The 58,796-nt window shown below is 38.5% G+C and overlaps 1 protein-coding gene across 2 annotated transcripts; it reads left to right on the plus strand.

The window, feature by feature from the left end:
• Positions 1 to 1,869: 1,869 nt before the first annotated feature.
• Positions 1,870 to 51,633, plus strand: LOC128694811 (activating signal cointegrator 1 complex subunit 2). 2 transcript variants are annotated; one of them, XM_070094342.1, is made up of 17 exons: positions 1,870 to 2,104; positions 3,413 to 3,502; positions 14,677 to 14,837; positions 15,833 to 16,013; positions 16,160 to 16,357; positions 26,038 to 26,240; positions 27,772 to 27,951; positions 28,780 to 28,912; positions 30,493 to 30,624; positions 35,984 to 36,126; positions 41,586 to 41,745; positions 43,576 to 43,740; positions 44,408 to 44,583; positions 47,841 to 47,978; positions 48,156 to 48,401; positions 50,395 to 50,564; positions 51,264 to 51,633. In XM_070094342.1, the coding sequence occupies exons 1-17, from the start codon at positions 2,018 to 2,020 to the stop codon at positions 51,377 to 51,379; spliced, it is 2,679 nt and encodes an 892-aa protein (XP_069950443.1). In that variant the 5' UTR covers positions 1,870 to 2,017; the 3' UTR covers positions 51,380 to 51,633. The 2 variants fall into 2 exon arrangements, with proteins under 2 accessions (XP_069950443.1, XP_069950444.1); XM_070094343.1 differs by having other exon boundaries at positions 43,594 to 43,740.
• The last annotated feature ends 7,163 nt before the right edge of the window (positions 51,634 to 58,796 follow it).

The following is a 58,796-nucleotide window of genomic DNA, read 5'->3' on the forward strand; positions in this document are numbered from 1 at the left end:
CCTAGGATAATATTACTCGTCCCTTCGTTTTGCAAATTTTCCTTCCTGTCTGACACATCGAGCAAGTAAGGGTGCGACATACTCAACCAGTGATCTAAGGCGAGCAAAATATAAATTTTCATTATTTTTCACATTTGCTCCACACCTGGGATGAAACCCTATACACATATAAGAGGTCTCAGCCTTTGTATATTGGCCACACAGTCTGGCTACAGCATATGTACAAAATTATAAGCCACTTAGAGTTTTTTGGGTCATCATAAGCAATCTACACCTATGTTGCTATGTATGATAATGTATATAACTGTATTTATGTGTACCTGTACTTCAATAAACTTATTATTATTATTATTATTATTATTATTCATTATTATTATTATTATTCATTATTATTATTATTATTATTATTATTATTATTATTATTATTATTATTAATATTATTATTATTACTAATATTATTATTATTATTATTATTATTACCTATTATTATTATTATTATTAGTAGTATTATTATTAGTATTATTATTATATTAAAAGAATGCTTAATCCACGAACGTTGAAGTGAAGTTCAGTCGAGCACTTCCGAGTCTCTCAGTCACATTACACGTGATTTTCATATTTAACATTTATACTTGGTTAAACCTTCATATTTTAAATATACATATCTATATGTATATTGTTTCAGACGCCTTTAAAATTATTATTAATGTTTGTGAGGGTTGCATAATGGTATGCAAGCAAGTGACACGGTACCGTGGAAGTTGTGGCATGTGCTGCTGCTGTTGCCACTGTTATGGGAGGGTATAGGTCATGTTGTGGCTGGAAATAATGATAGTTTCCCTTATTATTTTTTTTTGGAGGGGGGGGGGCTGTGAATATAATAATATGTGTGCTTTGATAATGTTGCTGAATACAATATAGCGGTGACTACCTTCGATTTTTTTTGGGCCGTTTTTGCTTTTTTTTACTGAATGTATATAGATAGATTGAGATAAATGTGTTTCTTTACGTTAATTTAGTTTGATCTAGCAACGTAGAAGTGTTATTTCCTTGACAGTGATATGAGCGCTGGCGTTGATAGAATGCTGACTCAGTGAAGGGTCTGACTGCCGGTGTTTAGGACTGAGGTCCACTAGACCTATGGACTTGTACGCTGGGCCTGTCTGCTGGACTGTGGACTTACCACTCTACTCTTGCCTTATGCATCAGTGACGAATTTTCTCTATTTTCTCTCATGAACATTTGTCCTCACCATCAACCCTCCGGCAACTGGTCGGGGCTTCATACGTTCAAAGCCATAGAAAACCCTGTTGTTGTTGACTCTGATGTGCGGGTGTCTGGTTCTGCCGGGGTTCAAGTAGGCAATCCACCTAAACTAATTAAGAACTTATTATTCCCATTTATCTTTCCGGAGAAAAAGTTGTTTCCTTTATAATTACCGCTCTTATTTGTGCAATATTTTCTTTCCCCGGACTCCCAGGAGTCAAGACCCAGAGACCACAGTGGAAATAAATTACTTTGATTTTGCTTGTTTTGGTTATCCTAAGTAATTTTTACATATATTATTATGTAATATAATTGTAATTATCTAGAAATTGTGCAATTATAAATCAATACACTCGGCTATTTACTTGCCCAGGGCTCCTTAATATGTAAGCATTGATGGCTCTTAACAACCCCCAACAGCAACAATAATTTACTGACCGTGATAATAACACTGTTGGTGCAGCTTCCACGGCCACCGTGACTCTAACTTACTGTACTTGTTTTAAACTGGTGCAAGATAGTACAGTCTGTTCATATTGACGGGGGGAGTCACGCCAGATAATTCCTCCCCAGCTGGAATCTATAACAAAGTTGCTACAGCAGCTTGTTAGAAGCTTATTACAACTTGTGGTGTCACTGCAAAGTGAGCCTTATTGAGGGTATAAATACAGATGTTTGTACACTGTGTTAGTGAGTGTAGCCGTGATCCAGCAGCTGTTCTTCCACACAGCAGTCTGGGTATTTAGCAGCCATGAGCAACACTGGTGCCATACCCAAGGGTGGTGCCAGACCTAAATGTGACAGACAGAGGAACATTAACGTCTGTGAGAAGAGGAAGGTTAGTCGACACTTGATTTACCCTTTATGCTCCTCGATGGAGGTATCTTGATGCTGGCGAGGGGCTCTTGATTCAAGGAACTGGACTTTTCTACGCTTAGCTCGACCATAATTGCCTCTAATTCCCCAAATGGTGTATGGCCATTTATGGTTTAGCACTTCCACGCAAACATAATAAAAAATTACCTTTCAAGGTCCCTTGATTCAAGGACCCTGATGGAAATAAGTCACTTTAGCGTTTTAGGCTTATCCTAGGTAATTTATACTATGATAATTATACATATGTATACCAGTACTCAATTAAATTTACTTCCACTTCCACGTAAATATGATAAAAATTTGCCCTGGATTTGTGGTTCATTCATGCTGGTCAAGGGTTCTTGATTCAAGGACTTAATGCTGCCCACTCTTCCTTGGATCATGCCTGAGTGCCTCCCATTCTTCAAGTGCTTTGCGCTGTATGACCCTGTGGGTTTAGCATATAGTTTTGATTATAATCATCCTCAAGTGCTGTATGACCCCTACAGGTATAATATTGATGGTAAAAAATGTATTTTAGTATTAACGATACACAACATTGGCAAGTTGATGAATAAAACACATGCAACACCTGGGTGTCTTCTCTGAAATAAAGATACCCAGGTGTTGCACATGTCTTAGTCAACAATGAACTTTACAAAAAAAAAAAAACTATATAAAGGAGCTTTGTAAGAGAGCTGTCTGTATATTCAGTACAGTATATTTAAGGCACACTGTTGTGAAAACAGACAGAGTCAGAATTCTCATACTGGGGAGGCTTAAGCTGTATAGTCCTTGTGGCTTAGCGCTTCTTTTTGATTATAATAATACTGGGGAAGCTTAGGGATACCTGTCTGGTTGGAAGGGAAGCTATGAGACTTGTTTTGAAGCAGCAGTATTAGCATTATTTAGTGTTTTTATTTGGGGGGAGGGCAGAGGGAATTTTTGACAACTGAAGCCCCCCCCATGCCTCCCTTTGTGCCTGAAATGCCTCGGCATGATAGTGGCTTCTTTGTACCAATCAAAGTATGAAATGTCAACACACATTGTATGCTTTGCAAAGAAATAAACTTTTGCTTTTGTTTGGTGCCACCCCTGTACAATAAACTGTGTAATTGTGATCATCTCTTCATTAATTAAATTACTATGGTCAGTAATTACAAAATACAGTATTGTATAAATTATATTTGAAATGCAATATTTTTTAACCAATGTTATGTATGATACTCAATTTTGTAAAATGGTATATTTTAGTTTAGAAAGTTATTGTAAATGCTTTATTTTACTTCAGGACGAGGGTGAAGTGGTTGGAGAGCCTCTCGATAAGAAATTTGTTACATGTGGTGGTGCAGGCATTGTTGATAAAAGAGTGCCAGCACTGGTGAGTAATAATGTGTTACCTTTTATTTAATAAAGAGTGAGGTCACAGTTCGGTAACTTTTGTTTGTCATCTAAAAAAAAAGGGGGGGAGGCTAATACTGTACATAGACCTGCATGTATCGGCTGGTGTTTATTATACAGCCAAACCCCAGAATTCACGTTCTTCATACTCTGCATAATTTGATTGTACATTTTTACTGAAAGCCTTTTTACAGATACCTTCAGTTTTTCACATTTTTAATTGGTCTCGATATAGATGAGATTTCTTTGGGTTTTTAACCTGGAGTGTTAGGCATCTGGAGTATACCTGGAGAGGGTTTCAGGGGTCAATGCCCCTGCAGCCCGGTCTGTGACCAGGTCTTGTGGTGGATCAGGACCTGATCAGCCAGGTTGTTACCATTGGCCACATGCAAACCAATGTACGAACCACAGTCCAGCTGGTCAGGTACTGACCTGGGATACCCCAAGAAAGTCGAGTGCATCATTGAGGACTGTCTGTCTTATTTACACGAAGGTTCTTTAATCATGTCTCCCAGGATATTACCCACACCAGTCGACTAACACCTAGGTACCTACTTGCTGCTAGGTGAACAGCGACAGCAGGTGTAAGGAAACATGTCCAACGTTTCCACCCATGCTGGGGATCGAACCACAGATGCTCAGTGTATGAGATGAGTGCATTACCAACCAGGCCACAGCACACAACTTGTAAACTGAAAAAAATAACCATAAGATTTTATTCAATATTTGCTCATTGTTTCTTAAGAATATCATTATTAAGCAGATTAGGCAATTTTTTTTTTTTTTTCCTCAACAAGTCGGCCGTCTCCCACCGAGGCAGGGTGACCCAAAAAAGAAAGAAAATCCCCAAAAAGAAAATACTTTCATCATCATTCAACACTTTCACCACACTCACACATTATCACTGCTTTTGCAGAGGTGCTCAGAATACAACAGCTTAGAAGCATATACGTATAAAGATACACAACATATCCCTCCAAACTGCCAATATCCCAAACCCCTCCTTTAAAGTGCAGGCATTGTACTTCCCATTTCCAGGACTCAAGTCCGACTATATGAAAATAACCGGTTTCCCTGAATCCCTTCACTAAATATTACCCTGCTCACACTCCAACAGATCGTCAGGTCCCAAGTATCATTCGTCTCCATTCACTCCTATCTAACACGCTCATGCACGCTTGCTGGAAGTTCAAGCCCCTAGCCCACAAAACCTCCTTTACCCCCTCTTTCCAACCCTTTCGAGGACGACCCCTCCCCCTCCTTCCTTCCCCTATAGATTTATATGCTTTCCATGTCATTCTACTTTGATCCATTCTCTCTAAATGACCAAACCACCTCAACAACCCCTCTTCTGCCCTCTGACTAATGCTTTTATTAACTCCACACTCCGAATTTTCTGCATAATATTTACACCACACATTGCCCTTAGACAGGACATCTCCACTGCCTCCAACCATCTCCTCGCTGCTGCATTTACCACCCAAGCTTCACATCCATATAAGAGTGTTGGTACTACTATACTTTCATACATTCCCTTCTTTGCCTCCATAGATAACGTTTTTTGACTCCACATATACCTCAATGCACCACTCACCTTTTTTCCCTCATCAATTCTATGATTAACCTCATCCTTCATAAATCCATCTGCCGACACGTCAACTCCCAAGTACAGTGGACCCTCGACCAGCGATGGCATCGATTAACGATAAATCTGACTAGCGATACATTTTATCGCAAAAATTTTGCCTCGATTAGCGCTAAAAAACTCGACCAACACTATTCGTTCTGTCTGAGACGCGTCCACTTCTGGCCAGTGTTTACAAGCCAGCCAGCCACCGCGGTCGCTTCCAAGCATACAATCGGAACATTTCATATTATCACAGCCTTTTTAGTGATTGCACCTGCAAAATAAGTCACCATGGGCCCCTAGAAAGCTTCTAGTGCCAACCCTACAGCAAAAAGGGTGAGAGTTACTATGGATATGAAGAAAGAGATCATTGCTAAGTATGAAAGTGGAGTGCATGTCTCCGAGCTGGCCAGGCTGTACACAAAACCCCAATCAACCATCGCTACTATTATGGCCAAGAAAACGGCAATCAAGGAAGCTGTTCTTGCCAAAGGTGCAACTATGTTTTCGAAACTGAGATCGCAAGTGATAGAAGATGTTGAGAGACTGTTATTGGTATGGATAAACGAAAAACAGATAGCAGGAGATAGCATCTCTCAAGCGATCATATGTGAAAAGGCTAGGAAGTTGCATGACGATTTAATTAGAAAAATGCCAGCAACTAGTGGTGATGTGAGTGAATTTAAGGTCAGCAAAGGTTGGTTTGAGAGATTTAAGAATCGTAGTGGCATACATAGTGTGATAAGGCATGGTGAGGCTGCCAGTTTGGACCAAAAAGCAGCTGAAAAATATGTGCAGAAATTCAAGGAGTACATAGACAGTGAAGGACTGAAACCTGAACAAGTGTTTAATGGTGACACTGACAATGTTGTGAAACACTTTAGGAATCTCATAATGGAACGGGAGGTACAGGCCTCTATGGGCAGATATGTTGTGCGACAGAGGTCCAGTGACTCTCAAGCTGGTCCTAGTGGCATTAAAAGAAGAAGGGAAGTAACCCCGAAAAAGGACTTGCCACCTCAAGTCCTAATGGAAGGGGATTCCCCTTCTAAACACTAAGACCATCAACACACTCCCCTCTTCCCATCCCATCAATCATCACCAGATCTTCAATAAAGGTAAGTGTCATGTAACTGTGCATGTCTTCTTCATTTTGTGTGTATTAAAATTAATATTTCATGTGTTAAAATTTTTTTTTTTCAATACTTTTGGGTGTCTTGCATGGATTAATTTGATTTCCATTATTTCTTATGGGGAAAATTAACTTGACTAACGATTATTCTGACTAACGATGAGCTCTCAGGAACGGATTAATAGCGTTACTCGAGGGTCCACTGTATTGGAAAACATTCACTTCTTCCATACTCCTCCTCCCCAATTTGATATCCAATTTTTCTTTATCTAAATCATTTGATACCCTCATCACCTGACTCTTTTCTATGTTCACTTTCAACTTTCTACCTTTACACACATTCTCAAACTCATCCACTAACCTTTGCAATTTTTCTTTAGAATCTCCCATAAGCACAGTATCATCAGCAAAAAGTGACTGTGTCAATTCCCATTTTGAATTTGATTCCCCATAATTTAATCCCACCCCTCTCCCAAACACCCTAGTATTTACTTCTTTTACAACCCCATCTATAAATATATTAAACAACCATGGTGACATTACACATCCCTGTCTAAGACCTACTTTTACCGGGAAGTATTCTCCCTCTCTTCTACACACCCTAACCTGAGCCTCACTGTCCTCATAAAAGCTCTTTACAGCATTTAGTAACTTACCACCTATTCCATATACTTGCAACATCTGCCACATTGCTCCTCTATCCACTCTGTCATATGCCTTTTCTAAAACCATAAATGCAATAAAAACTTCCCTACCTTTATCTAAATACTGTTCACATATATGCTTCAAGGTAAACATTTGATCTACACATCCCCTACCTACTCTGAAGCCTCCCTGATCATCCGCAATCCTACATTCTGTCTTACCTCTAATTCTTTCAATTATAACCCTACCGTATACTTTTTCTGGTATACTCAAATTCAAATTCAAAGTTTATTCTCTATAAAGATTACAATGTTGAATTTACAGAATTTGGTTGTTGTGTGGTTTACATGTAGTTAAATAATGATTACAGAGTGTACCACTAGAACGCCTAGCATGGCTAGGCATTTCGGGCAGACTTAGTGTAATTCTTTATTTTGAAATATTACAAATTATGAGGTAAGTTGGTATTATGGCTAAGTGACTAAATACTAGTTTGTGAGTTTAGCAATGTGAATGCTTTTGTTTTGGCACAGTACATAGTTTCAGTATTGGAGTATCATAGGATTCATTATTTTAAGATTGAGATTAATATTTCTGTTTATGGTCAAATGGGTGAGTGTAAGTGTGAACCACCAGGTGGTATTCGTGTAGTTAGTTGATGGGGTTTATCAGGGAGATAAGATGTTTTCTAATGGTAGTTTTGAAGGTAATGAATGTGTCTGCAGTTCTAGAGTTCTCAGGTAGGGTGTTCCAGATTTTAGGGCCTTTGACATACATTGAATTTTTGTAAAGGTTTAGTCGGACATGGGGAATGTCGTAGAGATGTTTGTGTCTGGTGTTATGCCTGTGGGTTCTGTCACAACTATCAAGAAAGCATTTTAGGTCAAGGTTGATATTGGAGTTTAAGGTCCTGTAGATGTAGATTGCAGAGTAGTAAGTGTGGATGTACTGAACAGGGAGTAAGTTTAGATCTATGAAGAGTGGGGGGGTGTGTTGCCAGTGATGGGATTTAGTGATTATTCTTACTGCAGCTTTTTGTTGGGTTATTATTGGCTTTAGGTGTGTTGCTGCAGTTGATCCCCAAGCACAAATAGCATAGGTGAGGTATGGATAAATAAGTGAGTGGTATAGTGTGAGAAGGGCATTTTGCGGCACGTAGTATCATATCTTGGAGAGGATCCCAACTGTTTTGGATACTTTTTTGGTTATATGTTGGATATGGGTGCTGAAATTCAGGTTGTTGTCAAGGTATAGGCCTAGGAATTTGCCCTCATTATGTCTGGTAATTAGAGTGTTGTCGATCTTAATGTTAATTTGTGCATCTCCTGCTCTGCTACCAAACATAATATAGTAGGTTTTGTCAGTGTTAAGCGTAAGTTTATTGGCTGTCATCCAAGTCGATATTTTGATCAGCTCCTCGTTAACAGTGGTGTTGAGGGTGGCAAGATTAGGGTGAGAGATGACATAAGTCGTGTCGTCAGCAAAGAGAATGGGTTTCAGGTGTTGGGATACGTTTTGAAGTAAACTTATTCCTCTATAATTTTTACAATCTCTTTTGTCCCCTTTCCCTTTATATAAAGGGACTATACATGCTCTTTGCCAATCCCTAGGTACCTTCCCCTCTTTCATACATTTATTAAACAAAAGTACCAACCACTCCAACACTATATCCCCCCCTGCTTTTAACATTTCTGTCATGATCCCATCAGTTCCAGCTGCTTTACCCCCTTTCATTCTACGTAATGCCTCACGTACCTCCACCACACTTAAATTCTGCTCTTCTTCACTCCTAAAAGATGGTATACCTCCCTGGCCAGTGCATGAAATTACCGCCTCCCTTTCTTCCTCAACATTTGAAAGTTCCTCAAAATATTCTCGCCATCTACCTAATACCTCCCTCTCCCCATCTACTAACTCCCCTACTCTGTTTTTAACTGACAAATCCATACTTTCCCTAGGCTTTCTTAACTTGTTTAACTCCCTCCAAAATTTTTTCTTATTTTCATTAAAATTTCTTGACAGTGCCTCTCCCACTCTATCATCTGCTCTCCTTTTGCACTCTCTCACCACTCTCTTCACCTTTCTTTTACTCTCCATATACTCTGCTCTTCTTATAACACTTCTGCTTTGTAAAAACCTCTCATAAGCTACCTTTTTCTCTTTTATCACACCCTTTACTTCATCATTCCACCAATCACTCCTCTTTCCTCCTGCCCCCACCCTCCTATAACCACAGACTTCTGCCCCACATTCTAATACTGCATTTTTAAAACTATTCCAACCCTCTTCAACCCCCCCACTACTCATCTTTGCACTTGCCCACCTTTCTGCCAATAGTCGCTTATATCTCGCCCGAACTTCCTCCTCCCTTAGTTTATACACTTTCACCTCCCTCTTACTTGTTGTTGCCACCTTCCTCTTTTCCCATCTACCTCTTACTCTAACTGTAGCTACAACTAAATAATGATCCGATATATCAGTTGCCCCTCTATAAACATGTACATCCTGGAGCCTACCCATCAACCTTTTATCCACCAATACATAATCTAACAAACTACTTTCATTACGTGCTACATCATACCTTGTATATTTATTTATCCTCTTTTTCATAAAATATGTATTACTTATTACCAAATTTCTTTCTACACATAGCTCAATTAAAGGCTCCCCATTTACATTTACCCCTGGCACCCCAAATTTACCTACTACTCCCTCTATAACATTTTTACCCACTTTAGCATTGAAATCCCCAACCACCATTACTCTCACACTTGATTCAAAACTCCCCACGCATTCACTCAACATTTCCCAGAATCTCTCTCTCTCCTCTACACTTCTCTCTTCTCCAAGTGCATACACGCTTACTATAACCCACTTTTCACATCCAATCTTTATTTTACTCCACATAATCCTTGAATTTATACATTTGTAGTCCCTCTTTTCCTGCCATAGCTTATCCTTCAACATTATTGCTACTCCTTCTTTAGCTCTAACTCTATTTGAAACCCCTGACCTAATCCCATTTATTCCTCTCCATTGAAACTCTCCCACCCCCTTCAGCTTTGTTTCACTTGAAGCCAGGACATCCAGTTTCTTCTCAGTCATAACATCCACAATCATCTCTTTCTTATCATTTGCACAACATCCACGCACATTCAGACTTCCCACTTTGACAATTTTCTTCTTCTTATTCTTTTTAGTAATCTTTACAGGAAAAGGGGTTACTAGCCCATTGTTCCCGGCATTTTAGTTGACTTTTACAACACGCATGGCTTACGGAGGAAAGATTCTTATTCCACTTCCCCATGGATATAAAAGGAAAAGTAATAAGACCAAGAACTATTAAGATAAAATCAAAGAAAACTCAGATGAGTGTGTATAAATAAATGTGTACATGTATATGTAGTGTGACCTAAGTGTAAGTAGAAGTAGCAAGACATGCCTGTAATCTTGCATATTTATGAGACTGACAAAAGACACCAGCAATCCTACCATCATGTAAAACAATTACAGGCTTTCGTTTTACACTCACTTGGCAGGACGGTAGTACCTCCCTGGGTGGTTGCTGTCTACCAACCTACTACCAATATTGCAATATTGTGTTTAAATAATTCAGACATTCAAAACTTTTTATTTTCCTCAGCTTCAGGATTCATGTAACCTCCAGGAACTTTACTGCCATGAATTACAGGGTTCAGCTGTATAATATACAGGATTATGTGTATCGTATAGTATTCCAACTGACTCACAAAATCGTAATGACACGATTGCAAACAAACCATACCACGGGTGGGGTCAGAACCCACGATCTGGAGTTTTGAGACTCTGATCGTGGGTTCTAACCCCATCCGTGGTATGGTTTGTATTCCAACTGATTCATGGAAGTACCTTAGTCCCATTTATTAGCCATTGTCTGCTATTTTATACACACAATCTTATGTTTCACATGGACACCAGCTCGTACAGTATGTACCCTACATTAAAAAAAAAAAATCGTCATTTCAGGACCTTATGTGTATTTAGCAACTTGATTTGCATTTTGAAAAAATAAACAAAATATGGTAGCTTCTTGGGACTAAAACCTGTTTTTTTTTTTTTCTTTTGGTCACCTTCCTTGGCAGGAGATGGCCATTGAGATAAAAGAAAAATTAAGGCTAATGCATTATTGAAAATTAATGATATACATTTAGAATTAGAAGCATTGGCTCAACAACTATAGGTATTATTCCTAAGGATACCTTTCAAAGGTGAAGGGCTCTTAATCCAGGAAACCAGAATGACCCTCCACTTGTTTGGATGAAATTTTTATTATTTTCCATTCCTCAGGTGCTGTGTGACTCCCCCTATCCCCCATGAGTTCATTGTTTTACCTTAAATACAATAATAAGTACCCGACATAGCAGTATTGTAGCAGACTGACTGTGTGACCAGTCAGGCACACAACACCACTGAGATAATTTGAGTTGTCAGTTTATCACCAATTCAGATGATGGTATATTGACACTGTATCATCTCAAACTAACAAATTCACACACCACACAGTAAAATACTGTATTACTGTTGCTGTGGGGTTTGCTGACATGGCAACTCAAACCCACGTACATTAGTATATGTAAAAGATATTTTATCTCCTCATGATTAGGTTTATAATTCTTCCTGTCAGTGAACTAGAACACTTTATTGCTCTAGTTATATTTTGCTGATGACTATATTCCAATAAATGGGATTAAATCTGGAGTATCTGAGAGAGTTAGAGCAAAGGAAGGGGTAGCAGTAATATTGAAGGGTCAGTTATGGAAGGAGAAAAGAGAATATGAATGTGTAAATTCAAGAATTATGTGGATTAAAGTAAAGGTTGGATGCGAAAAGTGGGTCATAATAAGCGTGTATGCACCTGGAGAAGAGAGGAATGTAGAGGAGAGAGAGAGATTTTGGGAGATGTTAAGTGAATGTATAGGAGCCTTTAAACCAAGTGAGAGAGTAATTGTGGTAGGGGACCTGAATGCTAAAGTAGGAGAAACTTTTAGAGAGGGTGTGGTAGGTAAGTTTGGGGTGCCAGGTTGTAAATAATAATGGGAGCCCTTTGATTGAACTTTGTATAGAAAGGGGTTTAGTTATAGGTAATACTTATTTTAAGAAAAAGAGGATAAATAAGTATACAAGGTATGATGTAGGGCAAAATGACAGTAGTTTGTTGGATTATGTATTGGTAGATAAAAGACTGTTGAATAGACTTCAGGATGTACATGTTTATAGAGGGGCCACAGATATATCAAATCACTTTCTAGTTGTAGCTACACTGAGAGTAAAGGGTAGATGGGATACAAGGAGAATAGAAGCATCAGGGAAGAGAGAGGTGAAGGTTTATAAACTAAAAGAGGAGGCAGTTAGGGTAAGATACAAACAGCTATTGGAGGATAGATGGGCTAATGAGAGCATAGGCAATGGGGTCGAAGAGGTATGGGGTAGGTTTAAAAATGTAGTGTTAGAGTGTTCAGCAGAAGTTTGTGGTTAGAGGAAAGTGGGTGCGGGAGGGAAGAGGAGCGATTGGTGGAATGATGATGTAAAGAGAGTAGTAAGGGAGAAAAAGTTAGCATATGAGAAGTTTTTACAAAGTAGAAGTGATGCAAGGAGGGAAGAGTACAGTATATGGAGAAAAAGAGAGAGGTTAGGAGAGTGGTGAAGCAATGTAAAAAGAGAGCAAATGAGAGAGTGGGTGAGATGTTATCAACAAATTTTGTTGAAAATAAGAAAGTTTTGGAGTGAGATTAACAAGTTAAGGAAGCCTAGAGAACAAATGGATTTGTCAGTTAAAAATAGGAGAGGAGAGTTATTAAATGGAGAGTTAGAGGTATTGGGAAGATGGAGGGAATATTTTGAGGAATTGTTGATGAAGATAGGGAAGCTGTGATTTCGTGTATAGGGCAAGGAGGAATAACATCTTGTAGGAGTGAGGAAGAGCCAGTTGTGAGTGTGAGGGAAGTTCGTGAGGCAGTAGGTAAAATGAAAGGGGGTAAGGCAGCTGGGATTGATGGGATAAAGATAGAAATGTTAAAAGCAGGTGGGGATATAGTTTTGGAGTGGTTGGTGCAATTATTTAATAAATGTATGGAAGAGGGTAAGATACCTAGGGATTGGCAGAGAGCATGCATAGTTCCTTTGTATAAAGGCAAAGGGGACAAAAGAGAGTGCAAAAATTATAGGGGGATAAGTCTGTTGAGTATACCTGGTAAAGTGTATGGTAGAGTTATTATTGAAAGAATTAAGAGTAAGATGGAGAATAGGATAGCAAATGAACAAGGAGGCTTTAGGAAAGGTAGGGGATGTGTGGACCAGGTGTTTACAGTGAAACATATAAGTGAACAGTATTTAGATAAGGCTAAAGAGGTCTTTGTGGCATTTATGGATTTGGAAAAGGCGTATGACAGGGTGGATGGGGGGCAATGTGGCAGGTGTATGGTGTAGGAGGTAGGTTACTGAAAGCAGTGAAGAGTTTTTACGAGGATAGTGAGGCTCAAGTTAGAGTATGTAGGAAAGAGGGAAATTATTTCCCAGTAAATGTAGGCCTTAGACAAGGATGTGTGATGTCACCGTGGTTGTTTAATATATTTATAGATGGGGTTGTAAGAGAAGTAAATGCGAGGGTCTTGGCAAGAGGCGTGGAGTTAAAAGATAAAGAATCATACATAAAGTGGGAGTTGTCACAGTTGCTCTTTGCTGATGACACTGTGCTCTTGGGAAATTCTGAAGAGAAGCTGCAGAGATTGGTGGATGAATTTGGTAGGGTGTGCAAAAGAAGAAAATTAAAAGTGAATACAGGAAAGAGTAAGGTAATGAGGATAACAAAAAGATTAGGTGATGAAAGATTGGATATCAGATTGGAGGGAGAGAGTATGGAGGAGGTGAATGTATTCAGATATTTGGGAGTGGACGTGTCAGCGGATGGGTCTATAAAAGGTGAGGTGAATCATAGAATTGATGAGGGGAAAAGGGTGAGTGGTGCACTTAGGAGTCTGTGGAGACAAAGAACTTTGTCCTTGGAGGCAAAGAGGGGAATGTATGAGAGTATAGTTTTACCAACGCTTTTATATGGGTGTGAAGCATGGGTGATGAATGTTGCAGCGAGGAGAAGGCTGGAAGCAGTGGAGATATCATGTCTGAGGGCAATGTGTGGTGTGAATATAATGCAGAGAATTCGTAGTTTGGAAGTTAGGAGGAGGTGCGGGATTACCAAAACTGTTGTCCAGAGGGCTGAGGAAGGGTTGTTGAGGTGGTTCGGACATGTAGATAGAATGGAGCGAAACAGAGTGACTTCAAGAGTGTATCAGTCTGTAGTGGAAGGAAGGGGGGGTAGGAGTCGGCCTAGGAAAGGTTGGAGGGAGGGGGTAAAGGAGGTTTTGTGTGCGAGGGGCTTGGACTCCCAGCAGGCATGCGTGAGCATGTTTGATAGGAGTGAATGGAGACAAATGGTTTTTAATACTTGACGTGCTGTTGGAGTATGAGCAAAGTAACATTTATGAAGGGGTTCAGGGAAACCGGCAGGCCGGACTTGAGTCCTGGAGATGGGAAGTACAGTGCCTGCACTCTGAAGGAGGGGTGTTAATGTTGCAGTTTAAAAACTGTAGTGTAAAGCACCCTTCTGGCAAGACAATGATGGAGTGAATGATGGTTAAAGTTTTTCTTTTTCGGGCCACCCTGCCTTGGTGGGAATCGGCCAGTGTGATAATAATAATAATATATTCCAATGCAGCACATAGCCTGGATACAGAAGGGTACCTATATCAAGTATGTTCCACCACCACTACCTGATGATAATGGTGTTCTTCCTCCTGGAGCTCGCGAATCATGGCTAGAACAAATGGAATTTTTGGAACAAGATTTGCAGACTCTACTTAGCCTTCCCCATCACAAGTGAGTAATAAGCATGTTTGTTTAATTTTCATAGTTAAATGATTTATGGTATTTTTTCACTCAAACTTTGATATATGGGAGGTTTCCATATAAATATTTGAGTAAGACCATAAAGAAAACTGTCGCTAGAGAACTTTCTAAGGCTCACACAAAAGGAGGAAGATGTCCTTATGGAATCACATCAGCTGCCCACAAAGAGGCTGACTCACTTTTTCATGATTGTTAACCACTTGGCCCACATAGCAGAGGTTACGAATCCAAACCTAGATGAAGGCTGCAGTTTGGAAGAACATTTAATATCTGCCTAGGGTACCTATAAGGAAATTTACTGGAAGGAATTGCACTACAAAGCAGTCCCCCTTAGCTCAGTTTTTAAAAAGCAGATAGACTTGAGTTCTGGAGGTGGGAAGTGCTTTGCTTGCAATCTAAAATATGACTGGGAGTTTTACTGTTCAAATGGTCACCCTACCTTGAAGGGAAACAGTCAGCATGGAAAAAAATTATTTTTTACCATTCATTTTAGTTAACCCTGCAGGTAATACAAAAGCATCATTAGCAGGTTGAGCTTTTGCAACAGTTTACTATACTACAATTTAGAAACCCTAACTGTTACCTAGCTTGATATTCAGATTTTTGGGCCTCTTAAAACTTGACATAGCTTAGGGCCTCAGATGATCGATGTGTGTCCTTGATCACAAATAATGCACTAACTCTTGACAGCTTTTCACTGCGTATTGAAAGAGATCATCATCCCACTTAAACCAATCGAAAATATCTTGATTACCTGTGGTGACTATTCACTACCTTTATTTTTAATGCTTACTCATATTACCATTTGCTTTTATACTGTATGACCTCATTTCTTTGATATTCGTAATATTCAAAAGTCTAAATAATTTGTAGTAACAAATCTATCTTGAACTCCAGCTATCTGATTGGACAATATCACTTATTTAGTTATACTAGGAATTAATAATCCAATTGTTTCTTATCAGATTTTGGTCTCAAATGGTGTATGACCCAGCAGTCCATGAGTGTTTGGAATCATACATCACCAGTGGTTTCAGATGGTACGATGATGTTATCTTGGACGATTATTCTAGACCTGTTGTTGAAAGCATACATCATTTGGTGTTTTTGAATTACGTTCGCATGGCGACCTACAAAGAATCTAAGGTAAGGCGTCACATAGTTTTCAAGAAAGTTATCTTGTTCACAGTTATGAATTTCTGAATACATTAAAATTGTAATTTTTAGTAGTGTAGTTTACTTAATGGTAATGAAACATACAGTACTTACCATTCTCTCTTATTTTATTTCAGACATGTCACATAACACCTGGAGTATTTGGAGATATTATTTATGAAAACTACATGTTTGATATATGCAAGCTTCTAGACCTGTGTTTGCTTTATGGTCCTACGAATGGTCAACTATTGGCTAAAATGGTCTATAATATTTTCACACAACAGCCCAAATATTACAATGATCTTTCTCAAGCAGTGTCTTCCATATGTCAGGTAAGTTTTTTGTTTTTGTTTTTTTAAGTAAGCAATATATTGGTAGGACTGTTGTGTCAGTTACTTCTACAGAAAACATTTAGATAAAGTGCTGTACTGACAGAAAATATTTTGCTCTTGCAAGAATTGAACTGGGATTTATAGTGTTCCAGGCCCTCATGTCAATCAATGTATCAACATGTTTATAATATGGCTGGATTTGTTCATTTATTGGTCACACACCATCAGACATGAATTCACGAAATTTTTGTAAAGAACATAAAAATGCTGTAGAGTATATGAGTATTCAGTCATTCTCTTCTGTCCAATAATTTTATGAATTTTTGTGTATTATAATCCCAGTGTGTTCAGATTTACAGCTTTAATCAATAATAAATCATAGCTTATTATCAATAATAAATCATAGCTGTGATTATAATTTTCATTTAAAATCTGGCTGGATCAGATTCTTAGAGAAATTATCCTAAATGCTTTTAGCTATATTTTATAGGTTTTGTAATGGTTCTTTAGAGAATACAGGAAGATCACGAGAAAGAGAAAATGATATGACAGCCATGATGTTTAGATTAGATTAGATTTTGCCACCGGGCTAGTTTATTGTGCACCCCATATCCATCCTGTGGACGGTAGCGCGAGAGCATATGGATACACCAAAGGCCTAGGAACTAGGCCCCAAAGGGTTAACAGGAATACATATGAATTTATATCTACATATCTATAGTTCACTTATCTGTTACAAGCAAATTTAGGAAATTTGCTTAGTATATCTGGTATCTTATTTTCATTAATAAGATATCTTGACATGTCACATAGGTTATTATACTGTCTGTCTCTGTATTCCTCAATAAGTGGACAATTAAGCACATAGTGTTCAAGAGAGTGACCATATGCCTGATCACATAATTTACATTTAGTTTGATCATCATCTGTGTGTCTCCCAAACTGCCAGAAGTACTTGTAACCAAGCCTAAGCCTGGCCACTACAACATCAGTCAGTCTGTTCACATTGCAAGTTGCTCCATAAACATACTTATCTACGTTCATGTTATCATAGTGGGTTATAGATCTACTCAGGCTTCTAACTGCATTCCTATAACAATCATTTTCATTATTTACTTCTCTCCTAATATTATTCCTAATGCTAGACACAGTTATACCAAAGTTATATTCTACATTCTCCTTCTCGATACTCTTCTTGGCTAACATATCAACTTTATTTTGCCATGATGTTTGAAAGAATGGAATTCAAGTTTTATTTTAGAAGAATTGGAAGGTGAGAATTTTCCAAATGAAATATCTTGAGAGGGTTTTAAATTTTTATATCCCCAAAGGAAGACCAGTATTCACTAGGGCAAAGTATAAAGTGATATGGCTAGATAAGTTAAGAGAGTCTAAACAAATAGGTTGTTATACTGTATATTGCTGGAGAGGTTCTACTCAAATTCTTCTGTGTACTGTTAACCCCTTGACTGTCACAACCCCAAATCCTGAGGTGTCTCCTGGTGAAAAAAATAATATTTTCTTATGAAATGATAGAGAATCTTTTCCTGATTGTAATGACACCAAAAGAACGAAATTTGATGGAAAATTGACGGAATCGTGCTCTCGCGAAGTTAGTGACCTTGGTGATATTTACGAATTGGTGATTTCGACCACTTTGGGCCCTGTTTACGGCTAATTCCGCTGTTCCAGTCGACTAAACTCATAGCTCTTTCTTAAGAACTTTATTTTTTCTATCGATTGAGTACAAGAAACTGCCCATTTACCAATTTCAACTACCCAATAACATGGTCAGAAATTTGCAATTTGGCCAATTTCACGAAAATTAAAAAAATATGACAATTTCAAAATAGTCCAGAATGAACAATGCAGACATTCCTAGCTCTAAAATAACAATTTCTTTGTTCATCAGTCATGTCTCCAGGCCTCTCTGATATTAATCTTTCTTTCTATTTTGAATTTTTTACTCAAAAAATAGAAGATTTACTGTTATGCAGACTACTGCAATATGGTAATAATTGTATAAATAATGTCAACCCATTCATGACTTCATATTAGAATGGCTACTTGGACATTTATTGGAAAATGACATCATTTGTTTACATTTGAACATTGCCAAAAATCAAAGATTTCCCCTAATTTGAGCTCCATTTCAAGGTTCTTTTTGTAGTAAAACCAATGAAAATCACCTCTATTTCTATAATATGTTTTCCATTCTATCAAATGAGACCAAGAAAACGAGAATACAATCATAAATACTATACGAAAATAGACCACAAAGTCAGCATTTTAATTAAAAAAATGGTCGGCTTTTTTTTTTCTTATTATGCACTGGGTGCTGTAGGATTTCTTTTATATGGTGCACAATGACCACACAGACCCATTCTCTCACATGTGGGCCTACCAGCTTTCACCTACTTGATTTGAAGCCGCTAGAATTTGAGTACAGTGGACCCCTGCATACAGTTGGCATCACATAACGTTAAATCCGCATACCGATACATTTTATCGCTAAGATTTTGCCTCGCATACCGCTAAAAAACCCGCTCAATGCTATTCGTCCGAGACGCGTCTAATGTGCGGCCTGAGCCAGCCTCACATGTTCCGCCGGTGGCATTGTTTACCAGCCAGCCTCTGCGGTAACATCCAAGCATACAATCAGAACATTTCATATTATTACAGTGTTTTTGGTGATTTTATCTGCAAAATAAGTGACCATGGGCCCCAAGAAAGCTTCTAGTGCCAACCCTACAGGAATAAGGGTGAGAATTACACTGTACTATAGAGATGAAGAAAGAGATCATTGCTAAGTATGAAAGTGGAGTGCGTGTCTCCGAGCTGGCCAGGTTGTATAGTAAACCCCAATCAACCATCGCTACTATTGTGTCCAAGAAAACGGCAATCAAGGAAGCTGTTCTTGCCAAAGGTTCAACTGTGTTTTCGAAACAGAGATCGCAAGTGATAGAAGATGTTGAGATACTCTTATTGGTGTGGATAAATGAAAAACAGATAGCAGGAGATAGCATCTCTCAAGTGATCATAAGTGAAAAGGCTAGGAAGTTGCATGAGGATTTAATTAAAAAAATGCCTGCAACTAGTGATGATGTGAGTGAATTTAAGGCCAGCAAAGGTTGGTTTGAGAGATTTAAGAAGCGTAGTGGCATACATAGTGTGGTAAGGCATGGTGAGGCTGCCAGTTCGGACCACAAAGCAGCTGAAAAATATGTGCATGAATTCAAGGAGTACATAGACAGTGAAGGACTGAAACCTGAACAAGTGTTTAATTGTGACGAAACAGGCCTGTTTTGGAAGAAAATGCCAAGCAGGACCTACATTACTGAGGAGGAAAAGGCACTCCCAGGACATAAGCCTATGAAAGACAGGCTTACTCTTCTCATGTGTTCCAATGCTAGTGGTGATTGCAAAGTGAAGCCTTTATTAGTGTATCACTCTGAAACTCCCAGAGCGTTCAGGCAAAAGAATATCCTCAAGGCTAATTTGTGTGTGCTGTGGAGGGCAAACAGTAAGGCATGGGTCACTAGGGACTTTTTCTATGACTGGTTACACCAAGCATTTGCCCCCAATGTGAAAAATTACCTAACTGAAAAGAAATTAGACCTTAAGTGCCTCCTGGTGTTAGACAATGCCCCTGGTCATCCTACAGACGTGGCAGAGCGACTTTGTGGGGACATGAGCTTCATTAAGGTGAAGTTTTTGCCTCCTAATACCACTCCTCTCCTGCAGCCCATAGACCAGCAGGTTATTGCAAACTTCAAAAAACTGTACACAAAAGCTCTGTTTGAAAGGTGCTTTGTAGTGACCTCAGAAACTCAATTGACTCTAAGAGAGTTTTGGAGAGATCACTTTAATATCCAAGGTAAGGCTTGGGAGGGAGTGACTAAGAGGACCTTGAACTCTGCTTGGAAGAAACTGTGGCCAGAATGTGTAGACCAAAGGGATTTTGAAGGGTTTGAGGCTAACCCTGGGAATCCTATGCCAGTTTAGGAATCCATTGTGGCATTGGGAAAGTCCTTGGGGTTGGAGGTTAGTGGGGATGATGTGGAAGAGTTGGTAGAGGAGGACAATGAAGAACTAACCACTGATGAGCTGCTAGACCATCTTCAACAGCATGAGGCCACACCTGAGGAAACTGCTTCGGAGGAGGGGAGAGAGAAATTGAAGAAGTTGCCTACTTCAAAGATTAAGGAAATGTGTGCAATGTGGCTTAAAGTGCAAACCTTTTTTGATGACAATCACCCTAACATAGCTATTGCAAGCCGTGCTGGTGACTATTACACTGACAATGTTGTGAACCACTTTAGGAAAGTCATAAAGGAACGGGAGGTACAGGCCTCTATGGACAGATATGTTGTGCGACAGAACTCCAGTGACTCTGAAGCTGGTCCTAGTGGCATTAAAAGAAGAAGGGAAATAACCCTGGAAAAGGACTTGACACCTCAAGTCTTAATGGAAGGGGATTCCCCTTCTAAACACTAAGACTCTCTCCTCCTCCCATCCCATCAATCATCACCAGATCTTCAATAAAGGTAAGTGTCATGTAACTGTGCATGTCTTTTTCAGTTTGTGTGTATTAGAATTAATATTTCATGTGGTAAAAATTTTTTTTTTCATACTTTGGGGTGTCTTGCATGGATTAATTTGATTTCCATTATTTCTTATGGGGAAAATTCATTCGCATAACGATAATTTCGCATAACAATGAGCTCTCAGGAACGGATTAATATCGTTATGCGGGGGTCTACTGTCAAAAACGGTGGCTCGTAAGTAGTATATATACGACCAAAACAGTCAAAGGGTTAATATAGAAGGTACAAAATATGTGATAGAAATAATAGAACATGAGTACGTAGTTGAAAGAGACTGATACAGTGGCTGCACACCTACTGCTGAGTGGGAAATGTTGTTGTGTATATAGGAAGATAGATAAGAGAGGTAAGGGAACAAATTTTTCAGAAAGATGTTCAAGATTGTAAAGTTGTCAGAAGAACAGATGAAAATGTTTTTTAAAAGGTACTGATGATTTTTTTTTTTTCAACAAAGTGACCGTATCCTACTGATGCAGGGTGACCTAAAAAGACAAACGAAAGTTTCTCTTTTTAAATTTAGTAATGTATACAGGAGAAGGGGTTACTGGTCCCTTTCTCCCATCATTTTAGTTGCCTCCTACAACATGCATGGCTTATGGAGGAAGAATTCTGTTCCACTTCCCCATGGAGAACTGATGAAAATATGTATACAGCTAGCCTTCCACTTTCGCAAGTTCCACTTTCGTGAGCTTCGAACATTTGCGAATGTCCAGCCGCCTAATCATATTTACCAAACAAATGCAGTTACACTCCATATAATCACCACCATTCAACTGTCATCAGTAACTGCATGGCTAACTATCATCACCATCATCATTGTCATTGTCATCATCATCACAAGTCATCAGAGTTCATCTGCCTAACCTTATGAGTGGTGAGTGTTTTGTTTGTTTATTATTTGTTATTAAGCCATAACATATATATAGGTAGTAGGTTGGTAGACAGCAACCACCCAGGGAGGTACTACCGTCCTACCAAGTGAGTGTAAAACGAAGCCTGTGATTGTTTTACATGATGGTAGGATTGCTGATGTCTTTTGTCTGTCTCATAAATATGCAAGATTACAGGCATGTCTTGCTACTTCTACTTACACTTAGGTCACACTACACATACATGTACACATTTATTTATACACACTCATCTGAGTTTTCTTTGATTTTATCTTAATAGTTCTTGGTCTTATTAATTTTCCTTTTATATCCATGGGGAAGTGGAATAAGAATCTTTCCTCCGTAAGCCATGCGTGTTGTAAAAGTCAACTAAAATGCCGGGAACAATGGGCTAGTAACCCCTTTTCCTGTAAAGATTACTAAAAAGAATAAGAAGAAGAAAATTGTCAAAGTGGGAAGTCTGAATGTGCGTGGATGTTGTGCAGATGATAAGAAAGAGATGATTGTGGATGTTATGAATGAGAAAAAGCTGGATGTCCTGGCTTTAAGTGAAACAAAGCTGAAGGGGGTGGGAGAGTTTCAGTGGAGAGGAATAAATGGGATTAGGTCAGGGGTTTCAAATAGAGTTAGAGCTAAAGAAGGAGTAGCAATAATGTTGAAGGATAAGCTATGGCAGGAAAAGAGGGACTATAAATGTATTAATTCAAGGATTATGTGGAGCAAAATAAAGATTGGATGTGAAAAGTGGGTTATAATAAGCGTGTATGCACCTGGAGAAGAGAGAAGTGTAGAGGAGAGAGAGAGATTTTGGGAAATGTTGAGTGAATGCGTGGGGAGTTTTGAATCAAGTGTGAGAGTAATGGTGGTTGGGGATTTTAATGCTAAAGTGGGTAAAAATGTTATGGAGGGAGTAGTAGGTAAATTTGGGGTGCCAGGGGTAAATGTAAATGGGGAGCCTTTAATTGAGCTATGTGTAGAAAGAAATTTGGTAATAAGTAATACATATTTTATGAAAAAGAGGATAAATAAATATACAAGGTATGATGTAGCACGTAATGAAAGTAGTTTATTAGATTATGTATTGGTGGATAAAAGGTTGATGGGTAGGCTCCAGGATGTACATGTTTATAGAGGGGCAACTGATATATCGGATCATTATTTAGTTGTAGCTACAGTTAGAGTAAGAGGTAGATGGGAAAAGAGGAAGGTGGCAACAACAAGTAAGAGGGAGGTGAAAGTGTATAAACTAAGGGAGGAGGAAGTTCGGGTGAGATATAAGCGACTATTGGCAGAAAGGTGGGCTAGTGCAAAGATGAGTAGTGGGGGGGTTGAAGAGGGTTGGAATAGTTTTAAAAATGCAGTATTAGAATGTGGGGCAGAAGTTTGTGGTTATAGGAGGGTGGGGGCAGGAGGAAAGAGGAGTGATTGGTGGAATGATGAAGTAAAGGGTGTGATAAAAGAGAAAAAGGTAGCTTATGAGAGGTTTTTACAAAGCAGAAGTGTTATAAGAAGAGCAGAGTATATGGAGAGTAAAAGAAAGGTAAAGAGAGTGGTGAGAGAGTGCAAAAGGAGAGCAGATGATAGAGTGGGAGAGGCACTGTCAAGAAATTTTAATGAAAATAAGAAAAAAATTTTGGAGCGAGTTAAACAAGTTAAGAAAGCCTAGGGAAAATATGGATTTGTCAGTTAAAAACAGAGTAGGGGAGTTAGTAGATGGGGAGATGGAGGTATTGGGTAGATGGCGAGAATATTTTGAGGAACTTTTAAATGTTAAGGAAGAAACAGAGGCAGTAATTTCATGCACTGGTCAGGGAGGTATACCATCTTTTAGGAGTGAAGAAGAGCAGAATGTAAGTGTGGGGGAGGTACGTGAGGCATTACGTAAAATGAAAGGGGGTAAAGCAGCTGGAACTGATGGGATCATGACAGAAATGTTAAAAGCAGGGGGGGATATAGTGTTGGAGTGGTTGGTACTTTTGTTTAATAAATGTATGAAAGAGGGGAAGGTACCTAGGGATTGGCAGAGATCATGTATAGTCCCTTTATATAAAGGGAAAGGGGACAAAAGAGACTGTAAAAATTACAGAGGAATAAGCTTACTGAGTATACCAGGAAAAGTGTACGGTAGGGTTATAATTGAAAGAATTAGAGGTAAGACAGAATGTAGGATTGCGGATGAGCAAGGAGGTTTTAGAGTGGGTAGGGGATGTGTAGATCAGGTGTTTACATTGAAGCATATATGTGAACAGTATTTAGATAAAGATAGGGAGGTTTTTATTGCATTTATGGATTTAGAAAAGGCATATGATAGAGTGGATAGAGGAGCAATGTGGCAGATGTTGCAAGTATATGGAATAGGTGGTAAGTTATTAAATGCTGTAAAGAGTTTTTATGAGGATAGTGAGGCTCAGGTTAGGGTGTGTAGAAGAGAGGGAGACTACTTCCCGGTAAAAGTAGGTCTTAGACAGGGATGTGTAATGTCACCATGGTTGTTTAATATATTTATAGATGGGGTTGTAAAGGAAGTAAATGCTAGGGTGTTTGGGAGAGGGGTGGGATTAAATTATGGGGAATCAAATTCAAAATGGGAATTGACACAGTTACTTTTTGCTGATGATACTGTGCTTATGGGAGATTCTAAAGAAAAATTGCAAAGGTTAGTGGATGAGTTTGGGAATGTGTGTAAAGGTAGAAAGTTGAAAGTGAACATAGAAAAGAGTAAGGTGATGAGGGTGTCAAATGATTTAGATAAAGAAAAATTGGATATCAAATTGGGGAGGAGGAGTATGGAAGAAGTGAATGTTTTCAGATACTTGGGAGTTGACGTGTCGGCGGATGGATTTATGAAGGATGAGGTTAATCATAGAATTGATGAGGGAAAAAAGGTGAGTGGTGCGTTGAGGTATATGTGGAGTCAAAAAACGTTATCTATGGAGGCAAAGAAGGGAATGTATGAAAGTATAGTAGTACCAACACTCTTATATGGGTGTGAAGCTTGGGTGGTAAATGCAGCAGCAAGGAGACGGTTGGAGGCAGCGGAGATGTCCTGTCTAAGGGCAATGTGTGGTGTAAATATTATGCAAAAAATTCGGAGTGTGGAAATTAGGAGAAGGTGTGGAGTTAATAAAAGTATTAGTCAGAGGGCAGAAGAGGGGTTGTTGAGGTGGTTTGGTCATTTAGAGAGAATGGATCACAGTAGAATGACATGGAAAGCATATAAATCTATAGGGGAAGGAAGGCGGGGTAGGGGTCGTCCTCGAAAGGGTTGGAGAGAGGGGGTAAAGGAGGTTTTGTGGGTAAGGGGCTTGGATTTCCAGCAAGCGTGCGTGAGCGTGTTAGATAGGAGTGAATGGAGACGAATGGTACTTGGGACCTGACGATCTGTTGGAGTGTGAGCAGGGTAATATTTAGTGAAGGGATTCAGGGAAACCGGTTATTTTCATATAGTCGGACTTGAGTCCTGGAAATGGGAAGTACAATGCCTGCACTTTAAAGGAGGGGTTTGGGATATTGGCAGTTTGGAGGGATATGTTGTGTATCTTTATATGTGTATGCTTCTAGACTGTTGTATTCTGAGCACCTCTGCAAAAACAGTGATAATGTGCGAGTGTGGTGAAAGTGTTGAATGATGATGAAAGTATTTTCTTTTTGGGGATTTTCTTTCTTTTTTGGGTCACCCTGCCTCGGTGGGAGACGGCCGACTTGTTGAAAAAAAAAAAAAAAAAAAAAAAAATATATATACAATATTTTACAATATTTTCATGTGTTTTACGATTGTTCATGGTTCAATAGTTAAGGAAGCAGTATTGTCAGGCTAAGTAAATACTAATATATTTCCCTACAATATATTTGTACATCAAAACATTCGCAAACACTACAGTACAGTACTATTATAATTCTCTATATCATATTTGCGCACTAAACATTCGCTGATTTTCAAGATTCACGAGGTTCTTGATCCCTTAACCCTTGCGAATGTGGAGGGCCTCCTGTATTTAAATAATACACACATGAAACACAAAATTGATAGAAAGTAATTTTGACATAAATATGTTGTAGACAGCTATATTTTTAGGTCTTAAACATGTTTGATCATTTCTCATAAAAAAAAGTTAAGGCATGTGATAAACACCTATAGTACTTTTTTTTTTTTACATAAATTTTATATATTGTCCTTTTGCAGGCTTTAGAGAAAGTGGAAGATAAGTTGGGTGTGGCAGACTATAATGTTCCTGTAGCTCTTGGAGCTCCCACAGAAAGCTTATCAATAGTAGATCTTCATGATATAATCATTTACTTAAATGATACATTCTCATCCATACAAATGCTTATTGCGCTCCATCCACCAGCTGCTCAATACTTTCATGTAGAAGCATTTGAGTTAAGGTGAGTACAGAATTTATTTATAATGTAAAGTGCGACCATTCATATTTAAGCAGAAATTTGTGAAAAGATGATGCATGGAATTTGGTTGTACCATACGTATTCTATTAGTGTATATCACCTCTGGAATTTTGTAAATGCAGCTTGGTGTATAAGAATTTTTGCAGTTAAATTACATTAATTTATAAAAAATATCACTTATAAATTGGCTTTTACCTCATAACTGAGAGTTATGTAATATAATTTGTAAAAGAAATGCAAGAAATATCTTTAGGTAAAATACTTCCTTATATAATTAAAAGAAGGGATATGTTGTGTATCTTTATACATATATACATGTACTTTTAAAGTGTTGTATTCTTGGCACCTCTGCAAAAACAGTGATTATGTGTGAGTGAGGTGAAAGTGTTGAATGATGATGAAAGTATTTTCTTTTTGGGGATTTTCTTTCTTTTTGGGTCACCCTGCCTCGGTGGGAGACTGCCGACTTGTAAAAAAATAAATAAATTAAAAATCTCAATAGGAAGTAATCAAGGTGTATCCAGGATAGCACCTATACCTACAGATGACATGTTCATCATTACACTTATTAAAATTGCCCCGAGTACAGCATTGTATTACTGTAGTCCTATCTTCCCTTTCTGCATCTTTGCATTACTGATATTTACTTGATTATGTGTATGCTTCTAGACTGTTGTATTCTGAGCACCTCTGCAAAAACAGTGATAATGTGCGAGTGTGGTGAAAGTGTTGAATGATGATGAAAGTATTTTCTTTTTGGGGATTTTCTTTCTTTTTTGGGTCACCCTGCCTCGGTGGGAGACGGCCGACTTGTTAAAAAAAAAAAAAAAAAATTAAATCTTTTATTGCTGTAAGGAAGAATGTTTGATTCTTGCCTGTATACACTTCATACTGCAAATTGATTTCAATTTCACAAGTACTAAAGGTATTAGGCGTAATATTATTACAGGGAATTGTGATCAGCAAGGGGTAAGGTATATGATAGTCCCAGTCACACAGGTGATATAACAAAGAAGCTTTAACACTATTCCATTTTTGATAAATTTGTAAAAAAAAAAAAATCCACTGCGCTGCCGTCCTACTAATTCTGTAAATGTGAGCTCTCTTTACATGAATTGAATGAACCAGTCAAAGCCAGCATTCATGGAGGAGGTGCTGTCAGTGGTATTTATCAGGTTGTGTAGAGGGAATTATGACTAAGGATCATTTGCCTCTGGTAACAATCTAGCCTGACAGAAAACACTGGTTGTGGGTAAAAAGCAGGACTTGTAAAGTGGTATTTAATTCTATCTTGTTTTGTGTGAGTCAAAGCCCTAGTGCATTCTGGGGTCATTGGACCCATGGCAACAGAGAAAACGCTGTCCTCATCAAAGATAAGTATTGTAATGTAATATACAATATACCATATATGCAGTACTGTATATCATAATAATCATTTTAACTTTTCACTGTTCATCTTATAGCTTTGAAACTTAACAACAAATTGGTAATAAACTTTTCTTTTTTATTTCAGAATGTCTGCTTTCTATGAAAGAGTCATTCCCGCCTTAATGGATAATTTAAATGAACACTGTGATGATCCAGGGTGGGATCCCAAGATTACAGATAGAATACAACTGACTAGATCATCAATTCTCATGGCATTTAGAGCCATCCTTCACCACAAATGCCTTGCTCCTCTCTGTATGGAAAAGTATGTCACATGGTGAATTAAAGAGTTTCACTTTCAGTGGTTACTATACCTTCTTCAGCATTCTTGGTTACCTGTTTATAGTTTTTTTTATTAAGGTGTCAAATAACAAGATTTACTACTCTAAATACTCTTTTTATCTTCTGATTTATTTTCACACTATGGGTTCTTTTAAACTATTGACCAGTATTATTCAATTTTTGTCTTTGGATATCTTATGTAGTTTTAAATATACAGTGTTAGTAGAGTAAATTGCCAATTTGGCATGGTCAGGACTGAGCAAGTTTTGTATTTTTGGATTATGTCAGTGTATGTAAATCTAAAGTGTACTGGGCATCAGTGTGGTAGCCTAATTATTTGTAACTTGATCACGATAACATTTGTGAAGGGAATCAAGGAAAACTAGTTAGTCAAATTGTGTCCTGGAGGTTAATATATTTGTTTATATAGTTATTTAGTTAATGCCTGCAAAGATCCTACTAGGGGGTGGGTGGGGAGGTTATCCGTGATATACTTTTGATGATCTCTGAGAGTTTTTCTACTCCCAGAGCCTGGCCATGGGCCAGGTTTGTCTGGTGCTTTCCTGGTCAACCAATGCTTGGATGTTGGTGTAGAGCTTTTGATTCAGAAAGCTGGAGCTATCTTCCCCTTACTCAGATCAGACCTGATTACTCCCAGCCCTCCTGTTCCCCAAGCACCAAATGACACTTATAGTTTCAGCATTTCCTTATGAGTACAATAATGCCTACATGGAGGAAAAGGAACATGTTATTTTTTATTTACTATTATAATCTTACTGCTTGTATTTATCATTGATGATTTAATTTTCAGGCCACCATCATCACTTGTGGGGGAATGTGTTGAAAAATTCATGCAGGCGATGTCCACATGTGTAGGAGATAAAACATTTATTACAGACTATTGTTCAACATTTCCAATCACCAAGGACTTGGAATTTTTTGAGGTATGAACAAACAAGGTTGTTGTGTTTTAATTTATATACAGATATTTCTCCCAAGGTATAGATGTTTTCAGTTTATTTATGTTTTCACTTATAGGCTCCTAAGGACTATATCCTTGGGATTTACTTCATTGCCTTCCAATTCTCTAGGCCTGTATGTGTTAAGCACCATCCCTGATAAGGGCGCCAGTACTGAAGTATCGGTGTCCCTCTGGCAAGACAGTGATGAATAGAATGAAGGTGAAATTGTTTCTTCTTTTTTGGGTCACACTGCCTCGGTGGGAGACTGCTGGTTTGTTGGAAAAAAAAAATATACAGGATTAAGAATGAGAGTTCTTAAAGAGCAGTTAAGAAGATATTATCCTACTGCAGATCATTTGTCTTGTCTTTTCAATAGCTTTGTTGTAGAGATTATCCACGTGTGTATATTTAATTTAAAAATAACAGTTAACTGGTTCAGTCATTGATCGCATTGTGTATGGAAATCATTATGCCTCCTGATCAACAAGCAGGTCTTCCCACTATAAATTCAAATGTTTCATGATATATCATCTGCCTAATAGATTAACAAAGTTCTTCAGTACCATTAGTTTGGCCTTAGATATTTTCACTTGGCAATTCTCTGTATTGTATCCTAGTGACTACCCTACATCATACCATAAAGAATTGAAATATAGCACATCTTTTAGACACTGATACATTATGTGTTAGGAAATACGCACAGTATGTAACTCGAGCTGCTCCAGAATTTCTATATAGGAGGGGCTTAGGATGATACTATGGTTGGATGAGGAGACAAGGGGATTTGTTTTAAAGCTGCAATATTATTAATATTTTTTTTTATTTGGGAGGCATGGGGAGAGGCTGATGGAGATTATGGGATGGGAGGTCCTTGAAACCTTCCTTGGTGCAATCACTAGGATAACTAATGTTTGACTTAAAGCATGAATGATTACCTGCAGCAGTGTAGATGATGTTAGTAGCATTGTAGCACATACATCAACGAGGTATGAGACTCATCCATTATTGGGTATGGGCTGGCAGACAAAGTAACAGTACAATACTGTACATGTTCAGTATATATTTTTTTTTTTTTAAACATTTTAATTTCATGAGTACAGTACTAATGCAAAGCCCATTGTTTTACAGTATTTTAGAACTAAAATTTTACTGGTAATACAAAAACCTAAGTTTTAAGCTTACTCAATATTCAGTTTCTACACTGATTTGAATATTTACTTGTGAAACTCAAGAGCTCTGTTGCAGCTCTCTAAGAAAGTTTTAGATCAGCAGACCAGCATCATGAAGATGTACGGTATATTGAACAGTAGAATGGCTTGTATCTAATAAATTTAAAGTTTTGAGTAAGAATGGTTTCAATTGAGATACCCTGTGATGGTTGTTCCATTTGCATGTCATTAATGTTTTTCTCATGAAATTGTCATTCTTCTCAAAATATCATACCCATGTACTGTATTTACTGCAAACAAAATGCCTGTTCTTTCATTGTTTCATTCTGTGTGTTTATTGTGTAAAATAATCGGTATAAGTTATAGTACATTGCCTACATTTTAATGTTTCAGCAACACGGTGGAGATGTAACAAGCCTCACCTTCATTAAAGAGGCTGTTGACATGGTGCTGAAGGAAATGGGGCTCTCTTTGGGCATGACAAATCTAACTCTGGATGAATCCCAAAGCAGTAAAGTGAAAAAGGTACCATATCACTTTTTTTTCTTTTTTTGGGGTCACCTTGCCTTTGTAAGACAGCCAGCGTATTAAAAATATTTTTTTATTATCAACACATCAGCCGATTCCCACTAAGGCAGGGTGGCCTGAAAAAGTAGAACTTTCACCATCATTCACTCCATCATTGTCTTGCCAGAAGGGTGCTTTACACTACAGTTATAAAACTGCAACATTAACATCCCTCCTTCAGAGTGCAGACACTGTACTTCCCATCTCCAGGACTCGAGTCCAGCCTGCCGGTTTCCCTGAATCCCTTCATAAATGTTACTTTGCTCACACTCCAACAGCACATCAAGTATTAAAAACCATTTGTTTCCATTCACTCCTATCAAATACGTTCACACATGCTTGCTGGAAGTCCAAGCCCCTCACACATGAAACCTTCATTACCCTCTACCTCCGACCTTTCTTAGGCTGACCCCTACCCCGCCTTCCCTCCACTACAGATTTATGCACTCTCGAAGTCATTCTGTTTCGTTCCATTCTCTCTACATGTCCAAACCACCTCGGCAACCCTTCCTCAGCCCTCTGGATAATAGTTTTGGTAATCCCGCACCTCCTCCTAATTTCCAAACTACGAATTCTCTGCATTATATTCACACCACATGACATCTCCACTGCCTCCAGCCTTCTCTTCATTGCAACATTCATCACCCATGCTTCACACCCATATAAGAGTGTTGGTATAACTATACTCTCATGCATTACCCTCTTTGCTTCTGTGGACAAAGTTCTTTGTCTCCACAGACTCCTAAGTGCACCGCTCACCCTTTTACCCTCATCAATTCTGTGATTCACCTCATCCTTCACAGACCCATCTGCTGACACGTCTACTCCTAAATATATGAATACATTCACCTCCTCCTTACTCTTTCCCTCCAATCTGATATCCAATCTTTCGTCACCTAATCTCTTTGTTATCCTCATCACCTTACTCTTTCCTATATTCACTTTTAATTTTCTTCTTTTACATCCCCTACCAAATTCATCCACCAACCTCTGCAACTTCTCTTCAGAATCTCCCAACAGCACATTGTCATCAGCAAAGAGCAACTGTGACAACTCCCACTTTGTGTTTGATTCTTTATCGTTTAAGTCCACATCTCTTGCCAAGACCCTCTCATTCACTTCTCTTACAACCCCATCTATAAATATGTTGAACAACCACGGTGACATCTCACATCCTTGTCTAAGGCCTACTTTTTCTGGGAAATAATTTCCCTCTCTCCTACTTACTCTAACCTGAGCCACAATATCCTCGTAAAAACTCTTCACTGCTTTCAGTAACCTACCTCCTATACTTGCAACATCTGCCACATTGCCCCTTTATCCACCCTGTCGTACGCCTTTTCCAAACCATAAATGCCACATAAACCTCTTTAGCCTTATCTAAATATTGTTCACCTATGTTTCACTGTAAATAGTACTTGGTCTACACACCCCCTACCTTTCCTAAAGCCTCCTTGTTCATCTGCTATCCTACTCTCCGTCTTTTAATTCTTTCAACAATAACGCAGGTATACTCAACAGACTTCTTCCCATATAATTTTTGCACTCTATTTTTTCCCCTTTTCCTTTATACAAACTATGCATGCTTTCTGCCAATCCCTAGGTACCTTGCCCTCTTCCATACATTTATTAAATAATAGCACCAACCACTCCAAAACTATATCCCAGCTGCCTTACCCCCTTTCATTCTACCCACTGCCTCACAAACTTTCCCCACAGTCACAACTGGCTCTTCCTCACTCCTACAAGATGTTATTCCTCCTTGCCCCTATACATGAAATCACAGCTTCCTTATCTTCATCAACATTAACAGTTCCTCAAAATATTCCCTCCATCTTCCCAATACCTCTAACTTTCCATTTAATAACTCTCCTCTTCTATTTTTAACTGTCAAATCCGTTTGTTCCCTAGGCTTACTCAACTTATTAAACTCATTCCAAAACTTTTTCTTATTTTCAACAAAATTTGTTGATAATATCTCACCCATTCTCATTTGCTCTCTTTTTACTTTGCTTCACCACTCTCTTAACCTCTCTTTTTCTTTCCATATACTCTTCCCTTCTTGCATCACTTCTACTTTGTAAAAACCTCTCATATGCTAACTTTTTCTCCCTTGCTACTCTCTTTACATCATCATTCCACCAGTCGCTCTTCTTCCCTCCTGCACCCACTTTCCTGTAACCACAAACTTCTGCTGAACACTCTTAACACTTCATTCTTAAACCTAACCCATACATCTTCGACTCCATTGCCTATACTCTCACTAGCCCATCTATCCTCCAATAGTTGTTTATATCTTACCCTAACTGCCTCCTCTTTTAGTTTATACACCTTCACCTCTCTCTTACTTGCTGCTTCTATTGTCCTTGTATCCCATCTACCTTTTACTCTCACTATAAATACAACCAAAAAGTGATCTGATATATTTGTGGCCCCTCTATAAACATGTACATCTTAAAGTCTACTTAACAGTCTTTTATCTACCAATACATAGTCCAACAAACTACTGTCATTATGCCCTACATCATATCCTGTATACTTATACTGAACCCCTTTCTATACAAAGTTCAGTCAAAGGGCTCCCATTATCATTTACACCTGGCACCCCAAACTTTCCTACCAGACCCTCTCTAAATGTTTCTCCTACTTTAGCATTTAGGTCCCCTACCACAATTACTCTCTCACTTTGTTCAAAGGTTCCTATACATTCACTTAACATCTCCCAAATTATCTCTCTCTCCTCTACACCCCTTTCTTCTCCAGGTGCATACACGCTTATTATGACCCACTTTTTACATCCGACCCTTATTTTAATCCACATAATCCTCGAATTTACACATTTATATTCCCTCTTCTCCTTCTATAACTGATCCTTCAACATTATTGCTACCCCTTCCTTAGCTCTAACTCTCTCAGATACTCCTGACTTAATCCCATTTATTTCTCCCCACTGAAACTCACCTACCCCCTTCAGCATTGTTTTGCTGATGGCCAGGACATAAAACTTCTTTTCATTCATAATATCAGCAATCATCTCTTTCTTATCATCCACACTACATCCACACACATTCAAGCATCCCAGTTTTATAAAGTTTTTCTTCTCTTTTTTAGTAAATGTATGCAGGAGGAGGAGTTACTAGCTCATTGCTCCCGTCATTTTAGTCACCTCATACGACACGCATGGTTTGCGGAGGAAAGATTCTTTTCCATTTCCCCATGGACAATAGAGGAAATAAAGAACAAGAGCTATTAAGAAAAAGAAGAAAAACCTAATGTGTGTATGTTTACATATGCATGTGTGTGCTTGTGTAGTGTGACCTAAGTGTAAGTAGAAATTTTATTTTTCCTTGGTGGGCATTGATAATGCTTTATTACAGGTCTAAGTTTTTTCTTACCTCAGCTCATGTTTTATCCAAATCATGATAACTTGTTCCTGGAACATTTTTCCTTCATATTGATATCTTTTGTATCTGTCATCCCTACCAAGTATGTATGGAAAATTATTTAAAATTGCTGTGTTCAGAAATTTGATCTAGATCTCTTTTTGTAGTACATGTATGGTGTCCACTACACTGCTGAATTTTGGCATTGTAAATTACTGATGTCTTTTATTTTATCTTATATTGCTTTTAATGACAAGAATGGTGGAAAGTTTTTGTACTGACATAACTAGAATCACATCAAGTTTTCTCAAAATTTTTAATTCATAACCACTTCACATTTTCTGTTATTACCAATTCAGTATTTGCTTGTTTGCAGTTTTGTACCCATATCTGGAATGAATTTTTCTAGGGCTAAAATTCTCATTTTTTTTTTTTTCAAGTTACAGTTTATTCTCATAGTACAGTACAGTTTAATACAGATGTTCATCTTCACAATGTAAATACCACAAACACGTTCAGAAATGGTTGATTAACTATTAATAAGGATTTTTGTTAACTAATTTTAAATAATAACTTATAAAGTTCAGCACTGTTATATTCATTTTATACAATGTACATCAAGTACTGCCACAGTTTCTTTTTTATATAAAGCCAAGATTGATTGATTAAAAGATTTAAAGTACAAAAACCTTAGGCATGGACATCAGTTTCTGTTTAGTGAATTCACATATGGGCCTTTATCAAAGGCTTTTTTTGTACTAGTCATCTCACTTTATCTTGCTTCGCTGTACTAGAATTAAATCTTGAAATGTAGTACAAAATTCTGCCTCTGTGGAATTTATTCCTCATTTTAAATCCCTTTTCATATAAAATTTGAAACTTATTTTACAAAAAGTTGATATTGTTTAAACAAAAATTTTTTAATGTCCCTTGGAAAACCAACCTAAAGGAAACTATTATGTGGTTCACATTATTGCTTGAGAATTACATTAAATTCAAATACTGTACTATTATTTAAAGAATTTATAAAGGATCTATGAATGTTTATGAGGGCATTATATGTAAACTTGTTCTCTCTAGGCTGGAATACTGCTGTACATTAACATCCCCGTTCAAAGCAGGTGAAATTGCAGATCTAGAGAGTGTACAGAGAGCCTTTACTGTACGTATAAGTTCTGTCAAGCACCTTAACTACTGGGAACGCTTGGAAACACTTGACTTGTACTCGCTGGAACGCAGGAGAGAGAGCTCTGTCATAATCTACACTTGGAAAATCCTGGAAGGAATGGTCCTGAATCTGCACACAGAAATCACTTCCTACGAAAGTAAAAGACTGGGCAGGCGATGCAAAATACCCCCAATTAAAACTAGGGATGCCATTGGTACACTAAGAAAACACCACAAGTGTCCGGGGCTCAAGACTGTTGAACAGCCTCCCACCAAGCATAAGGGGAATTGCCAATAAACCCCTGGCTGCCTTCAAGAGAGAGCTGGACAGATACCTAAAGTCAGTGCCGGACTGCGTGCAGCCAGCAGTAAGAGCCTGGTTGATCAGGCCCTGATCCACCAGGAGGCCTGGTTGTGGACCTTGCCGCTGGGGCGTTGATCCCTGGAATAACCTCCAGGTAGACTCCAGGTAACCCATCTGTATTAGTGGAGGACAGAGATGCTAGCCTTCATCATTCCCTGTGCTTTATGACCCATGTTGGTGTAATGTTTCACATATGAAGGAGAGGAGGGGTAGGAATGTTGCAATTTGGAGGGTCATTTAAATTGTGATGTCTGCTCGCTTCTGGCAAAACAGCTTTTGAATGAGTGATGATATATGTGTTTCCTTTACTTGGGTTACTCTACCTCAGTTGGAAACAGCCAGTGTATTAAAAATAATAATAATGATAATTATAATTGTAACTGTTGATTGATTTTAATCCCAGAGTGAAGGTGACACAAGTGGGATGAATGGGTATGCCCAGGTTGGATCAACAGTTCCAAGTCATATAGAATTAGCATCTTTGGTGTCCAGTGTCCAGGACCTGTTGCCTGATTTAGGAGCTGGTTTTATCCAAGAATGTCTGAAGTAAGTCTTGATTTGTTCATGCAGATCTACTGTATTTGAAAAATATAAATTGCTTTTGTTATTTACTCATGATAACATAAAGGTATGAAATGTCTCTCTCACCATGAAGTTATTAAAAGGGTCATTAACTGTTACCTGGATGGTTAAAAGTTAGTATCAGGGCGATTTGTTATTTCAAGTACTGTATAAAAATTTCACTGATGTGTTTTTTTATATATATATATACAAATTGTCTGTATATAAAACACATGTATTTTTTTTTTTTTTTTTTTTTTTTTTCAACAAGTCGGTCGTCTCCCACCGAGGCAGGGTGACCCAAAAAAAAAAAGAAAGAAAATCCCCAAAAAGAAAATACTTTCATCATCATTCAACACTTTCACCACGCTCACACATTATCACTGCTTTTGCAGAGGTGCTCAGAATACAACAGTTTAGAAGCATATACGTATAGAGATACACAACATATCCCTCCAAACTGCCAATATCCCAAACCCCTCCTTTAAAGTGCAGGCATTGTACTTCCCATTTCCAGGACTCAAGTCCGACTATATGAAAATAACCGGTTTCCCTGAATCCCTTCACTAAATATTACCCTGCTCACACTCCAACAGATCATCAGGTCCCAAGTATCATTCGTCTCCATTCACTCCTATCTAACACGCTCATGCACGCTTGCTGGAAGTCCAAGCCCCTCACCCACAATTAATACACCTCTCATGCAGCCCAATACAAGTATCAGGGAGTTCTAATATTCAGAACTGGTAAATATATATGAGAGATTTGTTTTTAAATACTGTACTGTATACAATGGAACCTCGACTTATGAGTGTCCCAACATACAAGTTTTTCGAGAGACTAGCCGTCGCTCAGCCGATTTTTTGCTCTGAGTTATGAGCCAACATCCGAGTTGCAAGCGAGCTTCCCCTGCTTCCCCCACAACCCCACACTTCGCTTGTTTATCTTTGATTTTATGCTTTAATTCCATGGAAATCATCCTCTTTTTCTTCTCAGCACTGTCCTTTGCACTTGCTTTCTTAGGACCCATGGTTAGAAAAAAGAAATTTGGCCAAATAACTGTAAAAATGCAAGCAGAGCATGACAAAAATGCTTCCACAGCGAGGTAAACAGTTCGCTGCACCACCTAGTGGCAGTTTTTGGAAATTCCTCCTATTATTATTATTCTTTCTTTCAACACACCGGCCATATCCCACCGAGGCGGGGTGGCCCTAAAGGAAAAACGAAAGTTTCTCCTTTTACATTTAGTAATATATACAGGAGAAGGGGTTACTAGCCCCTTGCTCTCGGCATTTTAGTTGCCTCTTACAACATGCATGGCTTACGGAGGAAGAATTCTGTTCCACTTCCCAATGGAGATAAGAGGAAATAAACAAGAACAAGAACTAGAAAGGAAATAGAAGAAAACCCAGAGGGGTGTGTATATATATGCTTGTACATGTATGTGTAGTGTGACCTAAGTGTAAGTAGAAGTAGCAAGACATACCTGAAATCTTGCATGTTTATGAGACAGACAAAAGACACCAGCAATCCTACCATCATGTAAAACAATTACAGGCTTTTGTTTTACACTCACTTGGCAGGACGGTAGTACCTCCCTGGGCGGTTGCTGTCTACCAACCTACTACCTAGGATTATTATTATTATTATTATTAATTATTATTATTATTATTATTATTATTATTATTAATACTAATAATAATAATAATAATTATTTAGGGAACTGGAGCACAGATCGAATTTCTTAGATCAAGAGCCCCCCACTAGTGTCAAGGTTCCTTAAGGCTAGTGTTTGTTATTTATTTTTTTATTTATTTATTTATTTTTTTTTAACACGTCAGTCATCTCCCACCGAGGCAAGGTGACCCAAAAAGAAAGGAAATTCCCAAAGAGAAAATGCTTTCATCATTCAATACTTTCACATCACTCATACATAATCACTGTTTTTGCAGAGGTGATCAGATACGACAGTTCAGAAGTCCCACCAAACTGCCAATATCCTAAACCCCTTCTTTAAAGTGCAGGCATTGTACTTCCCATTTCCAAGACTCAAGTCTGGCTAACCGGTTTTCCTGAATCTCTTCACAAAATGTTACCCTGCTCACAATCCAACAGCTCGTCAGGTCCCAAAAACCATTCGTCTCCATTCACTCCTATCTAACATGCTCACACGTGCTTGCCGGAAGTCGAAGCCTCTCGCCCACAAAACCTCCTTTACCCCCTCCCTCCAATCTTTTCGAGGATGACCTCTACCCCGCCTTCCTATCCCAACAGATATATATGCTCTCCAAGTCATTCTACTCTGATCCATTCTCTCTAAATGAATAAACCACCTCAACAACCCGTCTTCAGCCCTCTGACTAATTCCTTTAATAACTCCACACCTCCTAATTTCCACACACTGAATTCTCTGCATAATATTAACACCACAAATTGACCTTAGACAGGACATCTCCACTGCCTCCAGCCGCCTCCTCACACAGCGTTTGCAATCCAAGCTTCACACCCATATAAGTGTTGGTACCAATGTACTTTCACACATTCCCTTCTTTGCCTCCATGGATAACGTTTTTTGTCTCCACAGATACCTCAACGCACCACTCGCCTTTTTTCCTCCATCAATTCTATGGTTAACCTCATCCTTCATAAACCCATCTGCTGACAAGTCAACTCCCAAATATCTGAAAACATTCACTTCTTCCATACTCCTTCTCTCCAATGTGTTATCCAATTTTTCTTTAAATCATTTGATACCCTAATCACCTTACTCTTCTCTATGTTCACTCTTAATTTTCTACCTTTACACACCCTCCACTAAGGTTTGCAACTTTTTTTTAGAATGTCCCATAAGCATGGTTTCATCAGCAAAAAGTAACCGTGTCAACTCCCATTTTGTATTTGATTCCCCATAATTTAATCCCACCCCTCTCCCGAACACCCTAGCATTTACTTCTTTTACAATCTCATCTATAAATATTTTGAACAACCATGGTGACATTTCACATCCTTGTCTAAGACCTACTTTTACCAGGAAGTAATCTCCCTCTCTCCTACACACCCTAACCTGAGCCTCACTATCCTCATAAAAACTCTTTACAGCATTTAGTAACTTACTACCTATTCCATATACTTGCAACATTTGCCACATTGCTCACCTATCCACTCTATCATATGCCTTTTCTAAATCCATATGTTTCTATGTTATTTGTATTGTTTATTATGTCATATTAGATGAATTGTAATAAATAAATAAACCATAGAGTTGATATTAGTGTCATATTGAAGTACATGTATTTTGTCCTGCCTCCCGAGAGCAGGAATTCCGCTGGAACGGGTTAATGGCATTTCAATTAATTTAAATGAAAATTGATTTGATGTATAAGCAAATTGAGTTACGAGCTAGGTTATGAAACGGATTAAACTCATAGTGGAACCTCGTTTTTCTGCTGTAATCTTTTCCAGAAGGTCAGCCTAAATTCGAAGCAATATTTCCCATAAGAATTAATGTAAATACAATTAATCCATTCCAGACACCCAGAAATATTCACAAAAAAATACATTTTTTAAATATTAATTATAGTTTTACATACACAAAACAATGACAACTAAATAAAATAAATAAATTAACATTTAAATCACTATTACATACCTTTATTGAAGACTCTTGTTGGCTTACGGAAGACAGGGAGGAGGAAAGGGGGAGGACTGATTGTTTGAAAGGGGAATCCCTCTCCATAAAGACTTCAGATACCATAACCCTCTCTGGGGGTTACTTCCCTCCCTGCCTGCTATACTCCTTACATACCTGCTATACTCCCTGCATGCCTGCTACACTCCCTGCATGCCTGCTACACTCCCTACCTACCTGCTAGACTCCCTGCCTCTCTTCTACACTCCCTGTTTCCCTGATACACTCCTTGCCTGCCTGTTACACTCCTTGCCTGCCTGCTGCACTCCCTACCTCCCTTCCACACTCCCTGTTTCCCTGCTACACTCCTACACTCCCTGTTTCCCTGTTACACTCCCTTCATGCCTGTTACACTCCTTGCATGCCTGCTACACTCCCTTCAGGCCTGCTACACTCCCTTCATGCCTGCTACACTCCCTTCATGCCTGCTACACTCCCTTCATGCCTGCTACACTCCCTTCATGCTTGCTACACTCCTTGCATGTCTGCTACACTCCCTTCATGCTTGCTACACTCCCTGCATGCTTGCTACACTCCCTGCATGCCTGCTACACTCCCTGCATGCCTGCCACACTCCCTTCATGTCTGCTACACTCCCTTCATGTCTATTACACTCCCTGCCTGCCTGCTACACTCCCTGCCTGCCTGCTACACTCCCTGCCTCTACGTCTTCCATTGTTTCGTTCCAGCACCCACACAACACGCTCATATTTTTCTGTTACTTCCTTCTTAAATTCCATCGTGTTTCTCACTTTCTTTACCAAAGGAACTTGGGGCTCACGGTGACTTATTTCAGAGTCGCACTTAATTAAAAACCACCAAAAAAATGAAGAGTTCGGATGAATGTGCAGAGTATATGCTCACTCGCTGACAGACAAAGGGATACTGACTCACCTATGTGTGGCGTCCTGGCAGGACATGTCTAATATGGCTGATAAACGAGGCAACGGCTGAAATACGGAGCAAAATTTCCTCCGAAAAACTGGCCTAAATATGAATCAGCCGATAAACGCAGCAGCCGAAAAACGAGGTTCCACTGTATTACAGTATACAGTAGGTTGCAGTGTTGCAATGGGAAATACAGTGCCTGCGCTCTAAAGGAGGGGTTTGGGATATTTGCTGTTTAGAGTGACGTCTATATGTCGTATCTGTGCACCTCTGGCAAGTCAGTGATAGTGTGAATGATGATGAAAGCTTTTCTTTTTCAAGTCATCCTACCTCGGTGGGAGACGTCCAACGTTTAAAAAGAAAAAAAAAATTTAGTTCAGAAATAATTGATATATAAAATGTACCCCTACCCTGGTAGAAAATGGATAAAGGCTTATGAGTAAATGCAAGTTGTTCTGTAAATATTCTCCATACAACATTTATAAAAAACTGTCATGAAAAGATTCTAAAGTTTTTAATATGAAACAACAATTCATGCAAATCATGAATTAATGCTCATATATAGCTAATAAGTGAAATAAACACACTGTAGTGGATGCTCTAAATGAACAGTTTAGTTAATTGGATTTATTCCAATTTAAAACTAGTTTGACAACAGACAAATTTTAAACAGTATATTACCTATCGTTATTTTTAACATACAAACAACCCAAAAAATATAAATAAATAGGGAAAACTGGATGTATAGAAGCAATAAAAAATTATAACAGTAAAATTAGCCATCAAATTTTATATTTCAATTACTGTACTGTATTGTTTTGTTCAAGCATTTCTTTAATTTATATATTTTTCATTTTTAACACGATAGATACTACTGTTATTCCACGGAAGATGTCATTCATGCATTGTTAGAAGGAAGCCTTCCACCCTCTTTGGTTACTCTAGATCACTCGATGCCTGCACTGCCAGAATCTCGCCCACCATCGCCACAACCCTCACCATCACCTATGCTAGAGGACAACACCCAGGTATTTAATTATTTTATTCTGCATACAACTTTTTTTTTTTTTTTTGTATTTTCAAATTACCTGTACTTTTATGCCAGGAATTAATAACAGTGCAGAAATCTGATAAAATTTCTTTTTGGAAAAAAGGGTGTATTTTGGCAGACATCCTCTGTTTTAAAAAGAGAAAGAACACTGCCAGTGACATTGAAGGGAATTGCTATAGTAATCTGTCTGAGCATTACACACAAAATTCAGTAAGTATAAAAATGTGCTCAGTATAGAGATTTCACTATTAGCTGTTGTTTGTTAAGCAACATCCAAAAAGCTTCAACAGTAAATGAAGCCTATTTATTCTTTGGATCACCCAGTGGGCTAGCAACGGCAACAGCCTGATGATCAGGCAATCAACAGGAAAAGCCTGGCCCCTGTGAGATTAGAAAATTTTTTGAACCCATTCTCAGATATACCCTGCCTAGGTGGGAAATAGTCTAGATAAACCTGGGTCAAATGTATTTGTTAATTATTAGTGCAGTGGAACCTCAAAAATCGAACGTATCACATATCGAACGTTTCGAAAATAGGACCATTTTTTCGGATAAACTGTGTCCCTATTATCGAACGCGCCCCTATTTTCGGACCGCCGGGTACGGGACCTGTCTGCCACCCGCTCTGTCCGCGTCCCCACGCAGGCGCCATGAGCAGTCTAGCTCTGTTTATGCTTGAGTGAATACTAACCTGCACTCTCACGCATTTACGATTATTTCGTTGTGTTTAGTGCTTGTGGGACTGTGAAATAAGCTGCCATGGGCCCAAAGAAACTTGCTAGTGGTACCCCTGTGGTAAAGAAAGTGAGAAACACCATAGATGTGAAGAAGGAAATAATACAGAAGTATGAGAGTGGTGTGAGACTTGTTGAGCTTGCCAGGATGTATGGGAAAAACAAGTCGACCATCGGTTCTATCCTGTCAAAGAAAGAACAAATCAAGGAGGCTGATGTTGTGAAAGGTGTTAATATAGGGAGTGGATGAGGTGCCTTCTTCAAAGATTAAGGAGATTTGTGCCAAGTGGAATGATGTCCAAATGTTTGTGCAGAAGTACCACCCTGAGCAAGCTGAAACAAGCCATCTTTGCAACAAGTTCAGTGACAGAACCATGTCCCATTTTAGGGAAATGTTAAAGAGGTGCCAGAAACAGAGGACTGTGGACAGTTATTTTGTGAGACAGGGGTCCAGTGACTCTCAAGCTGGTCCTAGTGGCATTAAAAGACAGAGAAGGGAAGTAACCCCAGAGATGGCTTTACCTGAAGTCCTCATGGAGGGGGATTCTCCTTCCAAACACTAACCCCAACTCCCTCTCTCCTCCTCCCTGTCTTCCAGATGCCATCACCAATCTTCAATAAACATAAGTAAAAATGTTATTTTGTATGTATTACTATACATAATTAAAAACTATAGTACTTGTTGTATGTAAAACTGTAATAAATCTCTATAAAATGTATTTTTTGTGTGAATATTTTTGGGTTTCTGGAACGGATTAATTGTAATTCCATTATTTCTTATGGGAAATATTGCTTCGAATTTCAGACTTTAGAACTAGCTCCTGGAACGGATTAAGTTCGATTTTTGAGGTTCCACTGTACAGTGAAGATTTAAGCTTGGCACTGTACACCATTGTCTTTATATGATTCCTGTTACCAAGACTTGCGTTTTGAGACTTGTAATCCATGACTGATTTAAAGGCCCAGTCTAAAGTACACTGTTGGAATAGGAAATTATAATAAATCTTTGGCAAGTTTGTAAAAATTGTAAAAAAAAAAAAAACAAAAAAAAAAACTGTCTTTACATCTTACAGACCAAAACTGTTCGACAGGTGGATTACATGGATCGGGCAAATGTCTACAATGATGATGAGTTTGATGTGTTCAGCAGATCACAAATAGATCGCTCAAGAGTCAAGAAAGGCAAGAAATCACAACATACTGAAGGGTTAAAAACGGATAAGGAGAGCATAGATAAGGTAAGTACTTGTTTTTCCAAACAGTATATATTATGTCTTGAGAAAATGTTGAAAAGAAGGAATAAAAAGGTAATAGAGAAAACTAGTGTTTGTAGAATATTCAAGCTAAATGCTTAGGGTTAAACTGCTCCCTCATTAACACTTTTACCTGTACATCACATAACTTTATGTATACCATTTGTCAGTCATTATTTTGTTCCTGGGGAAGCTGTATATCCACAATGGTCATATAGTGCCTAAAGAATGGGAGGAGTGGAAGACAAGTTTGATTTGTAGAAATGGAGGGTAGCTCCAATTCCTTGAGCCAAGATCCCTTCACCAGCATCAAGGAACTCCCCATTGAATGAAACCATTTGGTAATGTACCCCATTTCTGACCTAAGTGGAATCAAAACAGTGCAAATTCTCTTGGGTTCTATTTTCACGTGCTAAGAATGAACAAAGTAATTTCACATGTGGATAACCCTTATCCGTATATTTATCTACTGTTCATGTCAATTTTTCTCATGCACAATGGACTACAGTGTCCTGCTGCTGCTATTGTTACTTTTTTTAGGAATTTTAGGAATGGGAGGATTAGCTTTTCTTCCAGGTATTAATCTGTAGTATCTTGTGCTGCACCAGGCAGAGAATTTCTTGTTTCACAATTTTTATGTGTGGAATTTCAGATCAAAGAGATAGCAAGACAGTATGATGAAAGAGGAGGAACAAGTATATATGAAGATGAGTTTCGTTATGAAGATGACCACCGTGCCTGGGATTATGAGGATGAGTATGATGACACCTATGATGATAATGAAGCTGGAAATATTGATGACCTTGGAGTAGAAAAAATTGTGAAAAGGTAAGATTCTCATATATTAGGCCTAAGTATTTGATTGGTTGTTACTATTATTGTATTATTATATAAATGGTTTAGAAAATTGACAAGTTGACGAGTGAGACACTTGTGCAACACTTGGGAATCTTTATTGTGGAAATGTTTTGCCAACCAGTGGCTTCATCAGTCCGATACAGAGAACAGTGGAAGAGGCGTTTGAGACAATCAGTTCCTCAGGCTGGAAATGTATTTGTTCCATCAGTCTTGATAAAAGTATAGCATATACATGGAGAAAGGGCTTACATACTGCAAACAGGAAAGGCAAAGCAGTTGGAAATGGTGTCACTGGTGGACAAAATCCACTAGTGGAAGTAAGTCAAAATTCTCTGCATCAAAATTCCAAGATGTTGATGTGTCTGACAGTAATTATGATATAAATGGCTTAAGAAACTAACAACTTGACGAATGTAACACTTGTGCAACATTTGGGCATTTTTTGTCAGCCAGTGGCTTCACCAGTCCAATAAAGAGAAGAATGGTGGAAGACGAGGGGTATAAGGTAATTAATTCCTCAGCTTGGAGATGTGTTCTGTCCATCAGTCTTAAGGAAAGTGCAGCATATGCATGAAGAGGCTTACATACTGGAGACAAGTGAGACTAAGTAGTTGGAAGCAGTATCACTGGTGGAGGAAATCCACTAGTGGTAGTATGACCTGCCACTAGGTTAGGCAGGCACTGAAGAATACTCTGTATCAACATTGGATTAGTATCACTTCAGGAACTTGTTCACCAAATGTAAGTGCACTGACACAACCACTGCTGCACTCCACCACTGACACAACCACTGCTGCACTCCACCACTGACACAACCACTGCTGCACTCCACCACTGACTCAACCACTGCTAGATGAGAAAAATGTGCTAAAACATTATTTTATTGCATCTTCTTTCAACAAACTGGCCATATCCCACTGAAGTAGGGTGGCCCAAAAAGAAAAACAAAAGTTTCTCTTTTTAACTTCAGTAATGTATACAGGATAAGGGGTTACTAGCCTCTTGCTCCTGGCATATTAGTCACTTCTAACGACACACACCTTTCTGAGGAAGAATTTTGTTCCACTTTCCAATGGAGCATTTTATTACATATTTTGACTATTCAGAGCAGTTGAAGTATTTTCTGATATGTTTCAGTAGAGTAACTTTTCCAAAATACAGAGTTCCTTGCTCACTATAGCTGATGTGTTCTAGGCCCATGGTATCTGTAATAATCACACTTAGGCAATTTTTTTTACTTTTTAATAATAATAATAAAAAGTTCTCCTTATCTAAAATAATAATAATTTCTTAATAATAATAATAAAAAGTTCTCCTTATTTAAAATACAAATAATAACTTCTTAATAAAAAAATAAAATGTTTTCCTTGTTCAAAATAATATTTATTAAAAAACCTCACATTTTAAAAACATTTCATTCTCTCCATACTTTCGTTCATTCCATGCCAACATCAAGTGAATCTTCATGAAGTCTCATCAAGGGCACATAACAGTGTGTTAGGAGGAGAGGATCAATATTTTCTTCACCTTCTTTTATGATAACTTTTGGACAGTATTCTGGTGGACAGTCCCTCCATGCCAATCCAGAATAAGCATACTGTTGATCCAAACCGTTATGTCCTCCTACCCTTCTGTCAGCCCTGACACCCATCCTACTGAGGCTGCGGCAACACCTTCACGTTCACAGTACTCAAAATGCCAATCTAGTAATTCATTTCTTAGAATGAATTTGTCATGATGGCATTTTTTTATAAAGAATCTGAAGAAATCTTGGAAGGATTTGCAGCCGGAATAGCGCATGTATCTGGGCATGTTTGCTGAGTATGAGAGGTAGCTTTTCAAATCTTAATGAAAATTAAGGATTGAGATTACAGTGGACCCCCGGTTAACGATATTTTTTACTAAGTTACTTACAATATGAAGTAGATTAGTCCATTTCAGATCCCCAAACATACACTTACAAACGCACTTAAAGACTGTAGTATGTTAAAAGAAGTAAAGTTAGTGATGAGAGAATTAGTCAATCTAACTCAAAGAAACAACTGAGGTTGCTACCACCTGCAGCTCACAAGACTGCCATCCCCACGAGCCCCTTTGGGGCGGGGCAGATGGCAGACCAGAGGCCTAGCTTCTCCCTGCGAGCCCCGTGAGGGCGGGGACTGTGGCTAGGCCTGGGGACACTTGGTCCCAAAGATGTGGGGGTACTTGTACCTCCTCTCATGGGAGACTTAGGTCTCGAGACTCTCCCCAGATAGGGAGCCAAGGCCGTGTCACCACTCTTGGAAAAGACCCGGGCTGGGAGAGTACCGGCGAATAAAAAAAAAAAAAGGTAATTTTTCAATACATCGGCTGTCTCCCACCAAGGCAGGGTGACTTAGGTAATTCTTTCTTTCAACGCACTGGCCATATCCCACTGAGGCAGGACTTAGGTAATTATCAACTCTTAATTCTTCATTTTAGGAATCTGGAGGGTGAGCAAGGAAATATGAGGGGATTCAGAAAACCCAGTTAGCTAGACTTGAGTACTGGAGATGGATGTACAGTGCATGTACCCTAAAAAAAAAGAAATAGGGAATTACTGGTAAAAATGAGGCATCACATTAAATTGAATTCACATATAGTTAGCCCACGTCAAGCAAGGCTTACTACATACCTTTGAAGACAAAGACAAAGTATCAAAGATACCAGCAAACTGTATTGTTGAGTACTATTAATAATGTGTGTATTTATGCTCTACTAGGTACACTGTACTTTGCATTTATGTAATGGATTGGCTCATCAGCCATATTCTGTTTTCATTGAAATGAAGTAGATGCTGTGGGGGAAGCCTTTTTATTCACCTAGAGTACAGGGAACATTTCTTCCAACTTGAGTCTTAGTCACTTGATGACCACTTAGTAAAGCTTTTGATCATTTGACAGAGGCCCTCTGCTGAGTTGCTGGTCCACCTTGTAAAAAGACGATTACCACACTAAAAGATGTGGAGAGACCAGTATAGTTCAAAAAGTGTTGGAAACAAGTGTAGCGTACAAAAAAAGTTAAAGTAAACCACAGTAAAGCTTTTCATTCTTAATTCATAATGAGTAGAGCAAAGGGAATCACAGCTTCCACACTGCCTGAGTAGGGATTTTTCTTGTGTTGAAATTTTTCTTTCATCAGGAACATCAAGGAAATAAAAGAGTTAAATAACTGAATGATTGTAATTTCTAAGTGCTTTATTTTTTCAGGCGCCCTGGAATTATTGGAGCTGGACGTTTGAACACCAGCATAGACTATGCATATACTGAAGAATCTCCTGAGGTATCTGATAAAGAAGAAACTACTAAAGAAGATACGGAAGAAAAAGAAGGCATATCTCAGAAGGGGTAAAACATATTCTGTGAATCTGGTTTACATTTATGAAACCAAATGGTATATTCAATAATGTATCTAGTGTCAAACATATGTATTCATGTTTTTAATCTTAAGTTTTATTTTTATGGTAGCAGTCATGATGGTGTGTATTAGCTAGTGGATAACTTGTTAAATTTTTCCTCATGCAGACCTAAAGGACAGGTCAGTGTTAGACCTAAGAACAGAAGCAACACAAGAGGTGTACAGAGAGTATTTCATAAGTCCAGTAAACCTAAAGAGAGCACACCTACCCCAGAGAGAGAAAGCAGTAAAGAAGATGGGAAGGATCCTAACCCACCATTCAGAACAACTGCACCTAAACCTTTCTGTGAAAATCCAGAGGTAGTTCGGCAAAGAGCTGAGCAAAGAAGACAAGAGGCATATCGTTACAGGGGGTAAGTACATTTTTAAATATTGCAGCTTAACACTCGAAAGCAATGCCTTGATGGCATTGAAGGGCTCCTACTCCAAGGAATTAGAGCCATCCTCTTTTTCCTTAATGTATGACCCCACTATTGGCTTAGCATTAAACCATGAATAAATTTGAAGGAGAAAAAATGGCTTTATAAAATTTTCTGTAACCTTTAACATAAGGGCTTACACAGGGCAAATAATATGACTGAAAGAAAACAAAACAAATTGATACCACACAAAAATGGCAATACTGAACCATATACAGTCTCTCCTCACTTAACGACGGAGTTCCGTTCCTAAGAGTAAGTCGGTAAACGAATTGGTCATTAACAGCTTCCTTGATTGCCGTTTTCTTGGCCACAATAGTAGCGATGGTTGATTGGGGTTTTGTGTACAACCTGACCAGCTCAGAGACACACACTCCACTTTCATACTTAGCAATGATCTTTCTTCATATCCATAGTAATTCTCACCCTTTTTGCTGTAGGGTTAGCACTAGAAGCTTTCTTGGGGCCCATGGTGACTTATTTTTCAGGTGCAATCACTAAAAACGCTGTGATAATATGAAATGTTCCGATTGTATGTTTGGATGGGACCGCGGTGGCTGGCTGGCTTGTAAACACTGGCCACAAGTGGACGCGTCTCAGATGGAACGAATCGTGTTGGTCGAGTTTTTTAGCGCTAGTTGAGGCAAAATTTTTGCGTTAAAATATATCGCTAGTCGGATTTAACGTTAGACGATGCCATCGTTGGCCGAGGGTCCACTGTATATACTTCCGTGTATCCAAAACATTGCTGGGACTTATAAATACTATGTATATATTTCTAGACAATAGTATGCGACTAAGGTAGGTAAAAATGTTCACCTGTCAGTGTTTGTGACTATTTCAGTACTATTTCAGTACTTAATATTAGTGCCAGAACAAAGATTAGCTATGAAATCACAAGAACTACTACAAATTGTAATTATCAGTACAAAAAATATACAAATTAAAAAAAAATGAGAAAAAAAGGTATATCGGCAACACTTCTGCAAGCGGCAGTGCTTCATGTTACCGTCAGGTGAGAGACAAGTGCCAACTTTGCGGCTTTATATTTCCATAAGTACTGACTCTAGAATTTATTTTTTACATTATTTTATGTAAATAAAAAGCCCTCTTTATTTTTTTTTTTTTTTTCAAAAATATTCGGAGTGCTGGGCGAGAGAACATAGATCTACGTTTGGACAGTTAAGGGGTTAAATGAGTATGTCATTAAGTGAGGAGAGACTGTACAAACCCTTCAAGGGAGCTTCTGTGATGCCTTTGAGAGGCTCTTGATTCAAGGAAGTGGACCTGTCATTCCCTTCAGTGGAACTTGATTGCCTTCCATTCCTTATACACTGTATGACCCCTATAAGCTTTGAGCTTCCTCTCTGATTAAATTAATAATGTACTATACAAATAATAAGTTACTGGTATCTTAAATTTGGATAGTAAAGTGAGTTTGTTCAATTACCCAGAGCTTCTGTTGAATCAATACAAAATTGCTCATGTTGTATCATTCTGTTAACTTGACTAACAATGTATTTAGCTCAGATGAATATATCTGTTCTGTTTTTTAAATGTACTAAGATTTCTCAATGAAACTTGCCTGTTGAAAATATTCTGTTCAGTAAGGATTGGAATTTGTGATGACTTTACATTAAATTCATTCTGGTTTATTTTTAGTAACATTTTACATTCTCATTACACTTGATGAAATAAACCTGCCTAATTATTACTATTGTATTCATTGGTAAGAAAGGGGGGCAACACTGTACCCAAAGAGGTCATAAGAGTCTGGGGAAAATGGGAGAAATTCAGGTTTGATTCAAGGAAGGGGAGGGTAAGTCCAGTTCAGGGAACCTCTTTATGGGGTAAAGTTGCATAATCTTTATTGGTTATACTGTATCATTTAATTTTCAATCTCATTTTACTTATAATTTTTCTGCAGAAGGGGAAGAGGTCAGCAAATAAGAAGAGATGATACTTTAAGTAATGGGATTGATGGAGAGCGCTATGGCCCAAAGCAGATCTCCCGGGCTTCTAGTAGGAGTAGTGGAAAAAGTTGGCGCCAGGGTCAGGGCGGTGATGACGACAGTAGAGGATACCGTGGAGGCAAATGTAAGTTCAGAGTTAATTAGTAGTTTTGTTTCTGAGGTATGTAGATTACAAAGCTTGTACAGTTGAGTATTTTAAGCTCTGGGGAAGTGGAGAAGAATCCTTCCTCTGTGAGCCATGTGTGTTGTAAGAGATGACTAAAATGCTGGGAGCACAGGGCTAGTAACACCTCCTCCCGTATAAATTACTAAATTTAAAAAGAAGAAACATTTATGTTTCTTCCTTTTTGGGTAACCCTACCTTGGTGGAGAAAACCAGTGTTAAAAAAAAAATATTGTTATGCTATAGATTATGTAGTATGGTGTATGGTGGTCCATGCAATGACAGGTGTTTTTCCATGTTAGATTTGGAGGAGTGGAGAAAAGAGGTTTTTATGGCTTCACATGGTGTTGGAGTGTGAGCAAGGTAACATTCATTTATGAAGGGAATCAGGATAACTGGTTAGCTAGGCTTGAGTACAGGAGGTGGGAAGTACCTCACATGTCCACCATGGGAGGTGTTTGGATATTGCAGGTCAAGGGGTCATTTTAATTGTAATGTCTGCACTTTTCACAAGATATCTATTGAATGAGTGATGTTGAATATGTGTTCTTTTTCAGGTCTTCCTACTTTGACGGGGACGGTCATTAAACAGTGTATTAAAAAAGCTCATTTGAGGAGTCTGAGTTGTCAGTATATTTAAATTATATTATTAAATTTCAGATAAAGAAGATACAAACCATGGCAAAGCACAAAGTCAACAGTATCGTCACAAGATGATGCACAAGAACGAACATAAACGGTTTGGAGCTCAGGCGAAGTTTAACAAAAACAGCTAAGGCAAATGCTGATACTTGTGCCAGTACGTTATGAATTATTTTTTCTTGCATATAATTCAACCCTTGAGTTTACCATTCATGTTACCATCTTATTATCTTCCAAAGATAATTGATTTTTCTGTTAATATTTATATTATTTTCTGATAAAATATATTTATCAGTTATTCATTGTCTACTGTTTTGCAAAGTAATACACAGAATAATATAAATTGTGATAAAGTTGTGTAATAATAATAAAATTTGTTGCTTAACAATATTATTTTTACTCTGCATAGAAAGGTTTACCCATCACTCCTTGACAAAATTTTCAATGCCTATGAGAGCAAAAAAATATGGCTAACTTATAAGTATTAAAGCACAAATGAACATTATATAGTTACAGCTCATAATGTAAAAAGTAGCCACTAACAGTCAGCAGCCTTTTCCATTGTTTTAGATGACACAGATATTTTACACGATGCATAAAACACTTGTGTGACGTATAGCATGTGGTATGATAGTATATATATATATCCTATCAGGAATTAGAAGCAGAAGTTTTGTTGAGGTCTCTGTAGCCAAGTCTGTATTGATGCAGTCACCCATCCAGTTATTGATCACTCATACTTTACCTTGTTCACCAAGTGACATGCATTACAGATCTCAAAATTAGTGCGAGTTGCAGGGCTAATTGTGATAATGGGTCAGGAAATAATATTCATTTGTAATAATCATTTATCTTAACTTTTGTACAGTACTACATCCATGCACATAAAAAACTAACATATTTATGCATGTACAGTAGTATAGTTATATATACATACATGCATACTGCACATAACATTTTTTATTTTATCAGCAAAATATAGTAACATCTGATTTGGGGTCACAAATGCCTTGGGATTTATTTTTCATATTGCTTTAGAAGATTTTGCAGCATCTAGTTGTATAGCAATTCTTAAGTGTGGCAGCAACAAAGGATAGAGCTGATAAAATTAGTAAAGATGAGCTAGCCAAGCTGAAATACTGGTATAGTGTACACCAACAACCTGCACATAGGAGAATAAAACTTATGACAGCATTTTGGTTCAACTTCGACCATTAACTAGTGTATTATTCCAGTCACGGTAGTGTGCCTTTTTATTCTTCACTAGTACACTGTCTATGGCAGTATGCTCACTCACAGGATGACCAGCACTGTCCTGTACATTTGATCCTCAATACAAAACACAAACAATCTACTGAAAAAAGCATCATTCTTTTTTTTTTATTAAGCTGTTAATAATGTTTAGAATAACTATTTTATCTGGTACACATGTTTTGAGAGCTTTGTTTGAAATCAGTTTTATTTTGTTGGTGGGGATCAGATTTTTTAACTTAATACCTGAATGAAATTGCTTCAGATGTGTTATATTTTCAGATTATGCAATAATGAACTTAATAAGATACTAAGTCATAATTTTGTCTTGTCCATGTTAGTGTGGTTCATTGTTAAGGAACTAACCAAAAATGGTGACAGATGTGTAACATTTAGAAATGCACATTATGGTTAATACTATTCAAAAAATATTCTCCTATGCAGTTTGCAGTCCTTTTTGGTCCCCTGATGGCATTTCTCCTTTTTTTTTTTTTTTTTTTTTAATGAGATCATATCTCAGTAACATCTCAGCAGCCCTGAGTAACACATATGTACTTAGCACTTTTTTGTATATTAAATTACAATAATTATCAACAATTCCTCAAGTGCATCACTTTTATTTTTGGTACAGATATAGCATAGTATATAGTTTTTTTTTTTTTTTTTTTTTTTTTTTTTTTTTTTTTTTTTTTTTTGCAAGGCTTACTGTGGTTGATACTTTAACAACTCCTTAACTGTCTTGCTTGTGATTTTTGCATATATGTGCCTTGGGGTGATGGACTTGTAGCCAATGGTGACAGCTGTAGGAATAATTATAATGTTTTCATGTACAGTATATTAAGGATATATTGTTGGTGGTTGGTATATCAGCAAATTAACAGAATTACTTTGTGCAAAAACAACACTAGAAAAGAACATAAATAAAATTATATATGTACTTCTGACCAATTTAAATCAATTTCGAAGTAAAAGAAAAGAAGCAAAAGTTCTGGATTGTACATAGCCAGGGTGCAAGTGAAGAAAGTGACGATGAACGATGACCTAACATGGTTTCATGACCCAAGGGTAAAGTGACCGAGCATGGGTCCTTGACCCATGTACAGTGCTGGCCTAGCATCTGGAGCTATGATACAGGTGTAACATGACCTAACATCAGTCCATGATCCAAGTATAATGTAACTGAACATAGGTCTATGACCCATGTATATTGTCAGCCTAGCATGTGGAGCCATGACACAGGTGCAACATGACCTAACATCGGTCCATGGTTCAAGTGTAATGTAACTAAATATGAGTCCATGACCCATGTACAGTGTCAGCTTTGCATCTGGAACCATGACACAAGTACATGACCTAATATCAGTCCATGATCCAAGTGTAATGTGACCTAACTGGGACTGCCATACAAATGCACCTGTTTTTTTCTGGCAAACATACTAAGTTGCATACATATTTCTGGGATGTTTTTACCTTCTGCTAACTTTTTTTGGACACTTAATTTTCTATTTGACAGTGGTGATATTTTGATAATTTTTTAACTAATTCACTTGAAATTTTAATTGAAAATTTGCCTACTGATATTATAGAATTCATGTATTGGTAGTAGAGATTGTACATGTAAATTGATATGTAACTTTAAAAAGGTAATACAGTACTGTACTTGATGTAGTAAACATATGACTTAGTGAAGAGGTGCAATGCCAACAGGTGAATTTATTAAGACTATATACAGAACAAGCTTATATTGGGATTACGTTTTGCTCAGAGTTGAGCCTTACCAAGTCATACAGAGGATACTGTTACGCTGAAGTATGTCAACCCTCCCTCATATTCCCTCTAAAACCACAACCACAAAAGAGGTTGGCCCTTGTGCTTTAGACCATCCTTCAACCTTCTAGGACATGATTAACACACATTCTTCAGGGTTTCATGGGGTAAATTCTCCATGACTTGAAAATGATGTCCTAAAGCTACGGGCTGATATCCTTCCTTTAGCGGATCTCTCTCTATCACAACTCGTAGTTTCTCATCGAGTTCATGTCTGGGAAATATCCTGGCCAGTCATAAAAGAAGGGTATCTCACAGGCATGAAGCTATTAAACAACAGATTTTGTTGTGTGGCAAAAAACTTTGTACCATCCTGCATGAAAAAGTTGCACAAATGATAATAGAGCCATTCTAGATATGACAATTAACATTAAGGGGACCTTTTTCGAGGCTTAACTGGACGTACTTTTGGTGTGGCCATGGCATCAGCACTGTCTTCAAGGAACAGATGTAACCAGGTCCTCACTGGACACTTGCACACATTGGCGGCTGCTACTGTTTTCTTCATTTGATGGTTTGCCTTATTAAATTCAGTGATCACTGCAATTGTCTCTTGTCAGTGACTTACTCCTGCCTGTATTAATTTGTCAGTGGCCAAAAATATCCAACAAGCCTGGCCCTCAAGACCACACATCACAGGGGTATCACTGACACAAAACCATTCACCAGACAAGCCTAAAAGGCACTGAAGATGAAGCCAGTAGCTTTTGGGAATCCTGGGATGTCCTGCTTTGAGTTGCAAGCAAGAAAAACTCTGTCTCGTCAATAAACCCACCAAGGTAGGGTATTACTTTGGACATTGAAGTGCGCTGGGTGGAAGACGTGGCATACTTCAACCCTTTCAGGGTTGGTGCCGTACTAGTACACATAAATTCTAGCGGCTTCAAATTAAGTGGGAAACAGCTGGTAGGCCTAGATGTAAGAGAATGGGTCTGCGTGGTCAGTGTGCGCAGTAGAAAAAAATTTGGGGACCAAGTGGTGCATTGTGGGAACGCCAGCCTTGCTCACCATGCCTCGCGGTAAGAAACTCCTCGTCGAATTGGGACACTTTTGTTCCCCAGTGACAGTTCTACAGATGGAAGTGTCAGTGAAGATGAATTTCAAGGTTTTGATGCGGTTGTGACTGAAACTAATGACCATAATACCGGTATTATTATTATAAACATACCAGTAATAGAGAGGAAACTCCAGATGACCCTCAACCTTCCACCTCTGGTGCTGGGCCGTCTTGTTCACGTTCAGTTGTACCAGAACAAAAGAGGAGACTTGTATTTTCCCATATCCTGGACTCAGATGTGAGCAATGGTGATGATAGTGATAGTGAATATGAACTCCAAGCTCTTGAAAACAGTTCCAGTAGCGAGAGTGAAGTAGAATATTCTTGAGTGAAGTGTCAGTATATACGACGGTATATGCACTCTGGTAGTGTGCCATATGCTATTCCAAGGGGAAGGAGTACATCTTGGAGTACATCCCATGGCTGTACAACAGGAACAGATAGTGAAAATGAAGATGATAGTGTTGCAATTGGATGGAAAATGTGCATGCATCTGTTGGTGGTAGTGGTGGTGCCAGCCGTGAGGCACCAGCAGTGGGCCATGCTGTCACCCACGCCGCTGACTCTGCTGAACTACAACAAAGGCCACCATCCCCCACCACACCAACCTCCACAACCACAATCACCTGTCAGTATCCAGTACCCACCAGCAGACTGCACCTGGGATTGGCAGGAATCTGCCAATTTTGTTCCCAATCCCCATCATTTTGATGAAAGTCAAAGTGGAATACGGCCATCTTGTACACTTGGGAACAATGCCACTGAACTGGAATGTTTTGAGTTTTTCTTTGACGAACCCCTGATGGAAATTATTGTGGAAGGAGACAACTGTGGCTGAGATGTATCTTTTGTTTCCCACAATAATGCTTATGCCACATGTGTATAAGCACAGTGTCCAATCATACTGGTCGACAGACCGCCTGATTGCAACCCCAGGTTTCAGTAATATAATAGGAGTGAATCAATTTGTGCTTCTATTACATATGCTTCACTTCTCAGACAAAACCAGGCCTGACAGAAACGACAGGCTATATAAGATTAGGAATGTGTGTGTATCTGAAACAGAAATTCAATATGTATTTTTATCCCTTCAGGAAGCTTGTTATTGATGAGTCTTTGATTCTGTTCAAAGGAAGACTGTCATTCAAGCAGTACATACCAAGTAAGAGGAAATGCTTTGGTATAAAGTTGTTTGTGCTTTGTGATTGCTACAGTGGTCTTGTATTGGATATAATTGTGTACACTGGAAGTAATACAATGCGAGATACCAGGAAGTTACTGGGTATCTCTGGTTAGAACAATGATGGAACCGTATCTTGGTAAGGGGCATATATTATATACTGATAACTGGTGCAGTGATTTCTTGCGAGTGAACATGACAGATGTGTTTGGCACAGTGCGTGTAAATCATAAACATATGCCCAGGTGCGACGCTGGCACTCGTAGAGGTGAGGTGCAGGCGTTTGCTGCCAATGGCATCATGGCATTTCGATGGCATGACAAATGAGATGTCACACTGTTGTCATCAGTTCACCCCAACGAAATGGCAGACACTAGCAGGCAGCATAGAGGGAGCAATGAACCCATTCTAAAACCTGCAGCTGTGATTGACTACACCCTCAATATGCATTCAGTGGACAAATGTGACATGCAGATTGGGTTTGCTGATTGTGTTTGCAAGAGTTATAAGTTGTACATAATACTCTTTTTCCATATTCTGGACATTTCCATGCTCAATGCTTATAATATGTATATATATACGTATATGAAACAAACCACAATATGGTGAATTTTGTTTGTCTGTCATCAGACAAATAATAATCAAGTACCAAGGAACACCACCAGTAATAGAAAACCGCCCACGAAATTATCAACAACTACCTTCTCGTCTGAAGCATAGTGATCACTTCCTAACAAAACTACCTGCTACTGCTCTCAAGAAAAAGGCTCAGAAGAGGTGTTACGTCTGTGCACATACAAAAAAAAAAAACGCCCACAACAACGCAGAGACACTCGTTTTGAGTATGAGGAATGTAAAACACCATTGTGCATGATACCGTGTTTCAAAGACTTCCACAGGCTGCAGAACTTCTAAGAACATGTCCAGTGACTGTATATATGTATATAATATAGAAAAATTGTAATAAACAACATTTTATTTTGTTCATTTGTGTAAACAAGTTTTGTAAACAATATATTATTATTATAATAAAAAAGAAGCGCTAAGCCACAAGGGCTATACAGCGCTGCAATGTAAACAATATAAGAACATAAGAAAGAAGGAACACTGCAGCAGGCCTACTGCGAGGCAGGTCCAAGTCTCCTACCGGCTTAATTCCTGGTAAACTTAACAAATCTTTGAGGTCAACTGCCCTGTGCAACACAGTTGTCATCAAAGATTTAGGTTATACCATGAATTAAGTAAAGATCCTGGACTTCACCTTACAAAAACAAAGTAAATACGAACCATACCATGGGTGGAGCTTGAACCTACAATCAGAGACTCTCTGACCGCAGGTTCAAACCCCATCTGTGGTATAGTCTGTTTGCAATAGTGTCATTACGATTTCGTGAGTCGAGTAAATACGATATAAATTATGTACAAGGTAGATTATAGTGAAGAAATAACACATTAGAAAACAGGGGAATTGACATGCCCCTTAAAGCTGCTGGCGAAGAAATATTAGGCTCCCTAAAGGGTATAATTATTATACTGGGGAGCGCTAAACCTGTAGGATTATACAGTGCCTGTGGGGGGGGATGCAAGGTATTCAGGGTCACTTCAGGGAACTGGAGCACAGATCCAATTCCCTAGATCAAGAGCCCCTCGCCAGCATCAAGGAACCTCCCTTGAGGGGCCTAGAAGGTATAAGACTGGGCTCATCCTTGGTAAAGCAAGAATTTTCATTACATTATGCAGACAAAAATAGGCTTCCTTGAAGGCATATACAATCAGAACCAAGCGCTAAATCCACAAGGGTCGTACATCTTTGACCTACAAGGTATAAGACTGGAGTCATCTAGATCTTTGGTAAAGCAAGATTATTTTAATCATGGGGAGCGCTAAACCTGTAGGGATTATACAGCGTCTGTGGGAAGGAGGGATGAAAGGCGTTCAGGCTTAATTCAGGGAACTGGAGCACAGATCCAATACCCTAGATCAAGAGCCCCCCTTGAAGGGTGGTAAAGAACTCTGGTACATTATACAAGCACACAAGTATAGTCTTACACAAGAAAGAAGGAACACTGCAACAGGCCCACTGGCCCATGCGAAGCAGGTCCATGCCACCCCCTGGCCTTGAACAATGACCCACATAGTCAGGTCACTTCCACTTAAGGAAGGAGCACAGCACCAGACCTGGTAGCCCAAGCTAGTCAGGTCCAACTCACACCCACCCACACATGTATTTATCCAA

The sequence above is a fragment of the Cherax quadricarinatus genome, chromosome 45, assembly GCF_038502225.1.
Source record: "Cherax quadricarinatus isolate ZL_2023a chromosome 45, ASM3850222v1, whole genome shotgun sequence".
NCBI lineage: Eukaryota > Metazoa > Arthropoda > Malacostraca > Decapoda > Parastacidae > Cherax > Cherax quadricarinatus.

What these genes read in the sequence shown, in the direction of transcription:
- LOC128694811 (XM_070094342.1), top strand. Translation starts at nt 2,018, where the DNA reads ATGAGCAACACTGGTGCCATACCCAAGGGTGGTGCCAGACCTAAATGT. An exon ending in CGACCTACAAAGAATCTAAG is followed by an intron (nt 16,014 to 16,159) that starts GTAAGGCGTCAC and finishes ATTTTATTTCAG; the next exon opens with ACATGTCACATAACACCTGG. An exon ending in GAAGGCATATCTCAGAAGGG is followed by an intron (nt 47,979 to 48,155) that starts GTAAAACATATT and finishes TTCCTCATGCAG; the next exon opens with ACCTAAAGGACAGGTCAGTG.